At 39.7% G+C, this 69,660-nt stretch overlaps 10 protein-coding genes and 4 pseudogenes across 13 annotated transcripts in view; 6 read left to right on the top strand and 8 right to left on the bottom strand.

Annotated features, from left to right (window-relative positions):
* Positions 1-109: 109 nt before the first annotated feature.
* LOC149044701 (uncharacterized) lies at positions 110-2,501 on the bottom strand. The gene has a single exon (XM_089207241.1). The coding sequence runs from the start codon at positions 2,483-2,485 to the stop codon at positions 1,109-1,111; it is 1,377 nt and encodes a 458-aa protein (XP_089063367.1). The 5' UTR covers positions 2,486-2,501; the 3' UTR covers positions 110-1,108.
* Positions 2,502-10,158: 7,657 nt separating this feature from the next.
* LOC149044700 (uncharacterized) lies at positions 10,159-12,729 on the bottom strand (annotated as a pseudogene).
* Positions 12,730-13,029: 300 nt separating this feature from the next.
* On the bottom strand, positions 13,030-14,147 carry LOC113671298 (uncharacterized). Its single transcript, XM_089207860.1, has 3 exons — positions 13,881-14,147; positions 13,524-13,716; positions 13,030-13,431 (listed from the first exon to the last, which is right to left on the bottom strand). Exons 1-3 carry the CDS (start codon positions 14,030-14,032, stop codon positions 13,030-13,032), a joined length of 747 nt encoding a protein of 248 aa, XP_089063986.1. The 5' UTR covers positions 14,033-14,147.
* A 1,845-nt stretch (positions 14,148-15,992) lies between these two features.
* On the top strand, positions 15,993-17,147 carry LOC149044699 (cyclin-dependent kinase 9-like; annotated as a pseudogene).
* Positions 17,148-20,644: 3,497 nt separating this feature from the next.
* Positions 20,645-24,750, top strand: LOC149044698 (uncharacterized; annotated as a pseudogene).
* A 4,070-nt stretch (positions 24,751-28,820) lies between these two features.
* On the top strand, positions 28,821-29,945 carry LOC149044697 (uncharacterized; annotated as a pseudogene).
* A 3,257-nt stretch (positions 29,946-33,202) lies between these two features.
* Positions 33,203-34,936, bottom strand: LOC113686516 (uncharacterized). Its single transcript, XM_027204146.2, has one exon. It carries the CDS (start codon positions 34,918-34,920, stop codon positions 33,673-33,675), a length of 1,248 nt encoding a protein of 415 aa, XP_027059947.2. The 5' UTR covers positions 34,921-34,936; the 3' UTR covers positions 33,203-33,672.
* Positions 34,937-35,393: 457 nt separating this feature from the next.
* On the top strand, positions 35,394-37,114 carry LOC149044696 (uncharacterized). The gene is made up of 3 exons (XM_089207858.1): positions 35,394-35,453; positions 35,505-36,275; positions 36,318-37,114. Exons 1-3 carry the CDS (start codon positions 35,394-35,396, stop codon positions 36,867-36,869), a joined length of 1,383 nt encoding a protein of 460 aa, XP_089063984.1. The 3' UTR covers positions 36,870-37,114.
* A 5,131-nt stretch (positions 37,115-42,245) lies between these two features.
* LOC149044695 (uncharacterized) lies at positions 42,246-43,948 on the bottom strand. Its single transcript, XM_089207243.1, has one exon. It carries the CDS (start codon positions 43,946-43,948, stop codon positions 42,719-42,721), a length of 1,230 nt encoding a protein of 409 aa, XP_089063369.1. The 3' UTR covers positions 42,246-42,718.
* Positions 43,949-45,111: 1,163 nt separating this feature from the next.
* On the top strand, positions 45,112-45,912 carry LOC113674386 (BTB and MATH domain-containing protein 36). The gene has a single exon (XM_027190871.2). It carries the CDS (start codon positions 45,112-45,114, stop codon positions 45,910-45,912), a length of 801 nt encoding a protein of 266 aa, XP_027046672.2.
* On the bottom strand, positions 45,648-53,738 carry LOC149044694 (translation initiation factor eIF2B subunit delta-like). Of its 4 annotated transcripts, none has more exons than XR_016186860.1 (14): positions 53,663-53,738; positions 53,519-53,577; positions 52,317-52,604; positions 51,678-51,747; positions 50,933-51,021; positions 50,712-50,803; positions 49,836-49,959; positions 49,578-49,654; positions 49,302-49,404; positions 48,484-48,614; positions 47,862-47,952; positions 47,531-47,621; positions 46,961-47,141; positions 45,648-46,843 (listed from the first exon to the last, which is right to left on the bottom strand). XR_016186860.1 is itself a non-coding variant. In XM_089207238.1 (14 exons), the coding sequence occupies exons 1-14, from the start codon at positions 53,697-53,699 to the stop codon at positions 46,836-46,838; spliced, it is 1,437 nt and encodes a 478-aa protein (XP_089063364.1). In that variant the 5' UTR covers positions 53,700-53,738; the 3' UTR covers positions 45,648-46,835. The 4 variants fall into 4 exon arrangements, 2 of the variants coding, with proteins under 2 accessions (XP_089063364.1, XP_089063363.1); XR_016186859.1 differs by having other exon boundaries at positions 45,648-46,678; XM_089207238.1 differs by having other exon boundaries at positions 47,531-47,616; positions 47,861-47,952.
* A 3,778-nt stretch (positions 53,739-57,516) lies between these two features.
* On the bottom strand, positions 57,517-59,476 carry LOC149044693 (uncharacterized). The gene has a single exon (XM_089207244.1). The coding sequence runs from the start codon at positions 59,227-59,229 to the stop codon at positions 58,096-58,098; it is 1,134 nt and encodes a 377-aa protein (XP_089063370.1). The 5' UTR covers positions 59,230-59,476; the 3' UTR covers positions 57,517-58,095.
* A 111-nt stretch (positions 59,477-59,587) lies between these two features.
* Positions 59,588-60,939, top strand: LOC149044692 (uncharacterized). The gene is made up of 2 exons (XM_089207857.1): positions 59,588-60,488; positions 60,729-60,939. Exons 1-2 carry the CDS (start codon positions 60,343-60,345, stop codon positions 60,937-60,939), a joined length of 357 nt encoding a protein of 118 aa, XP_089063983.1. The 5' UTR covers positions 59,588-60,342.
* Positions 60,940-64,954: 4,015 nt separating this feature from the next.
* Positions 64,955-69,660, bottom strand: part of LOC149044691 (uncharacterized) — a 5,206-nt gene continuing 500 nt past the window's right edge. Inside the window, exon 2 of the mRNA XM_089207242.1 lies at positions 64,955-67,713. Within this exon, the coding sequence (XP_089063368.1) occupies positions 66,458-67,713 (1,256 nt within the window). The 3' untranslated portion in view covers positions 64,955-66,457. The remainder of the gene's footprint in view (positions 67,714-69,660) is intronic.

The raw sequence follows: 69,660 nt of genomic DNA, 5'->3' as shown, positions 1-69,660 counted from the left end.
TTGAAAAAGGAATGAGAGGTGGTATTTCATATATAGCCAATATCTACCTACTGATGGTTTTAAATGGATGATAGAAAAAGAAATGGAAAAGATAGGCAAATACACATAAGACAGTAAAAAAGGTTTAATATTAGAAGTCAGTCTTGAGTACCCACAGAAATTGCATAATATATAATATTGACTACCCACTTGGTGCTGAGAAAATAAATGTAACAAAAGATACACTTTTAAATTAATGTGAAGAAATTACATTATTACAACATAACAATAGGTGAAGTTGAAAAGCTGGTATTAACATTAAATGACAAAAAAAAGTGCGTACTCCATTACAGAAACCTAGGCTTGATTAGGGATTAAAATTAAAAAAGATTCATTGAGTATTACAATTCAGTCAGTGAGTGTGGCTGAAACAGTACATAAATTTTAACACAAACAAGAGAACTAATGCTGAAAATTTATTTGAAAAAGACTTCTTCAAGCTTATGACTAACAGCATATTTGGCAGAACTATAGAGTATACTTGCAAAAGAGTTACCATTAAACTTGAAACTAATGAAAAAATTTATTTAATATAGCTTGAAACCAACTTATTTATCATGATAAATTTTTAATGAGCATCTTGTAGCTGTTCATTAGAGTAAAGAATCAATCACAAGCACTCTGAAAATACAGGCGTATATAGGGATGTGTATTCTTAACCTTAGTAAAACACTACTGTATGATTTCCATACTAATCATATTAAAAAGGAGTATAGCAACAAAGCAATATTACTTTTTACAGACACAGTCAGTCTAACATAAGAAATCGGAACTGAAGATGTGTATAGAGACCTTTGGAATGATAAAGACAAATTTGACAATAGTGATTATCCAGAAAATTCTCCATGTTTTCATAAAACAAACAAAAAAGTAATTGAAAAATCATATCGCTAGTCTCCTCTTGTGTAGAAAAATAGATAGGATTAAAAAAACTGCCCCATCAAATAATTTCATCAAATAATTCCATCAGATGATTTCATCAAATGATTTCGTCAAATAATTCCATGAAATAATTCCATCATATGGAATTGGTATGAGACCACTTCTTAAAGTACCACCAACTACTATACTACCGACTCCCTGAAACAATGATCAGGTCTCTAATTTTTTGGTATGACTGCTCTAACTCTGTGCCAAGGGCCTGCTTGTCTACTTCTTCAGGTATATTATTCCTAATCGTTTCGAGCGTGAGTATGAAATTCTTACTCAAGTGTTTAATCACGATCTCTGTCATGTTTAAGGGCACCTTCTTTCCTTTCACATAAAGCTGACGCAAGGTCTCCAAGTTCCTCTCAACTAGTTCATTATCTACCATGGGCGGGTTATCGCTCAGAATAAGATAGATATATAGACGCACTTCATGTAGTACTTTCATTGAAATCACTTCATCTCTATCACTGTCGCTGATCTCCTCGATCGATGTAACAGGCAGGTCTACCTTTTTTCCTCTGAAGATTTCGGCAGAATGCGCCTTGCTTTCTAGATCCTCATGTAGATCTAGGAGAAACTTGTAATTCTCGGAGAATTTTTTCCTGATCTTTGGGTCTTTCAAATCACACAAAAATATTCTGCACTTGCTATAATCGCAATCTTCATTGGATATGCTCATCTCAGGTGTAAAATGTAAGATGTTTACGTACGGAACAATGTTGTTAATTGGCACACCAAGTTCTTTCACCCTTCTTTGACCATGCTCATTTGATGATCTGTTACTGCCAAAATGTTCCAGACATTTCAGAGCGACCCTTTGTTGTTCACCTGTAAGGAAAGGCTCTGCTACATTCCCCAACTCATGCACCATAGGTCTTACTTCTTCCTCTATATATCCTGGCACTTCTCCCAAGTCAAGCAAAGAAGAGCAGAGATTTAGCGACAAGAAAATCATGTGGAGGTCTTCACGAAGGGCCTTCAGCTGAGGTGACTCGCTCACTAAATTCTGGTAGTTATCATCGGTGAGCATGTATCGTAAAACATCAAGGCCAGTTACTGTTGGCTGGATTCGCATACGTTCAAAAGTATACTTTACCTTTGAAATTTTCTGTAGGATGTCTTCATTTCTCAGCTTGCCGTAATCGGCGTTAATTCTATCCGAGAACTGGCGCCATTCCCGCCTCCGATAGTCTCTTCGGTCTTCTTGATCACGTCTGTCTTGGTGTTCCCGATCCTCCTGTCTGCGTCTGTCTTGGTGTTCCCGATCCTCCTGTCTGCGTCTGTCTTGGCGTTCCAGATCTTCCTGTCTGCGTCTCTCATGATATTCCCGATCGTACTCTTGGCGTCTCTCTTGGTATTCCCTCTCCTCCTCACTGCGCTTTTCCTGGTTCTTTTGATCCCTTTTCCACAAGTAAACGTTTCCAATTGCAAAGACTGCGAATGCAATAAGGCCAGTAAAACAATAATAGACCAGGGTTATTGACTCCGCATAATTTTTAGCAAACGCCTGAAACATAGTCAACCTTTCTTCACGAAACTCGGGCTCGATTTAGGAAGCTTAGAGCAGAGAGGGATTACATTACGTTCTGTCAGTATTTGGTCAACTGCCCACCTACCGCTCCCATAACTCAACATTTACCCCAAGTTGTTATCAATAGATTGTTGTTGGGTTAGGGGAGGGGTAGGTGGGCAATTGCCCAGATACTGATATTGATCCAATTTTTGTAATATAATAAGCTCAGTTATACACGCATTCTGATTGGTTCTCACTTGTGATCTATTGGAGGACAGACGTTAGATGACGTCATCATTAAAAAACTTTTTTTTTTAAATTCTTTATTATATAAAACAAATAGATTCCAAGTTGCCGTGCGTCTGTTCAGTAATAGATCACAGAGGACGTCAAAATGTGGTAAGAACATCAATGTCACAATCGGCTGCGCTTCGTGTGCCACTTTTTTGTTCTTACCACATTTTGACGTCATCTGTGATGTATTACTGAACGGACGCGCGGCAGCTTGGAATCTATTTGTTAATTTGATGCGAGAACCGCTGGTATACGCCTGCGTCGGTTCCTCGCTAAATTACAGCTGAAGAAGAAAGTGCGTCGGAAAACAACAGTGGATCGAGTATTTGACATCACCTTTCTTGTCATTTTTCCCTCTGTAACTTGGTTGGAAGCGTCAAAGTCTTAAAATTGTCGTGTGGTGCGTGGAAGGAAGTGATTTTCAAAAAGCAAAAGAGTATACAAACAACTTCGAGTCTTTGTTTTAAGATTGTCTGGGCGATCGATTTAGATGTTATTTGTGAAAAATGCAAGAGGCCTGCCGAAGAGCGCAGACGTATTTCATAGTATACTTTGATCGTTTCATTGCTATCTCAAGTTATGGTTGATCATTTGAGGCACTCACTTTCCTGTGAGCGTTTTGTAGAGCTTCAATAGTTCTGCTAGCGACGAATTTAAGTTTGCAGACTTCTGTTTTATTTCGAAAGTTTTTTGACATGAACCACAACCGGCGGGGCCGATAGCCAAAAGAAAATAGGTCAATGTCCATCATATCAAGTAAAGAAAAGTAAGTTTACCACGGCAGATATAGATACGGTCGTTATTACTTAATTGCGATTGATGATAGGAATTAACTTTTATGTTCTCTGCAGTTAAAGGAGATGTTAAGTGACATCCATACTTGTTGTTGGTATTATTGACAGAATGGAAAGGTGTGACATTTACTGTGGCAAGCGCTGACTGTTGGTTTAAATTATCGGTCTTTTGTTCTCTCTCTATACAACTTGCCTCGACTAGCTTATGCTATATGAAAATTTTGTCTATTCTTTGTGACATTATGCTATTATGCTATATGCTAATTGGCGTCCCCAAATTAGTAAGGGATTTGTTCCCTGGCTAGACGATTTTTGACACTTTAATAAAGTTTCTATTCTATTCTATTCAATACTTTATTTGTAACTGTAAAATTACCAGGTCTGAGAGCTGAGAGCTCGTTGGAAATGGAGGAACAATTGTGGATTTCCTCAGAGTAAAGAAGTTATTCTCAATCATTAGTCTCCGATATATTGTTAGATATGATCAATGATGCAAAAAATTTCATGAAGATTTTAGTACTTTATTTTGGTCAAACTACCCCAAAGCCTTGACAGATGAGAATTTCACCTTGAGTGCAGGGGTGTGTATAAAGGCAAGGAAAACCAGCCGGTTGCATTTGCCTAATGAGCCCAAAAGTGTGATCAGTGATGGGAACAATTAATTTACATTCTCCTTGCTTTCCATCAAATCAGAATTTTACATACTTAGCTTCTAAATATACTTTCTGAAAGGTGGCAAAATTGTGAAGTAAAACAGGCAGTAGTTTCTGCTTCCATTTGTATTAAGAATAGTTAATGAATCAATTATTTCCTAACAAATACCAAATTCATTTATCCTTTCAATGGTCTGAAAAGACTCATTTTACCAACCAAAAAACAAGGAACTAGTAGGATTATCACTGAGGATAAAGCCATTTTTTCCTGGGAACAAGACTGAATGAAGTCAGATTAAAATAATGTGGAGAGTTTTGTTGACCTCTTCATGAAAATGGATGATTTACATTAATCAGATTTTAGAGACTTAAGTCAAAAGGGAACTTTGATGTTGCATATTATTTAGTAATGGGCATCTACTTGGCTGCCTATTTGAGGTAATTTATAGTTTTTTAGCTAAGGGTTTGGCTGTGCCAATTTTATGGCAGACAAATCCTACATCAGTCAATTAAAATATTTTATAGCTCTCATCCTGGAAGCTCAGACACTCTTAGGGAACATAACAATATTTCACCTAATCATTCCTCATATTCTTATCCAGTGAAATTAAACTTAATTGGTAATTTTACAGTTACAAATAAAGTATAGACACAATTTGCATATAGCATAATAGCATAATGTCACAAAGAATAGACAAAATTTTCATATTGCATAAGCTATATGAACATAGAGAGAACAAAGACTGATGATTTAAACCAGTAGTAAGCTTCTGGTACTAATGACAATCTCTGGAACACCAGCTTGCCACAGTAAATGTCACACCTATCCATTCTGTCAATAGTACCAACTACATGTATAGAGGTCACTTCACATCTCCTTAAACAGCAGAGAACATAAAAGTCAATTCCTATCATCAATTGCAATTAAGAAATAACAATTGAAGGATCAAGACATTTCTAGAAAGTGAAATACAAGTAATACTGGGTTGAATACACTTTTGACTTGAAATTCGTTTTTAAATGTAACAAAAATACTGTATTCAACATTCCAAAGAAACAAGGAGTTCCAGCCCCCTAAGTTATTATCCATTTATTGTACCACTCATCTCATGTTTTAAGAATCAAAGAAAGTTGGATTATTTTAATCTGAAAGCGTCATAATGTACTTCCACTCAAAATTTATTTTGCATGGCAGAAGTGTTCTACTGAAATAAACAAGACTGAATGAGGCTGATGCCATTCATTTCGAATAACACATGAACATGAAGAAAATGGCACCAGTTTAAACTCGTGAGACAAAGCCCATGTATTTGTTTTGGTTTGAGGTTGATGGACTAGTGGTGAGGGATTTGGGGCCATGTGATACTGAATAGGTTCAACCAAGGTTTTCCTTCTAGTTACCACTTCAAGCCCAAAAAGGCAATTCAGAAATTCCCACTGTAACAGAGAAAAAAATATGCCAAAACTGGAGATGATCAGGGCAAGACTCAAAAAGTATTACAAAAAGGTGGCAATCCTGCAAAGCGTGCTGAATAACCTTGAGGTAACAATCACTGTGTTCCATCAGGATCAAGAGATAAAAGCAGTTGATACTAAGGGAACTGATCATGGATGAGATGATAGTCTGAAACGCGCATTCACTTTTTTATGGGCTGATCTTCTTGAAGTCACAAGTGGCTTTTTCTGGACACTTTCTCAGATGGTAACTCACTAAGCTGAGAAAATCTTGTTGTCAGTTGATGGCCTGAGGTCTGTATGCATGTTCATGACTGTGCCACACATCAACTGTCAAAATTGTATGAGTAGGTCAATTCAAAGATTCAACATCCCCCCTGGCAACCCGTGGGCACGTGAACTTTTTAAGACTGGCTTGTTTAAACACCCCTCCCCAGGCGCTAAATTGTGTTTAAATGCCGTACCCAAGTGCTGGATTTGATTGTCAATTTTTCTCGAAAAATCAACGACTGTGAGTTGTGACTTGTTCTACTGAAAGCTCAGCAGATAAGCTCCCATGCTATCAAAAGCACCAACCCCCCTAAATAATTACTCATAATGTCAAACAAGCACCCCTCTCAAATAATAAGCCCTCCCCCCCTCCTCTCCACTTTCACAAACAGTAAGAACACAAGAGAAACCTGTTTCTAGTGCCACTTTATTTACAACTTTTTAAGCATCAACTACAGAAGAATCAGCACGAGATAATAGTTTCTTCCTCATTCCTATCTCCATGTGCTAACAGAGTTCCTTAATGAGCGTTATCTATTTAACCAATTAATACATTAATATTAATTAATACATTCTTGCTTTGTGATTATGTGGATGCCAATTACTGGTAATTTAACTTTTATGCATCAAAATAAAAAAAAAAATGTTCTCTTCACCTTTGTGCCTTGAACATTACGTTATCATTAATTTCAGTCCTAATTAAAGGATGATCTTTGTTTTTCCAGATTCCCACCCTTTTAAACTCACATATCTTGTGACCAATTCCTTATTTCAATGTTCAGTTTGGGTAGGACCATAGGTAAGAAAAAGTTAAAACTATTAACAAAAATAAATGTAATGCAAACCATAGCGACAAAAAGACTACTTTTTAAAACTGTAAGGCAACAAGAAGTTATGATCAATTGGTAACAGGACTTCGCTTTGTCCAATTCTTTCTGCAATCATACTCATAATTGACAAATTAGACTCCAGCTTCACGGTCATCTGATTTTGTTCATCACTTCTTTAATTACAGACCGAATTGAACTCCACTTGGTCCTATTACTATTACAAATACTCTGACTTCTCATTGGTTCTTTGTAGTTGTCTTTTATTTAATTGAATGTTACAATTAGTTCAGCCAAAAAATTTACCACAATATTCTTAATATTTGGTTAGTTAATTCAATTGCTTTGTTTTTTTTTAAAGAAATACTGAGGAAATACTGACGGTCACTGAGCACTCGTTTGCCAAACATTACATCAGCCTTGCCAGTTAGATTGAGTATATTCTATTTTCTTGAAGTTTCTGTACATGTCTCAGTGGGGGTCAGGAACTTCTGGTGACATTTGCTGTACCATTTTTAAGGATACAGTAAACCTTCTAGGGTGTCCCTCATGAGAAAAATAGGTTAATTAAGCACGATTAATTGAGGCATAACCGCCATAAACAATTTAACAAACAGATTCCAAGTTGCCGTGCGTTTGTTCAGTAATAGATCACAGATGACATCAAAATGTGGTAAGAACAAAAAAGTGGCATACGAGGTGCAGCCGAGTGTGTCCCTGATGTTCTTACCACATTATGATGTTATTTTGTGATCTATTACTGAACAGGCACATGGCATGTCCTCCAATAGATCATATGTGAGAACCAATCAGAATGCATGCATAACCGAGCTTATTATATAAATATAAATGGAACACTTTATGGATGGAAACACTCTCTCTGGCAAAAATCCATTCGTTTCAGCTTGTGTGAACTTGTGTTGTAGAATAAAGACGGCATTTACCTATTTAACTGTAGGTTTGAATAACCTAATATCATACTACACACGATACATGCACACAAGACCTTGTGGTGAGAACACGTACACTGAGTACAAAATATGTCATGAACAAACACAAAAGGGGAGCCTTCTCCGGCCAGGGAAAATGAGGTTTACATTCACAAAAACTGAATAAACCTTTGAAAGCGTGCTGGAGTCTTTCTCATACTTAATTACACTAATTACATGAAACTGTTGCTAACTCAAACTTGGATATATTCATAACTGAACTGCTTGGGCTTTAATCAAGCAAGGCCTGAACTTATCTCAGTATTGACATGTCACTATCATACAAAAACAACAAGAATAAAGCACAAACTTTATGGAAGGGCTTCAACTGTTTCAGTATCACCATTTTTTGTCAGAGGTTATTCATTAAACAGTCTTTGGTCTAATTTCCTCAACATTGTGAGAACAGACTCATCTCTTAGATGTTCTGGTAGGCACATTGCAGTGGACTGGAATTTTCTACTGAGACTGCAACACATGTCTTTAATTTGTTCCTCTATCGGTAGGACACTCTTTATTTCCTCATGAAGCTTAAACAGGCTCTCCATGTTTTCTTCACTGAATGAAGCGCGTGGGTGTTTGTTTAAAAGAAAATGGATGTAAAGACGCACTACATGTACAATTTTCATTAAAATCACTTCATCATTATCACTGTGGCTGATCTGATCAAGCAATGTAAGTGGCTGTTTTGCCAGATGTTCCCTGATGATTCTGGCAAATTGTGTCCCACGTTGTAGAACACCGTTTAGACTTGTGAGAAACTGGAAATTCTCCTCGCTGGTTGTTGCTTTCAAATGAAGGCAAAAATTTTGACCCTCACTGTAATTGCAATCTTCCAAGGCTTTGTCCACCCCAGGGAAATCTGTTTGTAACTTCTTAGCATCAGAACCACCAAACTGTAAGCTGTTAACATACGGAACAATGGCTTTAACATCAACCTTGCTCTCTATGCCTGTGGCATGCATAGTCTCTGCATTTGATGATATTTTTCTGTCAAAACGTTGGAGAGATTCCAAAGCAATACTTCGTGGTTCACCTGTAAGGAAAGGCTCTACTACCTCCCACAACTCTTTCACCTTCCTTCTTAATAGAATTTTTATAGTTTCTGGCGCTTCTCCAGTGGGAAGTAAGGCACACCACATTTCAAGTAGCTCGGAAATCTTGAAGACGTCTGCACGAAGGGCCTTCAACGGAGGTGACTCGCTCTCAAAATGGTAGTAGTTATCATCGGTGAGCATGTATCGTAAAACATCGAGGCAAGTTACTTTAGAGTGGATTAGTTTACATTTAAAGGTGTTCTTTACCTTTCTCAATTTCTGTTGGATGTCTTTATTTACTGAGAAATTGGCGAAAATTTTGTTTACGCATGTGCGCCATTCCGCTTCTCGGTTTTCTTCATCGCGTTTGTCTTCGCGTTCCCAATCTTTCTCTTTAATACCCTCTTTCCATCGCCGTTCCTTCTCTTTGCGCCTTTCATCGTATTGCCGATCCTGCACTTTTTCACTCTCTTGGTTTTGTCGATCTCGCCCTTTTTCACTCTTCTGGTACTGCCAATCTCTTCGTTTGCAATACTCCTCGTGTTTTCGATCACTCAATGTGAATAGTACTTTTAGCAGAGTTTTAAGAAAAAAGAGCACGATTAATACAACGATAGAACCAGTAGATTGGGTCAGGGTTATTGACTCCGCGTTCTCTTGGGCAAAGTTCTGGGTCATGGTTGTTAAATATCAAGAAACCACTAACCCAACACATTTATTGCGACGTGCAAGGTGTCTTTCAATGCGTATGCGTGATGCGCATGCTCGGCGAATTACGCGCTTTCGAGGAGCGATTAGTGATTCCGGCGTGGGTGAAGTTTGCCGAAGAACGAACAGAACATCGTTTTACACTTTTTGGGACTGATGTTGATGTGATCCGACCGGAAAAATTTTGAATGGAGTTTGTTCTTATGGAAAAGTCTGAAGGGTAAGTAGAATTGTTTTAGACATTATTCAATTAAAGCTGATTTCAATTTATTCAGACTGCTCGTTGCGCGTTCCCGTTCCATTCACCAATTTTATTTACAAAACGTATTTCATCATCGGTATTTGTTCAGTACAAGCTTTAAACTTGAAAAGCTTTTCGATATAACCTCTTGTGGCGATAAAAGCTGTTTTACAATCGAAATTAGTCTCGAATCTGTCGGCTAATTTGCTCATGTGAACGTTCTTTTGATCGACATAAGCTTAATACAACAGTGTACTAAGCAGTACCGCCCGATTGCTTCTCCAACACAACGTAAACGTAATAGATTGACACATATCTTAACCTTCTTTGCGTCTGGAAATATGTCGATATCACTTAACTATCAACTGCCGTTGTTTGACGTTTACATGCATTTTTTACGACACAGTTTTATCTGAAGTTGATGAAAGTAACTGTACACAAATTCACCGTTGCAGATAGCTTTAACTTCAGCCAGTTTAAGAGTTCTTCAATGTCACTGCGTTGAGACTGTGCTAGTAAGGCGCCTTTTGGTGGGTGGAGATGGCTATCCATTAAGATGATGTTGTCATTTGCATCGCTTACAAATGATATCGTTAAACCATGAATTATTGTAAAAGCAGCATTTGTGTTGGTAAGTCTTCTACTTAGGTGAAAACTCAAAGCAGATTCCTCACTTGAATTAGGCTCCTTGACAAAACAAACAGTTAACTCCTCTTCATAGCTTAAACTACCCAGGCTGCTTCTGACAAGAGGTATGGCTTCAACAACACCGAGATATGATGGTGATGGCATGAAACTGTCATATGCCTGATTTCCCCCCATTATTCATGACATGAAGGCTAGAATCCAGCTTGGAGTCAGTGGTTGATGGTTTTTCAATTGAAGGAGGTATTTGTTTGTTAAGTATGTCTTTGCTAAGAACAAAGAAATAACAGTACAAGCATTGTTGCCTTGACGACCCCCAATTGTTGACTGAGATAGGAAGGCTGGCAGTTCCCAGAATGTGACTGATTGTGTAGTTGAAGATGGAACATGTATTGAAGTGGATTGTGGTGGTACACTTAAGTTAAAAAACCGTTGTTGAGCTACTGATGGTGTTTGTTGTTGAGATTGATTGCGTGATTGTAATAGGTAAGGGCAGGTAATGCAAGAACCTCGAGATTTTCGGTGGCCAGGCTGCCCACAATGTGAACAGTGGTTTCTGCGTGAATTTGTGACAGAAGGGTGCCTTTCTGTGTTATGTCCTCTTTCTTGAGTACTGTGTGGAACACTTGGTTGTGGAATGTGTGGTATTTGTTCAAGATTTGTCGTTATCATATTCTCCCAGACATGGGACTTGTAAAAGTCGGAAGTCCTAGAAGTATGTATTTCTGGCTGGCTTTCAGGCTGTTCATGACTATTGTGGCTCTCTGCAGCGTTACGACTCATATCATGCTCTATAAGACCATTATTAAAGGATTCACTTAATTAGTTTACTCTTGATATAAAAGGATCCTTGCAAATAGGACATGGCATTTCATTTCTTTCAAGGCAGTCAAGGTGACAAGTGTGGAAACATGCAAGCTGTGTTATCTCTGAATTGCTTTCATTGTTGCAGCTCGGGAAGTCGCATAAGACATTGGGGTTTGGCTCAAGATTCTGTTTGATTCTGTGGTGACTGTATGCCAGTGGGAGAGACCTTGAGTCAATTACTGTGTTGCCAAATGATGGAAGGTTATATTTCGGCTCTCCTAGTAGTCTTCCATTGTTACCAATTTCTCTTGATACCTGTAAAATTGCGTGAAAGCTTATACTGAATCAGGATGGCATAAACCCAGTGTAACAGATTTCCTTATGACAATAGGGGTGTTTTATAACTTTTAAAATGAATCTTTCTGGTTTCTTTTCTGTATTTTGCAATGAGCTCTTAAAATAAAGTTGGCTTTTCTTTTTGAAAAAAATATGAAAGCCAACTTGCACTATTTTCATAAACTGAAGGGCACACAAAAAAAAGAGAATGAAAGTATTGAGTACTACTCAAGTGCTTTTCCAATTCATCCAACCTACCTGCTTTGAACTATGAAGATTTTTTGCAATAAGTTGCAACTTTTTTATTGTAAATTCTGTTGATCGTCCAGCAAGGAGAGTTTGATCCCTTTCACCTGTCCCTCTAAAATACTCTGGTACAAAATGTTTCTTGAATTCCATCTGTGTTTTGTTTGTGTTCAATAGCTTTGCATTCAACCTAATCCTTTCTGCTGGGTAATGGCGCTCAATGGAATCTCTTAAAAGAGAATGCCAGATTTCCACCTTTTTTTTCTGTTAAAAAAGCTAAGTTGCAGCGTTTAGTGCTGTAGTAATCCTTACTGTTGAGTTTTTGATGTGCAGTGTCACTTAAAAATGATAATGTGGATTTGTCATAATGACGTCTCCTCCAACAAATAAACAAAACAGCAAACCTCATTGTTTGAAGATAGTTGTCAAGGTTGGAGCTTCGAAAAATAACTGGATAATGAAAAAATAACAGTGGTATAACTTCTTCCATCAAGTACAGTAGACTAACATACTCAAGGTCTTTGCAAAGTTTAAATAAGGTCAAGACTTTAGAACATATCATTAACCAGCTGAGGAAAGCAGCAGCAACAAGGACAGCAATGCAGTCAGGTTTAGGTCTTTCTGGCATGGCAGAATTGAACAAATGCTTATGCAACTCTGCAAAAAAAATCTGTGCAGTTCAGCAGCAGTTTCATGGGCATTCAAAGTGACATGGAAAGGTCCTTGCTCTGGAATTAGAGACAACAGAGGACTGTCTGTGGGAACATCTACCAGCAACTTTTTCACATAATACCAACTTGGCCAATCGCCAGGAGATGGCACTAAGAAATTTTTCATGTAAATGATGAATGGAGGGCAGCACTGTTGTTCATGGTTCAGGGCTGATAGGTAGTCTTTCTTGCTGTACAGGTTGTGTTCCCATTCATCTATCAAAATACAATTTTTAATTGTAAATTAACGTGATCAAATTCTGTACCTAGTTTTTTTTTACTTTTAGCAGAATGTTTTTCAGCTCCTTTTGTGTTTAAACTTTAACCCATATGGTAAACATTTAGCTTGGACTGCCACCATTTTGACTCCCTTGATCCCCTCCATCCCCCAAAGAAATAAAATTTATAAGTCAAATTTCAAATTTTCATACTGAGCTTTGGGGAAATTATCAGGGCCTTACTCTTTCATGCTTGTTATACAGTATTGTTATACTACTCATAGATAAAAAATGTTGAAAGCTTTCAGCCCACAACACTATACTGGTAATGATAGAACATATTTTCCATTTGTTTCAGTCAGGTTATTGTACCTCAGTTCCTTTAACTGCTGTTGAACCTTGTCTGGTGCTATGGAATGGAATACAGTGGGCAATGAAGCAAGGTAAGTCTGGTGGTACTTTTCCAACAGAACAGTCATTTCAGCAACAATATAAGTCTTAACGATTCCACCTCTGCAAATGACATTCTGACCATTTTTTTTAATATAAGTAGTAATGTGTATTGTTGCTCCATCAACCGGACGGGCAACTGCCATGGCAGGCTGAATGTCCAATAAACTTGATGCCATATGAATTGCTGAACTGGCTTTATCATTTGGTGTTGTAGGTACATTTATAACATGGAAATCATCAATAAGATGAATAATAAGTTTTTTGGTCTGGAAAAAAAAACAAAAAACAAAAAACCAACAACAATAATGATTTTATTGTTTTCACTGTTTTATTGTTCATTCTATTTTTTCTACTGTACCTGGCAGGTTGTCTCCACTGTTTTGTCCACAACTTCCTTATGGTTTTTTGCCTGCTGCTGTCTAAACATGTCATTCCCACGTATTCCAGTGCTAAAGCCCAAGACTCTCCCTGCAGTCTGTGCAGATCTGGTTAACCCATGCATGGCAAGGAACATTCCAGCCTGTTTTTGGAAATGTGATGTTTTCTGGGATCTGAGGGAAATTGAGTGTCATTCCTGTTACCATACTCAAGAACAAAGGCTGGAATGGAAATTTTGTGAATTTTATAAAATGTTACAATTTTTTATTCTTTGAATGACAAAATATTAAGCTTGTACAATGTAATTTGACTGGAGTGGTTTTACAAAATTAAATACCTAAAGTAAGCTAACGTGTGAAGAAGTGCCACTGTTCTTTGCTGCTGTAAATGTGAGTGGCTCTCACTGGTAGCACGTCCATCTGCACAGGTTATTGCACTGATGAGGATGTCAAAGAGATGTGGTGCATGGGTTTCACAAAATGCCTGCATCTCTTTGGATCTGTATAGAGATTGACCCCCACTCTCATAGTGCCTGTACAAAGCTAACTGAAATTTTTCCACCAGCTCTGCAAAATTATCTAGAAAATGCAGTAGTAATATTTAAGACCAGACCCTGTGAGTTATGTAGAAATATTTTTAACACTGAACTTGTGTTTACTTGTAAAGAATGTGCACATTGCACAAACTTTTATCAGTGATAAAGGTATGTTGTTACCAGATTTGTGTTGTCCTGAAGTCATTTTACCCTGCGGGTGCAATCATAACTATGATTATTAGAAAATATGGCAGATTAGTTACTTTCTTAGATTATGTCCAGGCATAAGTGTGGTACTTACCATTGTTGATGTTGATGAGTTGGGTAGACCAGCCTGTGCACCAATTTCCTGACTCTCTGTTCAGCTATAGAATTATGGAAGAGTAGTAAGTTTTGGAGTATACATTTAAGTGCTGTAGCTTGTTAATCACATTGACTATCTATCAAGTCTGCTTGGCACTCCAACTTAATTTTGCAAGGCACTCATCTCCATTTTGCATTAGGATTTTTGTTTTAAGTTGTTGATCTTCTTGTGCGAACAAGGTGAGAATAAGTCATCATTTATTTATTTTTCATTATGTAATTTGTATGAAGTATGTAAACCTAGAGTAAGCGTCAAGAGAAGACAACTGTTGAATATCACTATTTACCGTTCTTCCCCTGACGGGCTTTTGGTAGGTGGTCTGTGTGGCAAAAGTTTTATCGGCGCTTCTCCGACAACTTGTGCACCACCGCGTTCCTGGTCGATAACTTTCTATACTTCTTCCAGCCTCGTCAAAAACTTTTTACAGTCTCGTGGGGATGGATGTCTTACTTAGTGTGGAAGAATGGGAAGGCAGCGGGCACGAGCACATATCGTTCCTTTTTCGTAATTGCATGTAGTGGAATTCACGTACAAAATTTCCTCGTTCGACCTCCGCCACTCGAGCCATTTCAGCATTTAAGTCAATTATCCTTCCTCGACAACTAGAGCTATGGCGTGTTTTTTCTTTCAGACAACAAACCTTTTCGACGGGCGGTTTGCCTACTGAGGAGGCGATTGAAACAAGTGCCATAACAATAACACGGGCTACGAAGTTCATTGCCATGTTACGACTGTTCCACTTCGATACTAAAATTCATGAATAATGCCAGGAATAATTTTTTTGTTGGAAAAGATATGTTGTAGAGCAGGTTCGAAAGAAACGTTCTTGAAAGTGGGAACCTTATCTGTTCAGGCTAGGGCTTATCCCCGCGAAATATAAACAAACAATGTGAATTTTAAAAATGCCGCCATATCCCCGCTATAGTGCTACTATGGAAATTTTGTCATTCCCATTCCTTTTCGCGCGTAAATTTTCGCACGCGTTTCAAGCACTTGTTTTGCCGCTGTGTCCTCTGGCCCAATACAACGCAGCAGCGGTCGGGCGACCCTAAAAGCTGGAACGGCGGAACGGCAGAATGGCGGAAAATGACCCCAAATCCTAAAACACGGAACGGATGGCAGGACATGTTGCACAAATTTTGTACAAAAACACTCAAGTGCTTGGCTCATTCATCCCCACGACGATAACGCGCATGACTAAAATTAAGTGTTACTAATTTTTTTTCTTTCACCGAGTGGTACGAATAATGATGAGCCATTATGCATGAAAGATAGCTGTGTTTTCGCGTTGTAAACCTCTTTAGTTACCTTTTGTTATGCTAAATTTGCCATGAGTTTTAGTCGCGGCATAAAAAGTCGCACAGCATGTGAAAACCAACTTGACATACCACATTACAATATAAACAATTGTAACTTTGATACGTTTCCTGGTCACGTCTGCATTGATTTATTGAAACAATTATATCTCGTATGCTTGTAAATGTGAGAACATCACAGGAACGTTTTCAGGCTTCTCAAAATATAACGACGTTCAGCCCCAGCTTCAAACTTAGACTAGCGTGAGAGCAAGCCCTCGTTACGAGCCCTTCAATACGAGCGTTTTTTCATCCACGAATAAGTTTTGGGACTTGAGTAACACTAGGTGAAGAGAGGTTTGCAGGGTGTCACGCGCGTGGGAATTTCTCATGGCGTGAAAAAACAAAAGAAAGTTAGCAGAAGGAAGACGTCAAGAAGAATTTGAAGAATGTCTTCGCGACCAGGTGTCCAAAACACCACCATCCTACTGTGAAATTTACGGCTTACATATCAGCGGAAGGAATAAACTTTCTGGACAAAAAAGAGGCTATTTCACCAATTCGTTCAGCGGATTTCTTCTGTTCCTCAACAAATTGCAAATCGTCAACTCTATGGCGTTTAAATTGCCCTTTCTGAAAGGGATGTGTAATTCAGACGGATCTTTGGATTGTCATGGTTTACCATTATTCGCATGGAAGCAGTTGCGAGACAAAGAAGAGGCCATCGGTCGAGGATCCTATGGTTTGATTTTTGTGGCGAGAAACAATTCTGAGAGGGTCGTAATCAAAAAACTGTTAGGTGAAGACGAGAAGGAAAAGCGTCTTTTCCTCAAAGAGGCAAAAATACTCCATGGGATTAAAAGTGAACATATCCTTAGGTTTCAGGCCGTGTGCATGGAACCGTGTGCAATGATGCTTGAATATTTGTTTTTCGACTTCGCTCCCTTCGGCAGTTCAGAAATTGTCAGCAGTCTGGACCGACTTTTACAATATATTCACATTAATGAGGCAATCGACCAGTTTCCACTTCAAGAAAAGATCGCCCTCGAAACGGCGATAGGGCTTGCGCATTTGCATGACCTTAGGATCGTCCACCGTGATATAAAGCCTGCCAATATACTAATCTCCAACCAGCATTATTGCACTTTAAAAGACAGCCACGAAATTGAGAATGCTTTCCAAACTAGGCCGATAATTTGCAAGCTTACTGATTTTGGAGAAAGCCGATCCGTCATTAATCAAACAAATAATGTGTGTCGCATGGTTACGAACAATGTTGCCCGTGGAACGCCCGCTTATCGTGCACCAGAAATATTTTGCCAGAACGGATCAGCTCTGTCCTTAGTAGACCTAAAGGCTGTGGATATCTGGGCCCTTGTTTCGTGTTGTTCTATACTACAAGAAACTTAACACGCCATGTTGGAGGTACGCAACTACTAGCAGTGAAATCACTGCATATTTTTTTAATTAAGCCAATAACCAAATAAGGTAAGCTGTCAATCAAATTATACATATCGTAACATCTCCCTTCTCTTAAAAAAATAACTACACAAGAATGAACTGCAACCTAAACAAATCATAATAAACATTACAAACAAAATGCCTCTGCGATGTTCTTTAAAGTTGCTTTTAGCGGAGCAACAGTAACAACAATGAACTTTTTTTTTTTATTATTTTTTAAAACTAGCAGTCCTTTCTTCAAGTCGTTACAAAGTCTTGGTATCTTGATGGTGGTTTCACAATCCTTGTTCTGGTCCTGAGTACTTTGGGAGAAGCTGGAACTTCTGGTGATTTCATCTGTGGAGCTGTTTGAGTTTCAGGAGCCATGGCAGCTGTCTTTGAAACGGGTGGGCTGGCTTCAAAGGTTGTAGTTGAGGCAGGTGCTGGTTTTAGGCTTTACCTGTTTCTCCGTAATGTTTCACTAGAGGTCTCCACCAAATAGGAACGATCAGATAGCTTCTTTACGCATGTTCCACTCTTCCAAGGCTGGTTTCGCTCCTGAGGGGCAACCCTCACTTCCTGGCCGATTTCTATCTCTGGCAGTGTTCTTGCTGTACGATCCTGATAGTACTTCGCCTTTTGTTTCTTCACTTTGATCTTCTCGTTCACTCCCTCAAGGACTTTTGGTTGCAGTAGGCTAGTGGCTGTTGGCAACAGTGTTCTGGTTCTTCGTGACATGAGGCGCTAAGTGGGGCTTGACTTCATACCTTCAGTGGGAGTGTTGCGATAATCGAGAAGAGCAAGCCAAGGGTCTCTATTATCTTTAAAAGCTTTTTTGAACAAACTCTTGACAATTTTAACAGCAGATTCTGCTTTGCCATTAGATCTCGGGTATCTTGGTGAGAAGGTCACGTGCTTGAACTCCCAATCTGTTGCGAACTGCATAAATTCCTGGCTGACAATCTGTGATCCATTATCGGTGACAAGGCAGTCTGGGATGCCATGGCGACTGTATTGTTCCTTTACGAACTGTATCACTGAACTTGATGTTGTGTCAGGTAATTCGGCTACTTCGATGAAGTCAGAGAAGTAATCCACTAGAGCAATGTAACTCTTGCCATGAAGAATGAAGAGTTCGGCTGCGACTCTGCTCCATGGTCTTTCAGGAATCCCATGTGTCTGTGTCAACCCCGTATGGTTGAGTTACCTTCTGAATGATGCCTCTCTTCTCCAGGTCTGACAGCTTGTCTTTTACCTCGTCGTGAAGCGCGACTGGTACACGTCTGGGTGTGTGTTGGATTGGTTTTATGTTGTCGTCTGTCACCAACGAGGAGTTACCGATGTGTCTTAGGCCATCAAAAACATCTTTGTAACTGCTTAAGATCTTTTCCTTTGTAAGAGGGAGGTCTGCCATATTTTCCACCATGTTCACACGTTCCGGAGGGGTGAAGTTGAACTTCAGAAGACCCATTCGCTCACAGGCTTCAGCAGATAGCAAAGGTTTGTTTGTGCAGTCGACCACTTGAAACTTTAGGGTGTGGCATTTTCCTTCATGTTCTGCAGTTAGGTGTGTTTCTCCCAGGGTGCGCATGATTGATCCATCAAACAATCTAAGCTTGAATGAACTGTGGTTAAGTGGAGGTGATCCGTTCTGCAACAGAATAGACAGATCTCGATGACTGATCACGTTGTACGAGGCACCGGTGTCTAGTTGGCACTCCATAGACGTCTTGTATTTGTCTTGAATGCAGAATGTTAACTTGGCAAGGACTTGTTTACCTTTACCGGCGATTGCGGCGACTACATCAACTGTGAGAACTGAGAGATCAGAATCCGAGTCGTTTTCATCTCCGACAGTATTAACTTGATCTCGTCGCATTGAATTACAGACCGACGCGAAATGGTTGCTTTTCTTGCACTTGTGGCACGTTGTGCCGAAAGCAGGACAATCTTGCCTCTTGTTGTGCATCTGTTTACCACAATACTTGCATTTTCGCTTCGAGTTTCCTTTCTCGAGTTTAGTTTTGAAGTCGAGTGTTTTCTTTTTCAAGTCTTATGCGGGCGGTTTCTTTGTTGTTCTTGACGAGCGGCGGCCACTTTGTTTACACATGTTGACTTCTTCATGAGGTTTCTTTTCTTCGTTTTCCAGGCTCTTCAATTGCGGCTTCGTAATTTCGTTTGATTTACACATTTCTATGGCTTTTTGCAACGACAAACCTTTCTGCCTGAGTAGTCTGCCTTTCAAATCCCTATCTTTCACTCCAATGACAAGCCGATCGCGAATTAATTCGTCAGTTAACGCGCCAAATTCACAAGATGAAGCGAGTTTTCGAAGTCGATTGACAACGACGTCCACACTTTCTTCTACACTTTGTACACAGCTGTTGAACACGTATCTTTCATACACAACATTTCGCTGAGGCTTAAAGTGCGCTTCCAAACCATCCAAACATCCTTTCACGGTTGCTTGTTGTTCGGCGGTCAAGCTCAAATTTCTTAAAATTTGTAAACATTCTTTTCCCATAATCGAACGAAGGGAAGCCAGGCGAACTGACATTTGCTGCTGACAGAGTTCCGTGGCAATTTCGTAATCTTCGTACTGTTGTCGGAAGAACTCCCAATTAGACGCTTTATCCCCCTTGCAGACCATTACTTGAGGCACTGGAAAATTCGACGGCACGAATCGGGGACCATGTGCTTGACTCACAACGGCAGCGGTACCACTCGCACTCGGTGTGGGAGGAATTTCTGGTTCAGTATCCGACATCTTCGCTTGCTTTTCGACTTCAAAAAAATTCAACTTGAATTTAACTTACGAGCACGGTATAACTTTACTCCTGACACCATGTTTCGTGTTGTTCTATACTACAGCTCACTCGGATCACTATTGCATGCAACATGCAGTAAATTGCCTCCGACTTCGCAAATTATCCGAATATTGTACGCGTTTCCATCCGAAAGACAGGCCAGATGCAAAATACATAGCAATCGCTCTGACGAAGGGCTAACGCTCGAAACGTCAGCTTTTTTACTCTTTACGGTGGCTAATTTACGTTTTCAACCCAGTTGTTAACACTAAATTACCTTCTAAAGAGTGAGTAGACACACAGCTAAAGGTTTGTTTCTTTTTAGTCCCTTTTGTAGTCACAAGACAACTGTAAGTGAGGATATCAAAGTACCTTCAAGTAAGTAACATTTCATACCCTTCAGCTATCGAAATGAGGGAAAACTTTAATACATATGCTAATTCACTTGATTGTGGCAGAAGATTAGAAATGGGTCTATGTAACAATCGGCTTCTTCACTTCTTCTTGTCTCAAAGCGTTCGATTTTCCACACAGGTGTTGATGATTACTTGAAAGAAGAGGCACATTGTGTACAAGTATGTAACCTTTTTATAATGTGGTGCCTAGGTTTAAAAAAAAACCAAATAATTCTGGCTACACTTTCGACTAATTTTACCAAATATGGTGGAATGGTGCCCGTTAACCACCAGAATCCCTCTTCTCGTATGTAGAGTGAACTCAGCAACTCTATCTTAATAACCAATAAATATACTACTATAGATGTTTATAGTAATTTGTTTCTGCTTAACTCTGTAGGGGAATGATTCCTCCCAATCACCTTCTAAATCTCCTGTGAAGAAAAAAGTAAAGAGGTATACTGTTTCCTCAATTACCATATGCTTTTACGTCTTTTATGCCAGTATGCTTTTTGACTTATTTTCTATGTGGCTTCCCAGGTATCAAACCGCCATCAAGGTGGAACAGGAATTTGGTTAAAGAAAGTTAAACCTTGACCTGTCCAGGTAAAGAGTCTTGTTAAAAAAAGAAATCACACATGTCATCTTAAATGCATCAATTTGAAAACATTCCTCATCCAAAAATCGTCCCATGCATATTATATATCAATGAAAGGTTTGTAAAGTACAGATTATGAATTCCAAACAACAAAAGTTCTCACAGTCTTTGTGTTGGTAGGTGCGCGCAAACCTTTAAACACAAAACTGACGGTGTTTGTTTAACTGAATTAACGGCTTCCACGTTAGCGCGGACATCCAAACAAACTGGAAAGATTTACTCAGCAGATACTAGGCCAACAAAGCGTGTGAGGATTTTCGACATTCCAATGAGTTCTTGAGAAAACAGCTATTTTGAGGTTGGACAATATTACACCTTTCAATATATAAAGTTATTCGTTCGTTAAGATCGTGGTGTGTTCTGCAATAAGTTAATGAAATAAACCCCGATTGACAGGGCGTTAGAATTGTAGACCTGGTTTTTGGTAACTGGTCAGGATATAGAAAGGGGCCTTAAAGTGTTTTTTTCTGTAAGTGTGTTGTTTCGAAGATGATCCCCACTGTATTAGATTGGTTGGCTAGGGGATCTTTCACCCATACCAAACGCCCCTGTGTGCTTCTTTTTCAACCGAAAAATGCTAATATTTTTTATAATTATTTTTAGGGTTGAGTCTGAAAATGACGACTCTGAAACATTTGTGAGCGGTTCTGAATCCCAGGATCACAGTGAAGCTGCGTCTTTTTATCTTGGTGATAAACACATACCGGTTTATGCCTCAGAGATGAAGGAATTGTCAAACAGCGACATTACACGGCTATTACTAGATCCTCCTGAAGATAAAGTCGCTTCGAAACCACCCGTAAAGTGTCAAGAAAACAAAATTTTCATCATTGATAAAAAGTCGCCGTATTTTCGAAACCTAGACGACTGGAAAGCAGATGGCCTTGGAGTCTACAAAAACGATGGAACTCATGTTATTGCGTATTACGAGGACAAGAATCCGGAAATCCGCTGGATATCCAAAACAAAATCAGAAGATTGCAAACGCTCCACAGTTCTTCTCAAGAGAACGTACTGGACGCACGCACAACATCCTGGTTTCCGCAGAAGAGCTTATGAAATACTCAGATATAGTGGGCACAGCTTTACGCCCGAGCGATTCGTACTTTTACAGTACAGTTTCAGCGGAAAACTACATGCGATCACGACCAAACCACACGGCAATTCTGAGTCCGAGAAAGCTTTTACTCGCACCAAACCTGGAGTTTTGGAGAGCATCAAGGGAAAGGTGAAAAGTTCTGCTCCTCCGTCCAAAGTGTATGACGAAGTGTTTGAAGAGGCTGGGGGCCAACTCAAGGTTTGCAGTGTCTCAGATGTTCCCAGAAATAGAAAGCAAGTGGAGAACGCAAAATATAAAGGAAGGGAAGTTCCAAGTCAAGACCAGTTATACGACCTAACCCTGGCGTCTGATAGGCAAGTTCAGGATGTTAAGCGGTTTTGTGCCAATACAACTGAAAAATTTTCAGTGCTCTCGATCGACACAACTTTCAGCATTGGCGACTTCTATGTGACACCTACAACCTATAAGCATCTGCTGCTGGACGACAGGAGAACTGAAAACCCCCTTTTTTACTTGGGCCAACACTAATACACACGAGAAAGGACAGCGACACCTTCAGCTACTTTGGAGCTACACTTACAGGACTTGAAAACGGCACCAGAAACATACGATTTATAGGGTCAGACCGAGAAGATGCCGTTGAGAAGGGAATGAGTCCTTATTTTGCTGTTGCAACATGGCTTGCTTGCAAACGTCACGTAGTAGAGGACTGTAAAAGGAAGCTTCGCTCGTTAGGAATCTCATCAGAGTACCTTACAGCTTTTCCACATGACATATTTGGGTCTGACGCCAACCATGAAAGAGGGCTCATCGATTCCGAAGGATGCATGGACTTTGATGCTAAACTTGAGAGTTTGGAAAACGTGTGGAATTCAAGAGAAAAAACATCAAGGGGTACAGCACTCTCCGATTCAAGCGAAGCAGAATTCCACAAGTATTTTGTCACACGCGTTGCGGAAGACATGAAGAAGAAGATGATTTCCCACGTTAGAAAACGTGCTGGCCTAAGGGAAGCCTTTTTTTACAACAACGTAGCAGAGTCCAAACATCAGCGGATAAAAGCACGAAAAGGGCAGATGTACGGGGAAAGAAAACTCGCCTGGACTGAAGTAGTTGACTTGCTAAAATCTATTTCTGAAGAGGAGGAAAGGAATTGCCAAAGGGCTATTGTGGATAAGGGTCCTTTCAAGATAAGGCAGCAATATAGTTCCAAGCTTCATGTTCCCTTCTCCACCTACATCGGGAAGTCGCACGCCCAAAAGGAGAAGATCAATAAGAGAGTTCATGGAATTTCAATGGAGACATTTTTACAACTGGAAGAAGGCTCGATCAATAATGCAAAGGCTAAGAACAAGAATCTGACCAAATGCACTTACAAGAATATGCCAAAGTCGATCGGTGATCGATCGACCTGGAGAAGCCGAACGTAAAAGAAAACGTAATCCCCAGTCCGAGCGTTCAACTAGCAAATACACAGAAAGAGTTCCTACCCCTCAGGAACCAACACTTAACACCAATACCTTCAAAGTTAAATGGCTCAAGAACTCGAGGGTTTACAGATGTTATGGGTGTCGGCAAAACATCCGTCCCTAACCTCAGAAAGGCGAAACGGAAGTTGTTCCTCCACCACCTTGGGACTTTGTTCTCGCACGACTGGAACTCCGGCTAATCCCTAATGGTACTGGTGAGCTGAAGATGTCCATAAAGCCGGAACCAGAGCATTATCACCCAAAATTGTCCTGTATTCGCAACGCCCACGGCAAAAAGTATTATCAGTTGGTGGAAGTAACGGATGCTGACAAGGAGGCGATGGATGATATTCATCTTCGGCATTTACGAAGCGAGTTCGGTCTATGAACAGTCTGCGCAATCGTGGCTACGAGGCCATAATTACCGTATTTTCTCAAATAAGGGCTCACCCCCAACGCCTTCAGACTCAACTACAGCACAATCAGTGCAGGTTAATAATCTCCTATTAAGTGCCCCCCTCGATTAAGTTCTCTTCTTGTAAGAGCCCCTTCTTTTAGCCAAAAATTTAGATGAGCGCTCGGGTGCTTATTCGAGGAAATACAGTACTTTTCAAGCCCACTCGGCTCAGTTTGGTTTATAATGATAGAAAAGTAATAGTATTTCAAATACCTCGGTGTTTGTGTTTTTATGTAAGCGATTGTAGCAAAAGTTTTCGCTCGAGTCGACCATTGTTTATGTTATAAGACGAAACCTGTGTGAACATGATTCGTAGACAGGTCCCGTCAATGTTAGTTATTGCTGAAATTATTTCCAGTTTTTTTAAATCAACATCATTCTCACTTTTAAATTAAGCAACCGTGTGGCATATTTTGTCTAAAATTCACTCATCATTATTATTAGGGTTAGTTGGTGAAACCTGTGTTAAGATGACTGACATTGACAGGCCCCGTTAATATTAGATAATGGTATTCCTCGTTGATTTAAGCTCGATATATTTTCACTGATAATGTCGGAGTTTTAGTTAAGATTGCGTTAACAAGAAGTAAGTCAACGCTTGTGATTGCATCACTGCATGTGGACAAAGTCAAACCCTGACAAGCCTAAAGTCAATTTTACTCAAAAAACAGAGGTTGATAAATTAGTTAATGGACATCCACAGCATGATATTAAACATTATTACGAGCAAAGATATTTTTTTTCCGGTATTGACTTAATATCCGCGGAAGTCATCCTCCTTAGGGGAAATTAGTGTGGGTACACTTGATTTTTATTTGGCTCTCTTGATCCTTTGGCCTTGCCTATAATTCCGTCTTTTAGGCTTTGGGGTAATTTTCCGCCATTCCGTCTTTTAGGAGTTGCTGCTAGCAAATAACTGGAAAAAATGGGGTCAAATCCAAGGGAAATTGGGTCTTGTTCGAGTAAGCCGGGTTTCGAGTTCGCCGGGTTCGAGTTAGCGGGGTTCTAGTGACAGGATCTATTCTCACCATGCAAATTAGACGAATTAGTGAAATAGCCTTTTTTCGTCCAGAAAGTTTATTTCTTCCGCTGATATGTAAGCCGTAAATTTCACAGTAGGATGGTGGTGTTTTGGACACCTGGTCGCGAAGAGATTCTTCAAATTCTTCTTGACGGCTTCCTTCTGCTAACTTTCTTTTGTCTTTTCATGCCATGAGAAATTCCCATGCGCGTGACACCCTGCAAACCTCTCTTCACCTAGTGTTACTCAAGTCCCAAAACTTATTCGTGGATGAAAAAACGCTCGTATTGAAGGGCTCGTAACGAGGGCTTGCTCTCACTCTAGTCCAAGTTTGGAGCTGGGGCTGAACGTTGTCATATTTTGAGAAGCCTGAAAACGTTCCTGTGATGTTCTCACATTTACAAGCATATGAGATATTATTTTTCCAATAAATCAATGCAGACGTGACCAGGAAACGTATCAAAGTTACAATTGTTTATTGTAGTGTGGTATGTCGAGTTGGTTTTCATATGCTGTGCGACTTTTTATGCTGCGACTAAAACTCATGGCAAATTTAGCATAACAAAAGGTAACTAAACAGGTTTACAACGCAAAAACGCAGCTATCTTTCATGCATAATGGTTCATTATTATTTATACCACTCAGTAAAAGAAAAAAAATTAATAACACTTAATTTCAGTCATGCACGTTATCGTCGTGGGGATAAATGAGCCAAGCGCTGGGTGTCTTTGTACAAAATTTGTGCTACTCGCCCTGACATCCGTTCCGTGTTTTAGGATTTGGGGTCATTTTCCGCCATTCCGTGTTTTAGGACTTGGGGTCATTTTCCGCCATTCCGTGTTTTAGGACTTGGGGTCATTTTCCGTCATTCCGCTATTCCGCCATTCCGCCATTCCACCATTCCACCATTCCACCATTCCACCATTCCACCATTCCGCCATTCCACCATTCCGCCATTCCGCCATTCCGCCATTCCTCCATTCCGCCATTCCGCCATTCCGCCATTCCGCCATTCCACCATTCCACCATTCCACCATTCCGCCATTCCGCCATTCCGCCATTCCACCATTCCGCCATTCCGCCATTCCCCCGCTCCGCCGCTCCGCCGCTCCACCGCTCCGCCGCTCCACCGCTCCGCCGCTCCACCGCTCCACCATTCCACCGCTCCACCATTCCACCATTCCACCATTCCACCATTCCACCTTTCTACCATTCCACCGTTCCAACTTTTAGGGTCGCCCCAGTGCCCAACATTTATTTCCAAGAACCTCTCGGTTATCCAACATGATCACGATACCGAAATAATGATTATCGTTACTTCTTAATTGGCCCTGAAATAATGAATAGCATTATTTCATGGCATGTGTGAGACCTTCGGGCTCGAAGCTTGGGAACTAGTATACAGGGAAAGATAAAAATATTAAACTACTGAGATCTCCTTCGCCGCCGTACGCCGCCATTTTATCTTTCCCTGTAAACTAGTTCCCAAGCTTCGAGCCCGAAGGTCTCACACATGCCATGAAATAATGCTATTCATTATTTCAGGGCCAATTAAGAAGTAACTATAATCATTATTTCGGTGTCGCGACCAGATCGGTCAGCATTAGATTCCACCCACCAAAACCACCTCGGTCGAGAGGGACTGAGATGGAATGATGGACAACTCATGACTTGTGATAAGAATACATGAAAGTCATATATTTGTACTGCGGAAAATACATTTTAAGCAAATGAAGATCATCGCAGTATATACTCAACTTAAGCAGCTGAGAAATAAGGCCTGAAAAAAATTCAGGCCTGAACGGGAATCGAACCCATGACCTCTGCGATACCGGTGCAGCGCTCTAACCAACTGAGCTATCAAGCCAACTGGGAGCTGATCAATTGTGAGTTCGTTATATACCCGTAGATGGAGAAGGTGTGATAAGAATACATGAAAGTCATATATTTGTACTGCGGAAAATACATTTTAAGCAAATGAAGATCATCGCAGTATATACTCAACTTAAGCAGCTGAGAAATAAGGCCTGAAAAAAATTCAGGCCTGAACGGGAATCGAACCCATTTATTTCTCAGCTGCTTAAGTGTAGGTCAGCAATAAATAGGTGTGTTTGCTTGTTTTGAGTGGGGATGGAAGAAAAGGAATCATGCTACATATCTGATTTATTAAACCAGATTTGTTCTGTTTATACATGGGTAGAACTACCCTGTTCTCTGGAAAAAATAAAAATTTTCGCATTTTTATCAGTGCTTTGCAGTCAAACTTCCTTGTGTCTTGAACAAGAAATCTTATTTTCTTGAAAACAAAATCTTTGTTTGCAGCCTTCTGTAATAGGCAAATATAACAGTGTAAGATGAGTGATAGTATATTTCTCAAAGTATTTTTGGAATGTGACAAAACGGAAGTGTCATAGTGTGATAAGAAGCCAACATATGATTGCTTGATAGAAAGCAAAAAAATGCAGAATTGCATATATTTTCTCCTTTGTCAGCAGCATATGTTAGTGAAAAGTTCTTATAATTGTTAACTTCTAAATCATCTTCAATTTAGCTAAGATTGAACTGTTATCACGTTTGTCATAAAAGTATTCTGAGATCAATGTCATATGACCCATTCATGTGTGTGTTTGACCTTTGGAATTAGCAAGCCATAGGTGACAGTAACACAAAGGTTGCAGATAAAAAGAAAATATTATGTACAGTACTTCTTCTGCATCTTTTCATTTCCTTTTCTCTCCAGCTGTTCTATCTATGCCGTGCTGGAAATTGAACACTTTCCTTCCCAAAATTAGGAAAGGCACACCAGTAAAGAACGAATTTTTGCTCCTTAAATATCTCATGCATCTTCCCAGAGTATTTTGTGACTTCTGTCCGAGGAAGGAGGCGAAAGCATTAAGCTAACCCGAATGATTCCACAATTGTGGTATTATCCAAGCCATGCCGGAGGACTTGAACTAGATAAACTACTGAGAATGCACAATAGCGAGACATGACTCCTCCTTCATAGAGTGCTCAATTTGGACATGAAAGCAAAGCTTTATAATGCCAAAGAGCTATATCAATACAGATATGTACCAGTGTTCCTGAAACCTTTGTCAGCTTTAAAGCGAGAAAACTTCGTCGTCAATCCTGTTTCAAATTCCGCAATAAGTTTATGCGCCTCATCAACAGAATTAACGTATCCTAAATTATCCGCATGTCTACCGTCAAGCAAAGGTTCACGCTTTAAAATTCCCCCCATGCTGTTTCTGTTTGTTCCTCAAGAATCATGGGATTACAGCTTCGGATGTTCGGCTACATCACCGGCGGATTTCCGAGAATCTTCGGTTATGTTTTGCAAGTCATTAAATATTCCATCTCAGTCCCTCTCGACCGAGGTGGTTTTGGTGGATGGAATCTAATGCTGACCGTCGAGTATGGTTAGCCAAATGTTGCAAAATTCAACAACTTGCATATTTATATTCAACAACTTATATTTATGCTCAACAAAATATATTTTTATTCAACAGTTTACAGTTATGTTCAACATTTTATATTTATGTTCAACAATATGCATTCTCTTTTCATATTCAATTAAATTATTTTCATTCAACAACAATGTTTATTCAACTTCGAAAGCTATATTTATTTTACTCAACAAAATTAATTGTTCAACTTTAGTCCAAACTTTTTACTCAACAACAATAATTATTCAACTTCTATCATGCATAGTTATTTAATGACATACCTTCTTTTATGACAAAGTGTTTGAAAGTACCCGGACATTCAAAATATCGTCATTCAACAAAATTCCCCGCCCCAAACATAAAACCCATTCCCTTCCTATCAATACGAAGATTATGGACTGGAACCCAATCATTCGATTTGCGCCAAAAATCAAAATGGCAGCCAGAACACTGGAGGAAGAATCATTATTCAATTGCTTTGAGGATGTTATAAGCTTGTTAAACGTTTGTGAAGAGGGAGAAAACAGTATTTCCCGACCATTTATAGAGAGGGTGATCAATTGCTTAGAATCAGCGGCGAAATTTGTCGAAAACTTGTTACCGGTTGTAAACGAGTGCAAAGGGGAGTTGACTGAGGTTGCTGGAAATTTAAGGATTTTATTCCACAGTTGGTGCCGAAAATTGACAGAACTGGTGCTAAGGAATACTCCAAACTGTACTCACTTAGCAGTATATCTGGTAAGTTCACTGGAACTTGCAGTAAACGGAGAACCAGGGAGACCAAAGTACGAGATCGATGAAGAGACTTTGCTACACTTCAGAGCTTTGGGATACAACTGGAAAGACATCGCAGAACTTCTTCTCGTGTCGCGTTGGACCCTGTGACGACGGGTTCGAGAGCTTGGTATCAGCGAGGAAACTGGCTTTTCAATTATAGGAAATACAGATCTTGATGATATTGTGCGAGCTTTCATGAACATACAAGGAGAGTTTGTGGGGTATTCAATGGTTCGTGTCCACTTGAGAAGTATGGGTATTAATGTTCAAAGAGAACGAATTCGAGCCAGTATTTCGCGAGTTGATCCGATCAACTGCTGTTTGAGATGGGCAACAGTAGTTTCTAGAAGAGCTTATTCAGTGCCAGGCCCTAACAATTTATGGCATATTGACGGCTATCACAGTTTGATTAGGTGGTGTTTCGTTATACATGGTTGTATAGATGGCTATTCCCGTTTAATACGTTTTTTGAAGTGTTCTACAAACAACAGAAAAGAGACCGTTCAAGATCTTTTTCTGCAGAGTGTTGAAAAGTATTCGTGGCCTTCTAGAATACCAACCGACCATGGAGGAGAAAACGTGTTGGTATGGGAACGCATGATTGGATTTCGAGGCCATGATCGTGGATCCGCACTTATTGGAACTTCTTCTCGTAACCAGAGACTAGAAATTGTGTGAAAGCTAAACTAAGCGTGAGACGAGTTTAATCTCCACAACTAACTGACCCTTTATCAAAATTCGAGAAGAGGCTGACTTATCAGCTAAATGGTGTTCTTCGGATGTGCACAGTCGAACGTCTCTCTTGTAAGCTTCCAAGGAAGATTTCCTTTTATTTGTTTTTGTTGGAGCTCGAACAGAAGTTAATTCACAGTGTCCCTCGGGAGTGGGCAACGCATCTGATGATTTGAAACCTGCAAACGTTCAATTTTTAATGGGCTCCTGGGCAAACTGATCTTCTTGAAGTCGTAAGTGGCTATTCCTGCACACTTACACTGATGGTAACTCATAAGCCGAGAAAATCTCGTTGTCAATTGATATGGCCCAAAGTCCGTATGCACGTTCATGACTGTGTCACACCTCGACTGTCAATATTTTATGCGTCGGTCAATTTGAAGATTCAACATCCCCCCGGGGCAACCCGTAGGCATTTCAACTTTTTAAGAGTGGCTGTTTAAATCCCCCGGGGGGGAGGGGTTCAAATTGTGCTCACATGCCCAACCTAAGTGCCGGATTCGATTGTCAGTTTTTCTTGAAAAAAACAAAGACTGTGAGCTAATACTCGTTGACCAAGCTCTACTAAAAGCTTGGCAAATAAGCGCCCACGTTGTAAAAAGCACAACCCTCCCCCCCCCCCAAATAAGTACCCACTTACTGGGTCATAATGTCAAACAAGCTCCCCTCTTAAATAAGCGCCCTTCCCCCCCCCCCCCCACTCTCCTCCCTCACTTTTGCAAATAATAGGAACACAGGGAAAACCTGTTTCTACTACCACTTTATTTACAACTTTTCAAGTGTAAACTACAGAGGAATTAGTACAGGATAATAATTTCTTCCTCATTCCTGTGATTTCTATCTCCATGTGCTAACAGAGTTCCTTCATGTGCGTTACCTGTTCTTTCGATTTTTATCCTGTTGCTGTGGTAACTTGAGAAGCACCCCCCCTCAATCAAGTATCCTACTGCCAATAAGCACCCCTCCTCAAGCTGAAATTTCAAATAAGAACCTTAGTACTAATATTTCGAGGGAATACATTATTGTAATCCTTTCACTCCAGAGAATGACTAACATCTAACTTCTCCTTACAATGTCTCCCCTGAATCACACATTAAGGTCACAGGAATAAAGGAAATGATCACCAATGAAAGAAGCGCAAGATCATTAAACAAATTCTCCATAACCACCTTAAGAAATATCTGATGAACAGTAGGAAGAATATGCATACTGATATTAGAGTGAAAAGAGTTAAGTCAAGGAAAATTAGAATTCATGGGGCTGATACTCTAGTTATGCCCAATAAGGAACTGGTAGCGGTTCTTCCACTATGTATCTTAATTCTTTCTTTATATTTTTCGGCACTTCTCCTTAATAGATCAATGAAGAGCAGAAATTTAGCTGAAAGAAGATCACGATGAGGTCCTCACGAAGGGCCCTCAGCTGGGGTGATTTACTTGACACATTTTGGAGGCGATCATCAGCGAGCCATTATCTCAAAACATCAAGGCCAGTTACTTCAGAATGAATTGGAAATATTTCAAAAGTTTTCTTTACTTTTAACCTGTTCTCTAGGATCTGTTTACGTCTCAGACTGCTGTAATCTGTGTAAATTCTTTCCGCGAACTTGTACCATTCCCGCCTCTGTAGATCTCTTTGGTCTTCTTGGTCACATCTGCTTTGTTATTTACAGGTGTCTTTTTTTCTTTTGGTTAGTTAGTTCAATTGCTTTGTTCTTTTTTTAATTTTTGGTGTTTGTTCCTATTGGAAAAATACCTAAACTATGACATAATCTTTATTTTAATGGTTAGCACACCCTTGACTACAGTCACGTGATTGCACTTATATATCATTGTGTGTAATTAAGTTCACTGTATTCTAATAAAGCAGTTGTGTAGAGCAATTGGTCTGTGCGTTACTCTATAGTAGTATATAACGAACCCTAATACACAACAAATGGCAACGAGGATGGGACATTTCATTGAAAAGTGCTGGAGGAGCTTATCTTTATTCTCAACCTTTTAACTCCTAGAAGTGATCAACAAGTAACTTCTCTCTATAACATCCATACAATATCTAGGAAACAAATAATGAGAATACTCAAACTTATCAGGTAGAAGTTGTTGTCTTGATCTATCACCAAATTCTTGTTACTTATTTGCAAGGAAATGTATGGCAGTTAGAAGGGAGAGTTAACAATCAGATATTAGGAGCTAAAGGGTTAAATGGACCACCCCCTCCCCTCTCCTTCTTTTTAACCCATGCTCACCCCCGTGGGTCCTTCTCTCCCCAGCAATCCACTACTGTAAAATTAACAGATGGCAGCTATGATTTTTACCAAGGAAATACTGAGGGTCACTGAGCACTCATTTGCCAAACATTATGTCTGCCCTATCAGCTAGGTTGAGTATTTTTCATTTTCTTGAAGTTTCTGTCACAGTGGGGTTCTGAAAATTCTGATGACATTTGCTGTACCATTTGTAAGGATACAGTAAACCTTTGAGGGTGTCCCACATGAAAAAATAGGTTAAGTGTTACTAATTGAAGCATAACCGCCGTAAACAATATATAAATGGAACACTATATAAACGGAAATACGTTCTCTGGCAAAAATTAATCCATTTCAGCTTGTGTGACCTTGTGTTGTAGAATAAAGACAACATTCAATCACCTATTTTACTATAGGTTTGAGTATCCTAATCTTGTACTATGCATTATATATATGCACCAGAAACCTGGCAGTGAGTACATGTACACTGAGTCCAAAATAAGTCATGAATAAACACAAAAGGGGACCCTTCTCAGCCCAAGGAAACTGAGGTTTGCATTCACATCAAACAGGGTACTTGCTTGTAATCCTTTCTTCTAGGATGTACATGTAAGGTAAAAGTTCTTGGTTCACACAAAATGTTTTCTCTGGTGATCAGATGGCAGAGGGTACTAATAAGGCTCATAAAGTGAGTCATCAGTAGTATTAGCGCACTTGGCTCTAGACAGGGCATCAGGTAACAGGGGAGAGGAGGGCGGGATGGGAGGGGGGGAAACAAAATGACAAATACCTGTCTACCATCTCAAGATTCCAGTGAAAACAATACCCTATTGAAGATGATAATGGTTAAAATTCATATCTGATTCCAAACAAAACTACTCAGAACCCCTACTGTTAGGGCAGCCATATATTGAGGAGTGCCTGTCTCCTCCCCTGGTGATAGAAATGAAAACAATTAACAAAAATGAAGATTTTATTTCCTGCTAAAACAACCCTAATACAAGCAATACATTGCAATTTATATTAAGGAAATAAAAAGTAAAAGGGGCATTGGGAATTTTACAATTGCCAAATTTAGAAAACACTGACTCTGAAACTTAAGCTCTGTATTTTCTCAAGTCCTAGGCCAAAGAAGTGTCTCAAGTAATGTAATAAGATTCATAATCAATATTTCAATTGCAAATTAAGATGATGCTGTAAGCTACAAAGAAACCTTTGTATACTTGCTGAAGTCTTTCTCATACCTAATTACACTAATTAAATGGAACTGATGCTAACTCAAACTCAGATATAGTCATAACTTAACTGCTTGGGCTTACTAATTAAGCAAGGCCTGAACTCATCTTGGTACTAAAATGTCACTATCATACAAAAACAACAAGGATAAAGCATGAACTTTATAAAGAGGTCTCAGTTGTGTTAGTGCTATACCTCCTCACCAGTGATTATTCTTTGAAACTTTTCTTCATATAGGTCACTAAGCTGTTTGAAAAACTTCTTGTCTGTTAGATGAGGTGGTGGGTTCCCCTCTATTTTCCTCTTAAGGTTTAAGAGTTCTTCACTGAATCTTTGACATAACCATTCAATTTGGATCTTTGTCGGCTGGAACGCCTCATGAAGCTGACGCAGTCTATCCACGTTATCCTCAACTAGTCTTTTAACCATCATGAACTGGTCTCCACTCAGAATTACATGGATATATAGACGCAATTCATGTAGGAATTTCATTAAAATCGCTTTATCGCTATCACTGTCGCTGGTCTGCTCGAACGATTTATGTGGCAGTTCTTCCAGATTTTGTCTAAAGATTCTGGCACAGTGTGCCTCAAGTTTTTTATATTCTAGATCCTCATGTAGTTTTATGAGAAACTTGAGATTCTCGTGTCTGTTTTGCATGATCATTGTTTCATTAAGCCAAAATTTTCTGCACTTGCTATAATCGCAATCTTTCTTGTCAGGAAAATCGTTTCGGAACTCCGAAGCAGTGGCTTGAGTTAGGTTCACCTGAGGGAACTCCTTAGCATTGGGACCACCAAACTGTAAGCTGTTTACGTACGGAGCAAAAGGTTTAATTCGCTCATCAAGCTCTTTCACGCTTCTTTGAGCATGCTCAGTCACTTCATTTGATGATGTGTTACTGCCAAAATGTTTCAGACATTTCAAAGCAACCCTTTGTTGTTCACCTGTTAAAAAAGGCTCTACTAAATTTCCCAACTCTTCCACCACAAGTCTTAATTCTTCCTCTATATTTACTGGCACTTCTCCCAAGAGAAGCAACGAAGAGCAGATATTTAGCGGCACGAAGATCATGTGGAGGTCTTCACGAAGGGCCTTCAGCTGAGGTGACTCGCTCGCAAAATTGCGGTAGTTTTTATCGGCAAGCATATAACGCAAAACATCTAGGCCACTTACTTTTGAGTGGATTTTTATACGTTCAAAAGTGTTCTTTACCTTTGAAATTTTCTGTGGGATTTCTTTACCCTTCAGTTTGCTGTAATCAGTGTAAATTCTTTCCGCCAACTGGCGCCATTCCCGCCTCTGTTGGTCTCTTTGGCCTCTGCGCCACAAGTAAATGGTTCCACTAGCAAAGAGGACTATTGTTAGACAGATATTGATACAATAGTAAGCCAGGGTTATTGACTTTGCGTTCTCTTTTGCAACTGTCTGACCCATAGTAGACTTTTCTTCACGAAAATCAAGCTTGAAGTAGGGGCGCATTCTGTTTGCGCATATTCTATAAATTTTTTGTTTGATGTGAGAAACCGCTGGTATGCGCCTGCGTCGGTTTGTCACGAAATGATTGCTACGGGAGAAAGTGCGTCGGAAAACAATAGTGGTCGAGTATTTGGGGTAGTCTCTCATATACCGGGTTCTGAAATAACTAATAATTAACTGATAGATGTAGCAGAAGGGTAAGGTGAGTGGGTACAGAGGATCAGTGAACAGTGGGCACAGTGGACCAGTGAATACAGAGGACCAGAGGAACAGAGGAAGCAGTGGAACAGTGGGCACAGAGGACCAGAGAAACAGTGGGAATAGAGGACCAGTGGGTACAGAGGACCAGTGGGTACAGAGGACCAGTGGGTACAGAGGACCAGTGGGTACAGAGGACCAGTGGGTACAGAGGACCAGAGGAACAGTGGACAATGAGGAGCAGAGGAACAGTGAACAATGAGGACCGGTGGGTACAGAGGACTAGAGAACCAGTAGGTACAGAGGATCAGAGGGCACAGAGGACTAGTGGGTGAGAGGACCAGTTGGTACAGAGGACCAGTGGGAACAGAGGACCAGAGGAACAGTGGACCAAAGGAACAGTGAGAACAGAGGACCAGTGGGTACAGAGGACCAGAGCAACGACGGGACCAGAGGACCAGTGGGTACAGAGGACCAAAGGACCAGTGGGTACAGGGAACCAGAGGAACAGTGGGAACAGAGGACCAGAGGACCAGAGGACCAGTGGGTACAGAGGACCAGAGGAACAGTGGACCAAAGGAACAGTGAGAACAGAGGACCAGTGGGTACAGAGGACCAGTGGGTACAGAGGACCAGAGCAACAACGGGACCAGAGGACCAGTGGGTACAGAGGACCAAAGGACCAGTGGGTACAGGGGACCAGAGGAACAGTGGGAACAGAGGACCAGAGGACCAGTGGGTACAGAGGAACAGAGGACCAGTGGGTACAGAGGACCAGAGGAACAGTGGGAACAGAGGAACAGAGGAACAGTGGGAACAGAGGACCAGTGGGTACAGAGGACCAGAGGAACAACGGGACCAGAGAACAAGTAGGTACAGAGGACCAAAGGACCAGTGGGTACAGGGGACCAGAGGAACAGTGGGAACAGAGGACCAGAGGACCAGTGGGTACAGAGGACCAGAGGACCAGAGGACCAGTGGGTACAGAGGACCAGAGGAACAGTGGGAACAGAGGACCAGAGGAACAGTGGGAACAGAGGACCAGTGGGTACAGAGGACCAGAGGAACAACGGGACCAGAGAACCAGTGGGTACAGAGGACCAAAGGACCAGTGGGTACAGGGGACCAGAGGAACAGTGGGAACAGTGGGAACAGAGGACCAGAGGACCAGAGGACCAGTGGGTACAGAGGACCAGAGGAACAGTGGGAACAGAGGACCAGAGGAACAGTGGGAACAGAGGACCAGTGGGTACAGAGGACCAGAGGAACAACGGGACCAGAGAACAAGTAGGTACAGAGGACCAAAGGACCAGTGGGTACAGGGGACCAGAGGAACAGTGGGAACAGAGGACCAGAGGACCAGTGGGTACAGAGGACCAGAGGACCAGTGGGTACAGAGGACCAGAGGAACAGTGGGAACAGAGGACCAGAGGAACAGTGGGAACAGAGGACCAGTGGGTACAGAGGACCAGAGGAACAACGGGACCAGAGAACCAGTGGGTACAGAGGACCAAAGGACCAGTGGGTACAGGGGACCAGAGGAACAGTGGGAACAGAGGACCAGAGGACCAGTGGGTACAGAGGACCAGAGGAACAGTGGGAACAGAGGACCAGAGGAACAGTGGGAACAGAGGACCAGTGGGTACAGAGGACCAGAGGGTATAGAGGATCAGAGGAACAGTGGGAATAGAGGACCAGAGGAACAGTAGGAGCAGAGGACCAGGGGAACAGTGGGAACAGAGGAACAGTGGGTACAGAGGACCAGAGGAACAGTTGGAAGAGAGGACCAGAGGAACAGTGGGATCAGAGGACCAGTGGGTACAAAGGACCAGAGAAAAAGTGGGAACAGAGGACATGAAGGCTCCAGATGGGACAGTGCCAGAAGACACCCAAAATTGTTGAAATCCTATGGCTGCATTTAAGTTATTCATATAAGGTAGCGAATCATTTTAAAATTTTGCCCTACAACTAAGTTATATATACATATGTTACAGAACATACATTACATACATAATCATACTTTTCTCCATGAATATTTCAAATTGACACACTTTAGAATCGTTACATTGGTAACTGCTTATAAAAAGATAACTTTATGACACTCATCTCTATTGTTTGAATGTGCCATTGCAATCTGTAGCCAGGATTTCCCTGAGAGAATTCAAAGTTACGACAGGAGCCTATAAGTTCTCCGTGAAAATTTTTGTCTAAGGTAGCAGAGGGTAATAGGGTAATAAATGTTCTCTCTCACAGAAAAATCTTCCTAGTAGGTATTCCATAACCTTATGATTTGACCCTTTCACTCCTCATGGGAGTAATATGAATGCTCACAACACCAAAGCATTCAAAATTCACACAAATTATCAACTAAGGGATTGAGTTTGATTTGGCCACCAAATTCTCAGATCCTAAACTACATGTAAAGAATGGCAAAGCAGTTTTACAGTAGACAAAAGCCTTGTGTTCTGTCACCTAAGCCAAATCAATATTATCATCCTCTGGATCAATATGGTGTTCCTGGCAGAGTCGAGCCTTCTGTGGGTGCTTGTCTAGGAATTTGTTAAAAAGTTCCTCCGTACCCACTGTTCCTCTGGTCCTCTGTGCCCACTGTTCCTCTGTTCATACTGTTCCTCTGCTCCTCTGTACCCACTGGTCCTCTGTGTCCACTGCTCCTCTGGTCTCATTGTTCCTCTGGCCCTCTGTACCCACTGGTCCTCTGTACCCAATGTTCCTCAGGTCCTTTGTGCCCACTGGTCCTCTGTATTCACTGTTTAACTGGTTCTCTGTACCCACTGTTCCTCTGGTCCTCTGTACCCACTGTTCCACTGGTCCTCTGTACCCACTGTTCCACTGGTCCTCTGCACCCATTGTGCCACTGGTCCGCGGTGCCCACTGTTCCTCTGGTCCTTTATGCTCACTGTTCACTGATCCACTGATCCTCTGTTCCTAATTTTCCACCGTACCACAAATTCTCCGTGCCCTCTGTTCACTGATCCTTTGTACCCACTCACTTTACCATCCTGCTACACCAGTCCATTAATTATTAGTTATTTCAGAACCCGGTATATGAGAGACTGCCCAGTATTTGAGATTACCTTTCTTGTCATTTTTCCATCTGTGACTTTGATAAAGGCGTAAAAGTCTTAAAATTGTTGTGTGGTGCGTGGAAGGAAGTGATTTTTAAGCGAAAAAGTATACAGTTGTTTTGTGATTGTTTGGGAGATCGATGTAGATGTTATTTGTGAAAGGTGAAAGAGGCCAGCCGAAGAGCGCAGACATATTGCAAAGAATACTTTGATCGTTTCATTGCTTTCTCAAACTATGGCAAGACCCAAAAAGTATTACAAAAAGGTAGCAATCCGGCAAAGCGCGCTGAATAACCTTGAGGTAACAATCATTGTGTTCCATCTGCATCAAGTTCTTCAAGTCTTTTGCTGAGGGAATATAAAATAATTAGCATGCTATCGCATTTCATTTCGTGAGATGGTTGATTATACATGGGACCAGGGAGAGTAAGATTTCAGGGGGAGGTAGAGGTTTCGTTCGATTCTCGTATTTCGTGTACGTGACATGTTGTCGTTTCGCCTTATTTTAGACATTTATGCCTTGTTTTAGATGGTTTTAGATAGTTTGCGAGTGGTTGTAGTTGTTTTTGAGGTGGTTGTAGGTGGTTGTTGAAATTTTTGAGTTGGTTGTAGATGGTTTTAGGTGGTTTTAGGTGGTTTTAGGTCGTTCCTTGTTTTAGTACTTACCATAAAAACAATTGATACCAAGGGAGCTGGATTTGTGCTGTATTTGACTGTCAATTTTTCGCGAAAAATCAACTACTGTGAGTTTAAACTCATCGACCATGCTCTACTGAAAGCTTGGCAGATAAGTTCCCACGCTATAAAAAGTGCCAACCCCCCAAAATAATTACCCATAATGTAAAACAAGCGCCCCTCTCTAATAAGCAAATAAGCCCCCCCCCCACCCACCCTCATCTCCACTTTCGTAATTATAGTAAGAACACAAGAAAAACCTATTTCTGCTGCCACTTTATTTACAACTTTTTAAGCATCAACTACAAAGGAATCAGTATTGGATAATAGTTTCTTCCTAATTCCTATTTCCATTTGCTAACAGAGTTCCTAAATGAACGTTATCTGTTCTTTAAATTTTAATCCTATTGCTGTGCTAACTTGAGAAGTGCCCCCCTCGATTAAGTGTCCTAATTCCAGTAATTACCCCTCCTCAAGCTGAAATTTTGAATAAGTGCCCGGGTACTAATATTTCGAGGAAATACATTTAACCCTTTCTCTCGTAAGAGTGATTAGCATCTAATTTCTCCTTGTAATATCTCCCCTGAATCACACATAAAGGTCAAAAGAGTAAAAAGGAAATGATCACCAATGAAAGAAGCTCCAGATTGTTAAACAAATTCTCCTTGTCAGCACCTTAAGAAATGTATGATGAACAATATGGAGAATATGCATATTGATATTGGGGTGTAAAGGGTTAAGTTAAAACTATTAAAAAAATAAACGTAAAGCAAACCATAGCGACAAAAAGACTTCTTTCTAAAACTGTAAGGTAACAATAAGCCTACACTAGAATATTAACCAGTCTGAAAACTGTCATCATCTTTCTTATAATGCTCAATTGATGGTCAAATGCAGGAATTGATGCTATCTTCTACACTTTATGCTGGAGATTCTTGAGAAAGATTTACTGAGTAGTCATAAGACTTAGGAGGATAATTATCTTATAACTCAACATCATTGTTCTCCAAGGGACGCTGCTAAGCTGGAAATGTACACAAATCTCGAAATTGGTCCCATAAGCTACAAAAATTGTCAGAAAGTTTGTCATTGCAAAGCTTATCTAAAGAATCATCCACAATTGATTTTAGCTCATCTCTAGCCATTTGAAACAGATATTTGATCTCTTTTTTTTTAACTTTGGTGACTTTCTTGTTTTCACATAAATCTGACATAGTCTGTTCATATTATCTAATGTACCTATTCCATCAATCTCTAGGATCTGGTTTCTTCTTAGACTTCTGTAATCTGTGTAAATTATTTCCACAAACTCGTGCCATTCCCACCTCTGTTGATCTCTTTGGTCTTCTTGGTCATGTCGGTTTTGTTATTTACAGGCATCTGTTTTTTTTCTTTTGGTTAGTTAGTTCAATTACTTTGTTCTTTTTTTAATTTGTGGTGTTTGTTCCTATTGGATAAATACCTTAACTATTACATAATCTTTATTTTAATGCTTAGCACACCTTTGATCACAGTCATGTGATTGTGCTTATATATTGTGTATCATTAATTTCACTGTATTCTAATAAAGCTGTTGCGTGAAGCACTCGGTCTGTGCGTTACTCTCTAGTAGTATATAACGAACCCTAATACACAACAACTGGTGACAAGGATGGGACATTTTATTGAAAAGTGCCAGAGGAGCTTATCTTTATTCTTAACCTTTTAACTCCTAGGAGTGATCAACAAGTAACTTCTCTCTATAACATCTATACAATATCTAGGAAACAAATTATGAGAATACTCAAACTTATCAAGTAGAAGTTGTCTTGATCTATTGCTGAATTCTCGTTACTTATTTGCAAGGAAATGTATAGCAGTTAGAAGGGAGAGTTAACAGTCAGATCTTAGGAGCTAAAGGGTTAAATGGACCAACCCCTCCCCTCTCCTTCCTTTTAACCCACACTCACCCCCTTGGTTCTTTCTCGCCCCAGCCATCTACTACTGTAAAACTAACAAATGGCAGCTATGATTTTCACCAAGGAAATACTGAGGGTCACTGAGCACTTGTTTGCCAAGCATTACGTCTGCCCTGCCGGCTCAGTTGAGTATTTTTCATTTTCTTGAAGTTTCTGTCTCAGTGGGGTTCTGAAACTTCTGATGACATTTCCTGTACCATTTTTAAGGATATGGTACACCTTTGAGGGTGTCCCACATCAAAAAATAGGTTAAGCGTTATTAATTGAAGCATAACCGCCATAAACAATACATAAATGGAACACTATATCGATGGAAATACGCTCTCTGGCAAAAATTCATCCCTTTCAGCTTGTGTGACCTTGTGTTGTAGATGACATTTAATCACCTATTTTACTATAGGTTTGAGTATCCTAATCTCGCACGATACATTATATATGCACAAGAAACCTGGCAGTGAGTACATGTACACTGAGTCCAAAACAAGTCCTGACAAAAGGGAACCCTTCTCAGGCCAAGGAAACTGAGGTTTGCATTCACATCAAACAGGGTACTTGCTTGTTATCTTTTCTATCTCTTCTAGGATGTACATGTAAGGTAAAAGTTCTTGGTTTGCACAAAATGTTTACTGTAGTGATCAGATGGCAGAGGGTACTAATAAAGCTCATAAAGTGAGTCATCAGTAGTAGTAGCGTACTTGGCTCCAGACAGGGCATCTGGTACAATGTTATTTCTTTGAAGGCAATAGATGATGTCAAAATTGCACTAAGACAGTTCTGGTCTCTAACACAGGAATTTTTTGTTCTTTAACTTTCCTTTGTGATGTTTGTTGCACATGTAGGATACAGATTTCTGATCAGTCTTAAGGATGAAGTGTCCTTCAGGGAAGTGTTTCCAGTACTTTAGTGCCTAAATTATTGAGTGCACCACTATCTCTATGGACACAGGGTTTGTGAGAAGAATTACACGACAGGTCTTCCATTCTGATTGCGTGTGGCTGCCAGTGGTACTTCAAATGCCTCAACAGCTGGCTGTGACAGAAGGAATGATCTACATCTGTCAGATCTGACAGCAGTGCCAAAGTCAAGAATTGGTAAAATTCTTCCAAGCAGTAGGCTTGAGTGAATTTAGTTATTTCTTTATCTCTATTATTAATAGGGGAGAGGAGGGTGGGATGGGAAGGGGGAAACAAAATGAGAAATACCTGTATACCCTCTCAAGATTCCAGTGAAAACCATACCCTATTGAAGATGATAATGGTCAAAATTCATATCCGATTCCGAACAAAACTACTTAGAACCCAAACCATTGGGATGGCTATATATTGATGGGTGCCTGTCTCCTCCCCTGGTGATAGAAATGGAGACATTTAACAAAAACAAAGATTTTATTTACTGCTAATACAACCCTAATACAAGCAAGACATTGCAATTTATATTAAGGAAATAAAAAGCAAAAGGGGTACTGGGAATTTCACAATCACCAAATTAAGAAAACACTGACTCTGAAAGTCAAGCTCTGTAGTTTATCAAGTCCTAGGCCAAAGGAGTGTCTTAAGTAATATATCAAGATTCATAATCAATATTTCAGTAGCAAATTACGATGATGCTGCAGGCTACAATTTAACCTTTGTATACTTGCTGAGGTCCTTCTCATACATAATTACACTAATTAAATGGAACTGATGCTAACTCAAACTCAGATATAGTCATAACTGAACTGCTTGGGCTTACTTTAATTAAGCAAGGCCTGAACTCATCTTGGTACTAAAATGTCACTATCATACAAAAACAACAAGGATAGAGCATGAACTTTATAAAGAGGTCTTAGATGTGTTAGTGCTATACCTCCTGAACAACGATTATTCTCTTAAAATTTTCTTCATATAAGACATTAAGCTGATTCAAAAACTTCGGGCTATTAAGATGATCTGGTGGGTTCCCCTCTAAGTCCTCCTTAATGCGCACGAGATGGTCGCTGAATCTCTGACATAACGATTTAATTTGGAACGCCTCATGAAGCTGACGCAGTCTATCCACGTTAGCCTCAACTAGTCTTTTGAACTCGTTTTCGCTCAGAATAATATGGATATATAGACGCAATTCATGTAGGAATTTCATCAAAATCGTTTCATCGCTATCACTGTCGCAGATCTGCTCGAACGGTTTATGTGGCAGTTCTTCCAGATTTTGTCTAAAGATTCTGGCAAAGTGTGCCTCAAGTTCTTTATATTCTAGATCCTCATGTAGTTTTATGAGAAAATAGAGATTCTCGTGGCTGTTTTGCATGATCATTGTTTCATTAAGCCAAAATTTTCTGCACTTGCTATAATCGCAATCTTTCATGTTTATTTCCAACTGAAGGAACTCCTTAGCATTGGGACCACCAAACTGTAAGCTGTTTACGTACGGAGCAATAGCTTCAATTCGCTCATCAAGTTCTTTCACGCTTCTTTGAGCATGTTCAGTTACTGCATTTGATGATCTGTTACTGCCAAAATGTTTCAGACATTTCAAAGCAACCCTTTGTTGTTCACCTGTAAGGAAAGGCTCTGCTAAATTCCCCAACTCTCCCACCACAAGTCTTAATTCTTCCTTAATATTTGATGGCACTTCTCCCAAGCGAAGCAACGAAGAGCAGATATTTAGCGGCACGAAGATCATGTGGAGGTCTTCACGAAGGGCCTTCAGCTGAGGTGACTCGCTCGCAAAATTGCGGTACTTTTCATCGGTGAGCATGTAACGCAAAACATCAAGGCCACTTACTTCTGAGTGGATTTTTATACTTTCAAAAGTGTTCTTTACCTTTGAAATTTTCTGTGGGATATCTTTACTTTTCAGTTTGCTGTAATCGGTGTAAATTCTTTCCGCCAACTGGCGCCATTCCCGCCTCTGATGGTCTCTTCGGTCTCTGTACCGCAAGTAAATGGTTCCAATAGCAAAGAGGGCTATTGTTAGACAGATATTAATACAATAGTAAGCCAGGGTTATTGACTCCGCGTTCTTTTTTGCAACTGTCTGACCCATAGTTAACCTTCCCTCACGAAAATCAGGCTTAAAGCAGGGACGCATTCTGTTTGCGCATATTTTATAAATTTTTGTTTGATGTGAGAAACCGCTGGTATGCGCCTGCGTCGGTTTGTCACGAAATGATTGCTACAGAAGAAAGTGCGTCGGAAAACAACAGTGGATCGAGTATTTGAGACAACCTTTCTTGTCATTTTTCCCTCTGTGACTTAGATAAAGGCGTCAAAGTCTTAAGTTGTGAAAGATGAAAGAGGCCTACCGAAGAACGCAGACGTATTGCAAAGAATACTTTGATCGTTTCATTGCTTTCTCACGTGATGGTTGACATTACAGAATCGCGCCCATTGAAAAACGTCGCACGGGAAAATGCAAATAAGCTAGAAAAGAGAAAGAGAGCATGCGTAACTTCACGCAGGCCTGTCAATCCGACTGTCAATCATGTAATCCCCCGTGTACGCAGTGTTCGAAAGTATTGTTTCTTGTGCAGACAACCGAAACGTAGCGCTTTTCATCGAAGAAGAATAGACGTAATTAGTGGCGTTATCTTGATTAGGTTATATTGTTTAAAAATCGGTCAGATGTAAAATTAAATTACCTTTCAAATGCCGGGTTTTCAATTTGTGTTAAGACTCAAATGCGGCAGATTTGCGAGGTTCGACCATCAACTTCGCCAAGAAAGCAAAACATCACAGAAATATTCCTTTTAGTAAAATTTCCGTACTGCCCCATACTATCGTAAAACAAATCTGTTTTCCCAATGGTAAAGTATTGTTTTTGTCACTCTATCCAAGAACTGAACGTATAATGTAGTGTGGGGCTGTGCAGAATTTTACCTTCCTTTTTGGCCCGTTATTGCCGTCAGTTTCAGATAACACGTCGGTAGTCTAATTACTTTTCGAAAAGCTTAAGTATACGTTGTAGATTCCCGCTCCACGTAGGTGCACGCTCACGCTCAGAAGCTTACGGATGAACACTTCACGCTCTTTTGATATGCAAACGCGGCCCTCGCTCTTTACCGACGAAAAGAGCATTTCGTCACTTTGAAACAATGCTAATTGCTCCAATTGTATCTCCATTGTCTCTAAACGGACGCAAAGCGAAATTTAACAACTCCCGTTTGGGAATTTGTCAATTCAGATCTAAAGCGACCGAAGTTGGCGGTGAGCGTTTGCAACCTCATTCCTAGGTCATTGCGCCCGCAAAGCATCATGGGTACCCCACTTTTCTCGGGCGACGCTTTTCAATGGGCGCGATTCCGTAATGACATCAACAATAAACTAGCCGAGGCTTGCTTCGAAGTCATGTTCCTAGAGGAAGAAATTGATGTAGAAACAAATTCTTTGGTACGATGGTTGAATTTAACCCGTGACAAGATGAAAAAAGAAAACGTTTTCAAGGCAGAAGACTTTGGGAAACCATGGGCATCAAGCGATCTGGCATTTCTAGTGGAAGGACAAAGGTTTCATGTCCATCGATGGGTTTTGTCACAGTGTTCACCAGTCTTCGAGAAAATGTTCATATCAAATTTCTCGGAAAAGGACAAAAGAGAAATAGTTATGCCTGCAAAGAAAATAACTGAGTTTCACGATTTGCTATTGATGGTGTATTCACTCGCGGAGCGCTCAGTAACGAGCGAAAACTGTTCTTATCTTTTAAAACTCGCCGATGAATACCAAATAGGACTTCTTCTCGAAAAGTGCGAGGATTTTTTGGTGGCCTCATCTTGGGATATTTTCGCGGGTACTTTGAGCTTAAAAGACATTTTTAATGATTTTTTACTTGAGCAATCCGCTTCCAAGAAAGAGCAAGTATTAGCTCTGTTGATTCTCGCACAGGAGTACCACTTGGAAAATCTAATTACGACCTGTGTTTTAGAAGCGCGTAAATTTAGCTTGACGGAATTGAAACAAGATTATAGAGAGCTGTGTGATCTGCTGGAGCCAAATATTTACTGTGGGATTCTGGAAAGGATCATTGAGCGAATGGAGGACAGATTTGTTGTGTTTTGATATCCTCTTCTCAGTCGTCGAGTTCTTGCGAAAGACAAAAAAGTAATCAAAAATTCTCCAACAGAGTTCTCGAGCACCTTAGATGGTTCGCGATCTTTGAGGGAGCTCAATGAACGTGATAGGAGGCAGATCCGCGTTAAAATACATCGGAGCGTCGCAAGCCTCTTGTGGCTTCTGTCGCTACCTGTTTTTGCGGCTTCACCGCTCAAAGAATTGGTACGCACGCAAAACCGTTTTGTTTTTGTTTGTCGTTAATTTTCGGGACTCAACATTCGTCAGGTCCAACATGGCAAACGTGTAATCCAATAAGATTCTGCCATGCGCGCGTTCAAACGAACAGCTTATGTCGAGAAAATGTACCATAAACTTGAGTCTCCGAAGAAGAGCCGAAGAGTCCCGATTTAAGTCAACTAATTATAACACAGCATAACCCCTCCAATTGCCATCACGTCACGTGTTCCGTTGCTTGTTAACTTTTCCAACAAAATCCGTGTCCTCGATAACTCTCGGTAACAAGATCAAGTACGTAACCTGCCTCAGTTTAATGACACCAAAGAGTCCTACTACTGCTCTGGACTCTGGACTCTAAGAACGACTGGCACAGTCGTGCATGGAATCTTTCCTACTTCCGTGATCACCATGGAAACAAAGTGAGGAGGAGTGACGTCGTAGACTAAGTTTAGAAGGTGAAGTGAGTTGACGTCTCGCCAATCAGATAGTACATCCGGACTTTCTCTGTCTAGAGGAACTAAATCATCCGGGTCGCCTAAAAAAAACGAGAAGATTATTAGCCTGGATTGGCCTTTGTCTCTGGCTACTGTCACTTGCAAGCAGGTCCTCGTGTTTGGTTTTCGCCTCCCAGCCCCTTTTCCTGGCCACAGCCGCCTCTTGTACCATCGGCAGCCGCAGTTATAAAAAGGTATTTAAACTCCTGCAGGAGTGAAGAGAAATAAAATCCACTCATAGAGGTTTAAGGGTAAAAAAAAAAAAAAGACGTGTCTATCTAAGACTTGAAGTTCACCTTTCTGAGAAACTTTCATTTACTTACTAAGTTCGTTGGAAACAAAAGAATCTGTTTGAACTCTATCACAGAACTTGTACGTCTCACAGCATACCAGCACTGGGACGTTGGAGGCCTGGGCCATCATCGCCACCATGGAAGAGCCACCACGTGACTTGACGTAGCCATTGGCGAGCAGGGCATGAGCACCAAGAATGACTTTTGATACCTTCAGAAATCGAATAGAAAAAAACAGAGAGTTAAAATAGCTAATCACCCAACCATCTAACGACTGACATTTCGATCTTGTACATTTAAAATGCACGATAAGAACAAAGCGACAATTAGATCATAATAGGGTGCTTAGACCAATAAATACAATATTTCGACCAGGACGTTAAGTTCCCGCATCATCTTTCATGCAATTTCACCAGATAGCGCTTTAGAAATTGCTGATCCTAACAATACGTAAGACACCCAAGTCACATACAATACCGCATATCATATGTATGAACCTAATACACATGTAAGGCCTGCATGTTGCTCTTACGAAGAGTTTAGAAGCTCAGTTTGTAGTGCATCCCAAGGGTAGTTAAACTATTTCCAAAAAATACTAACCTCTTTGATAACGTACGAGATAGCACTGATCAACACGTAGGAGCATCTGATTCCTTCTTTCACCAACCTCCTTAGACATTCTCGTCCTAACAAGAGAGAAACAAGTGACAGTATGAAAAGGTGTTGAGACTTAATGACGCATGTGCAATCAGGGAGGGCCCAATAATAAGCACTCGTCTCCCACCGCAGTGACCTGGGTCCGATTCTCGGGCTTCTCGTCACGTTTAAGTGAGTTACAAGTACATGTAAAAGTTCATTCTGCATAAATTGAGCAGTGAGTCTTAGTCAATTCTCAAAAAAGTTCAAGCCACTGCTGTGAGCAAACCTCACCTTCAAACTTTGGTCTCGAATCAACAACCACCACTCGGAATTTTTTCCCAGCATTATGCGCATCTTTTAAAATCTTCAACACCAACGAGGAACTAAAAAACAAATTTCAAGAGAAATTTCTCCTCATTAAAGTTCTCTTCATTATCTTTGCTTAGGAAATAGACTATACAGGGAAGAATCCCTTCGTAGACATTCTGCAGTGGGCGTGATGAGAAATCTTTTGAGGTTTATAGGAAGGAAAAAATTTTTGCAAACCAATATAATGTTGGTTTCTGACCGAAGAACCGTAACCGGATCGCCAATTTTGACCCCTTCAGCCTTCTTCTTTCAAGAGTGACAAGTGAGTAATTTTCCTTATAGTACCAATGCATCACGATTATCAAACAGACAGGTGACAATTATCAAAAATAATATCCGCTGGGGTTATGATAAGATCTGGCACTAAATTCTGTGAAGTTGAGTTATTATTATAGCAAAAATATGGCTATCAGTGTGAAGAAATTAAGATGACTGATTCTGGGAGTACAAACACTCCTTACAGCTTTTTCAAGTGGATGAAAAATTTACAGATGCTCTTAGAGAGCCTGGTAACTCAAGTCAGCTATAGAAAAATTCAGCCATACCAAGCATATGTGAGTATCACATCACCATCATTGATCTTGGTTCTTGCATATGACTCAGAGATGGCTACACAAGCCAAAATAATTCTTTCTTGGATAAACTTATCAATACTCTGAATAAGATTCCTCTTAGCCTATACCAGAAAAAAAAACAGGATGATTTCAAATGTGATATAATCTGAAGTGAGTTTTATCCAACAGGTTTTGTGTGTGTAACCTTTCAGCAATGTTAGTAAATTATATACATGTATGACAAGTTTGTTTCAGTAAAAAGGAAGAAATCAAGAATTTAATTTTTCATGCTGCAAGAGGGTTAAATTGTCTAGAGAGAGAGAGAGCATAGAATACAGGAGTCTAACCCAAACACACAGTGTGATATACATGTAATCTTGCCCATTCCTTCTCTGACACCTGAATTGTCATGATCACAGACCAACAGACAAACAGACAGGCAGACAAACAGACAGGCAGACAAACAGACAGGCAGACAAACAGACAGGCAGACAAACAGACAGAAAGAGAGTTATCCAGCCTCTTAAAGTTGATTCACCCCAGGAGGGGTGAGCCCTAAGACTGAACAAGTGGCCCCTCTCTGCCTGAGCTTATCCCCATTTCCCACTACAGTTAACAACCTAACACCCCAGTGAATTTCCCTTACAGATCTCCTGGGTGCAGAGGGGCATTTTAAAGAGTGAAGAGCTTTACCCAAGAACACAATACAATGATGCAGTCAGTTCTCAAACCCTGACCTCTCAACTTAGTGTCCTGCATGTTAGCCAGAACTGGCCACATATCTCTCACAAAGTCTCCTACAAATTGACCTGATCTTCTGCCATGTTTGGTGGCGTGTGAGTGATCTGTAGCTTCAGATATTTGATGGTGTTACCCATGCTGACTGACAGAGGCCGGCACTGTGTCAAGAAACTAAAAAGAAACAAAATATAAAATTAAAAAAAGATTGTTGATAATTAAAAATGCTGCACGATACACAAGCCCTCATGTTCTGTAATGGTCTTTCTTCCAGGTCTAACATAAAACATAATATTATGTCGATCAAAAAAGTGAAAATTGTGTATGAAAAAAATAGTAATAATTACCTTATATTTGGTTTAATTTTTGCATCCAGGTCCCTGCAGAGTTCTTTTTGAGGGGGAGTAACATAGTCAGCAATTAGCTGTTGAAAATAAAGTGACAAAAAATTAATTCAATGATTTGATAATATCTCTTACATATGCTGTCAGCTGAGAAAAAAGAGTTTACAGCATAACCAGTCACATATACACACTGTACATTATAAATGCACACACCAGTTACATCAGTAACACTCAAGTTATCAGTTCATGTTGTCAAAGTACCTTTTTGAAAGCCAGAAGTAAAGCCACACATCTTGCATTCGATCCACAAATTATTCCTTTAGCATACTGCACACCAAGTTTGATGACAGCTGGGTGAATGGGGGTACTCCCTGATCCCCCAAAACTTTATATGCAGAATGAAAATTTAAAAAAAAAAGATAGTTGTGTTTAAAACCTCACAGTGCAAAGTAGTAGTGTCCTGAATGGGGTTGGCAGTGGCCAGCTGTTTGCACATGCAACCAATGAATAAAGGGGGTAAATTTCTGGCGAAACTCTGGTGTTGCATCTTGAGCGAGGAGAAGGAGGGTGTTTCAATACAATTTGGTTTTATTAACTGAGTTGATAAATAAATATGAATTAGATTATGATTAAATATGAATAAAGCTGACATTTTGAGAAGCATTAGCCCTTTGTCAGAGCAACAATGAAGGAATAAAGCTTGAAATGTCAAAGGTTAAATCTTTCTTTGGTGGTTAATTCACATTATCAACTAAGTTTAGACAACTAAGTTTGTTTGGATACAGTTTTCTGGTGGAAAGATTTGGCCCCAGGTCCTTGCCAAGATCATGGTGCAAACACCTCACTCTCACAATGTCTATCTGCACCAACAGATATAAAAAAAACCAAACAAATTGGACAGTGGGTAGGGAGAAGAAAACCTTAAAATATTCCAGGGTTAATCTGTTAGAGGTAGGCATCCCATTTACAGAAAGAGACCGTTTGTAGAAATATTCCTTGTTGTTTCAAGTTAATAAACTTGAAAAACTCTGACAGCATATAAACATGATAAACTCTGACAGCGTGGGCCTTTTGGCTGGTATCTAAGACTACTGTGCTTATAATCTAGTGATCCACCTTTTTGTACAAATCACAAACCTTATTTCTTGCGTTAAGGACACGTCCTTTTCATATTGATGCAGATGGGAAAATAAACCAACTTTCTTTTGAGGTGTTGTTCGCTGGGGAACCTGGCATTAAAAAAAAAAGGAAATATGAAGTCAACATACATGCTTGAGTTACATGTACATCACTGAAACAGAAATTATTAACATAGTGAAGTTTTTCAATAGGTTAGGCAGTATAATTGCCGCTCTGACCTGCTGTCTTGCTAGTTTCTTGGCCACTTTCTTTTGGACCTTCTCATCATCAGCTTGAAGGTCATGAGCCACTTTCATATGATTAGTTCCTAATCATACATAAATAAAAGAAAATTAATATATTAAGAGGTGAAGAAACAAAGACAAATTGTTGAAACCAAACTTACTGATCAAAGGTGTTCTCTTAGAAGAGTCACCACTAACAAGGATCCTGTGTCAAAAATCTCGGCTGCTGAGCTTTTAAAAGCTAACACTCTTTCACTCTTAGGATCTCATCAGTAATTCTCCTTTATGTCTGCCATACAATATTATTCTTATTATGCTAGCTTGTACAATTTGGTTTTGTATCAACTTATAATCCTCTACCTAATATTTTTCTTTATTCTTGTCACTCGTCTGCTTGATATTATTTTGATAACATAAGGAGAAATTCTGTCTTGGTCATTTGTGGGGTTAAAGGGCAAATGATTTTTAAACCATGTTTTTGCTTAAAAGCAAAGTTATACAAGTCACCTCTATGTAGAGAAGAGAGAAACCTAATCATTTGAGGAACCTGAACTCAACTCTTTATGAGCACAGCTCTAACTAATGATTTCATTTTGTTTCTTTTATGTGTAGAATAAAATCAACTGAGCAAAAAATACCACCCGAATACAAAAAATCAAAATGAGAGAGGGAAAGATGGGAAGGATGAGGAAGCAAAGAAGGAACATGTAAACAAAATGATCCATAACTCCTACAGTACCATCAGTGCTCATCTTGTGTTTTATTCCAGTTTCTGCTTGTTTTTGAGCCTTTGCTGCTCGTTGCGCTTCCTGTGAAAATTGAAAAACAGCACCAATAAGGTTACAACAGCACATTTCCCAATAACAACCTGGGTCCAATTGTTTGAATGCTGGATTAACTGTATCCAGTGGATGCCACAGTACATTTTTTAGACTTTTATCTGCTGGATAGCTTATCTCTTGGATAATAGTATCTGCCCTTTGAGCAACTGCACTTCAAACATATTATTCAGGAATCCTTGGGAGCATATGATTTCCATTGTTTTCAAGAAAAGCAACAATTAATCATTTGATAATCATAAAACAACCTGACAGTATTCCAAAGACAACAACAACAACAACAATAATTACAACTTTATTTTTACCAAACAGTTAGAAGTAAATAACAGTAATTATAAACAATGTAGAGAGTGAGAGCTGCTCTTTATAATCTTAGAGGAATAGAAAGATAAGGCAACCACTCTCAGGGGATTAATAATGGAAATTAGGGTAAGGTACCAATCATGTGCACACACACCACACACCACATAAAACACAAAAAGCACAAAGTCAATAAGATGAAAAAAACAAAACAAAACCAAACAAAAACAACCACACACCTGAACAGCTCTTCTCTCAGCTTTTAGCTCAGCTTTGGTCTTCTGTGGCTGTTCACTAGCCTCACCTCCCGGCGTGGCTGGCTTCTTATCCTTACCAGACACTTGTTTATCAACCTTTCCTCCACTGGGCTGTGCACCTGCCTTTTGTTGTTGTTGTTGTTGTTGTTGAGGTTGCTGTTGCTGTTGCTGCTGCTTCTGTTTTTGTTGTTTTTGTTGTTTCTTGCCACTTTTTTGTTGTTTGCCTCCCTTTCCTTGCTGCTGACTTTTTGATTGGCCACTACCAGGACCCTAAAGAGAACAGTGTGTACAATGAAAAATAAACTTTACACCCCCTTAGAAGTAATTTCTAAAAATAATATATAGATTTAGCCAAGCCTAAAAGTGGAGCTCGCATTTTTTTTCCCACACATCTCAAGGGCACAACACCTTGCCCCAACCAGGACTAGAAGAACCCGGGTTGTCCAACTCAGAGCCCAGTACACTGACCACTGGACTACTGGACTACTGAACAAAACTGTGGTGTTGGTGTGCCTGCGGTACAGTTGACCACGCATGTTAAAAGTAGCACCTGGTACGGGTGTACTGGCGTACAGGCGTATGGGTGTACGGGTGTACGGTCATACAGTCATACAGTTGTACAGTTGTACATCCAATTTTTTTGGCTTGATGGGTTACTACTATTTTGTGTAATTATTGGGCTACACCCTGTGAGCTCCGCTATTATTTAACAAAAGGTGATGATAATTTAAGCAAATGTATCCGCTAGAGTGAGTTATCTTAGTAGGACACCAAAATCCCCCAACTTAGTTATAAAGGAATAAATAGCTGGTAGTAGGGAGAATTAAGAATCAGATCTTTGGAGCTAAAAAGGTAACAAGAGAATTTAGAGGAGAGAAAGAGCATTGTAAGTTCAAATTCAATGTAAAGGTGAAGATAAAAATAACGATATAGGGTAAATCTGACGTTGTAGATATTACGAGGTCTTCTAAGGAAGTTTCCGCCACTGTGACTATTTGTTTAATTGGAAAATTTTTCAGTTTTCTTTTCAGAATGTGTGCAAAACTTTAAGAGATATTTTTCAGTGCGAGTAACGATCAAAATAGATTTAAAACGAGGTTAAAAATGTAATTAATTATTGAATGAAGTACTTACTAGATATCGAATAGTTAAATTTTTTCGTAAGAGGCAAGACAAGTACTCACAGTTTCTCCTCCTTCTGTGGCACCTGACGACTTCACTGGCTGACCTTCTCCTTTCTTATCTGTAGGAAAACGAAGAAAAACAAAAGTTACTCACTAAACTCACCCGTTCTTTAAAATGTTCACATGATGCAATGAGAAAACAACCTTTCTTGCCCTGTGAGGGGCCTTGTGCGTCCGCCATTTGGGATCAGCGAAACCGCTGGCTGGGTTGTATTCGCAGGCTCTCTTGAAAGATGATGTAATGGTAGATTGGTTACCATGCTCCCATCTATGATCAAAAAAGTTCTAAAATTTTAACCCACCACTCGGCTATCCGTCAATGGCCGTAACATTTTCTCCCCTTCCCCAGGGAACATTTATCGTCGTATAATATTAAACTAGCACTATTGCACTAGGTACCATCTCAGCCAATGGGATGCAACAGGCAAAACAGATCGCAACGTGGTTATAGGCGTTTTCCCGCGCATGAATCGCTGGTTTCGTGACCTTTGCTTTGATTGGCTGAATCCAATTTTACGGTCACAGTCATCCAAGGGCGTTCTATCGCGTGATCACGGGAGACCTTGTTTTTTTTTCAGTTACGCGAGATCACAGTAACTTGTTGTGGTGTAAGAATCGTGATCTTGTTGGTTTAACTTAAATTTCTGACTTCTTCTTTGAGAATCGAAGTACAGTTAAGAAGCTAACCCATTTAACATAACTGAGTATATATTTCTACGTTTTTTTCTCTGCATAGTGTTACCTCTAGACTATGGTAAATAAAGCCACAATCGGAACAGGAATCATTGTCGTTTTGAATTACTGGTACCAGCAAAATTTCTTCTCAAGATCAAGACAAGAGCAAGGACTCTATTGGTCAACAGTCGTAAACAAACATCGAATAACTAATCCGTAAGATTTTACATCAGAAAATTTATCCTGATAGAATTGTTTTATTTGTGAAAAGAAGAACAGCCAAGAAATGGAAAATTATGGTCTAAGAGCCAACCTTCCAATCAGCACGAGCTTTTAATCAATATTCAAAATAGAAAATGCATTCGCCTCGAACAAAACGTAATTAACGCCAAGTTACTTTAAGGAGCACTCGATCATTTAGAAGACAAGCGATTGTTACGTTAGCCAATCATGTTACTGAGCTATGGAACGTGAGGAAGATTAATTATTAACACAAAAATACGTGTCCAGTTGAAAACTAGATACAAACAAAACTTTTGTTACGGTAACGTGCATTAGCACAAGAGATACGGTCGCTACATTCAAGGAGAGCTGGTTAGAAGGGGAGGAATTATTAAAGATTTCCTCAGAGTAAAAAGAAAGTTCTTTTCAATCCTAAGTGTCGGAAATATCATCAGATATGATCAATGATTCGACGGCCAAACTACCCTTAAGCCTCAATAGATGAGAATTTCACTATGAGTGAAGAAGTGGGTACAAAGACAGGAACCAGCCTGCCAGTTCACATTCTCTCTCCTTGCTCCCCATCAAATCAGAATTCTACATACTCAGCTTCTAAATATGTTGTCTGAAAAGTAGGGAAATTGTGAACTAAAACAGGAACTAGTTTGGGATTCCATCTGTAATATGAATAGTTAAATGAATCAATTATTTCCTAAAAAAAATCATATTCAATAATTATTATCCTATCAACTGCACAACAAAATCATATACGCTCTCTGCAACCTTATTTTCCAACCTATTCAGTTACAAAAGTTGTGTGACAACTGAAAAGACTCATTACAAACCAAGAACCAGTATGGCTGATAATATCAGTAAGGATGATAAACAAAATATATCTAAAAGCTTTTATTTTCCTGGGAACAAGACTGAATGAAGTCATATTAAAATAATGTGGAGAGTTTTGTTGATCTCTTTACTGAGCAGATTTTAGAGAAATGAGACTTCAGTGAAAAGGGGACTTTTGGGGGGCTCCTATTTATTATAGTTTTTTAGCCAAGGCTTTGGCTATGCCAGTTTCATGACAGACAAATTATATATAGCTCTAATCTTTATAGCTCTAATCCTGGAAGCTATTAAGGAACATGACAATATTTCACCTGATCACTCCTCATATTCTTTTCCAATGAAATGTGGACAAAACTGTCAAAACCTTACTGGTAACTTTACAGCTGCAAATAAAGTTGAGACACAATTTGCATATAGCATAAGCTATGTGAGGCAAGTTGCATAGAGAGACCAGAAGACTGATAATTTAAACCAGAAGTAAGCTTCTGGTACTAATGACAATCTCTTAAATACCAGCTTGTTACAGTAAATGTTAGACCTATCCATTCTGGCAATAGTACCAACTACATGTCTAGGGGTCACTTGACATCTCTTCAAACAGCAGAGAACATAAAAATTAATTCATATCATCAGTCTAAATTAAGAAATAACAATTGAAGGATCAAGAAATTTCTAGCAAAGTGACATACAAGTAAAAATGGTTTGAATACATTTTTAACCTGAAATTCGTTTTTAAATCAGACAGAAATACCGTATTCAATATTCCAAAGAAACAGGGAGTTCCAGCCCCTAATCAATCATCTCATGTGTTCAGAACCAGAGAAAGTTAGATAATTTTATCTGTGAGTTTCATAGTGCACTTCGCCTCAAAATTCATTTTGCATGGCCTAACCCTAAACCCTAACCCTACTGAAGCTGATGCCATTCATTTCGAATAACACATGAACATGAAGAAAATGGCACCAGTTTAAATTGAGACAAAGCCCACACATTTACGCTCAGGGTTAGCTGGAACATTTTTAAATCTTTAACTCCCAAGATCTCATAAGTAATTATCCTTACTGTCTGCTAAACAATTCTTATTATGTTTGTCTGGAGAATTTGCTATGGGATTAATTAGTAATTCCATAATTAACATTTTTCTTTATTCTCAGCACTTGTCTGCATGATATTGTATAGATATACCAAGGAGAAATTCTGTCTTGGTCACACACGGGAGTTAAAGGGTTGAAGCCTTGTGTCCTATGTGACTACAGAGAGAAAAAAAAGACGATGTTATTTGAAGCTTGGGGGCCACCTCGATCTTAACGCAATTTTACTTCGAAGTTGAAGTAAAATAAGATCAAATTCTACACTACCTTCTGTCATCGTAACAAATGTCTCACGATAGTCTCCACATTCAACTTCATGATTATGATTCATAGAAGTAAGATATTAACATCTTACGAGAAACCCTCAAGGTTTGTCTCGTGTGCATATCTTGATCGTCAATGAATCAAGACTCAAACTTCATGTTTTCGGCCTTTTTTCGCGTTTTCTTCGTACTTTGTGAATCATCAGTTGTAGTAGTGCTCTTGGCCCCAGACAGGGCATCTGGTGTGACGTTATTTCTTCGAAGGCGATAGATGATGTCAAAACTGTAGCAAGACAGTTCCGGTCTCCAACGTAGGAATTTTTCGTTCTTTACTTTCCTTTGTGACGTTTGTCGAACATGTAGGATACAGATTTCCGATCGGACTTAAGAATGAAGAGTCTTCCCGTCAGAAAGTGTCTCCAGTGCTTCACGGTCTCAACTATTGCCTTCGCTTCTTTTTCTATGGTCACACGCTCTAGCTCACTATCTTGAAGGGTTCGTGAGAAGAATTAAGCGAGAGGTCTTCCATTCTGGTTGAGTATGGCTACCAGTGCTATTTCAAATGCCTCATCAGCTGGCTGTGACAGAGGGAATGATCTACGTCCATGAGATCTAACAGCAGTGCCGAAGTCAAGAATTAATAAATTCTCCCAAGCAGTAGGGTTGAGTGAGGTTAGTGATTTCGTTATCTAAGTTATTCAAAGGGGAGGGGAGGGCGGGAGGGGGGGGGGTCGAATAGACAAATACCTGTATACGCTCTTAAGTTTCCTGTGAAAACCATACCCTATTTCAGATGATAAATACCTTTCCGACCAAAACTGCTCAGAACCCAAATCATTGGGGCGGCCATATATTGAGGAGTGCCTGTCTCCTCCCCTGGGGATAAAAATGGAAACAATTTACATAAACGAAAATTTTATTTAATGCTAGACTCTAATACAAGCAAGACATTCCAATTTACATTAAGGAAATAAAGAGTAAAACAGGGCATCGGGAATTTCACAATCGCCAAATTTAGAAAAGTCAAGGTCTGTATTTTATTAAGTTCATAAGTTCAAAGCCATAAGGGTGACTCAAGTAATGAAGCAAGATTCATGATCAATATTTCAGTTGCAAATTATGATGACATATTGTAAGCTACAATTAAGCCTTTATACATGCTGAAGTCCTTCTCATACTTATGATTACACTAATTAAATAAAACTGATGCTAACGCTAACTCGGATATAGTCATAACTAAACTGCTTGGGCTTCCTTTAATTAAGCAAGGCCTGAACTAATCTTAGTATTATCAAGTCACTATCTTACGAATACAACAAAATGGAAGATTCCCTGAATTAGGCTTCTTGTTAATGATCATTTCACAAAACGTTTCTAGATATAACTGCCTAAACTTTGTGACAAAGTCCTCGTTATTTAGATGATCTGGTGGGTCCCTCTCAATGACGTCGAGATCTGCTCTGAATCTCTGACATAAGTATTAAATCAGGTCCTTTAACGGTTGGAAGGCCGTTACTTCCTCATGAATCTTACGCAGTCTATTCATGTTACCTTGAACTCGTTCATTGTCTACCATGGACAGGTTTTCGCTTAGAATAAGATGGATATATAGACGCACCTCGTGTAGTAATTTCGCTAAAATCACTTCATCGCTGATCTGCTCGATCGATTCAACAGGTCGTTCTGCCATTTGTTCTCTGAAGATTCTAGCAAAGTGCGCCATAAGTCCTTTACTTTCTAGATCCTTGTGTAGTTGTAGGAGAAACTCGAGATTCTCGCGGCCGTTTTCCATGATCATTTTTCCTTTCAAATTAAGCGAAAATTTTCTGCACTCGCTATAATTGCAATCTTCCAAGGCTATGCCAACCCCAAGAAAACTGTATTGAAACTTCTTAGCATCGGAACCCCCAAACTGTAAGCTATTTACGTACGGAGTAATGGCTTTAATTCGCACATCAAGCTCTCTCACTCCTCTTTCAAAATGTTCCGTCACTGCATTTGATGATCTGTTACTGCCAAAATGTTCCAGACATTTCAAAGCGACCCTTTGTTCTTCACCTGTAAGGAAAGGCTCTGCTACATTCCCCAACTCTTCCACCACAAGTCTTAATTCTTCCTTTATATTTATTGGCACTTCTCCCAAGAGAAGCAACGAAGAGCAGATATTTAGCGGCACGAAGATCATGTGGAGGTCTTCACGAAGGGCCTTCAACTGAGGTGAATTGCCCGCAAAATTGCGGTAGTTATCATCGGTGAGCATGTATCGCAAAACATCAAGGCCAGTTACTGTAGAGTGGATTAGCATAGCTTCAAAAGTGTTCTTTACCTTTGAAATTTTCTTTGGGATATCTTTACTTTTCAGTTTGCTGTAATCGGCGTAAATTCTTTCCGCGAATTGGCGCCATTCTCGCCTCCGATGGTCTCTTCGGTCTTCTTGGTCACGTCTGTTTTGGTACTCCCGATCCTCCTGTAAGCGCCTCTCCTGGTCCCTTCGATCTCTGTGCCAGAAGTAAATGGTTCCAACTACAAAGACGACGATTGTAAGAAGAAGGTTACCGCAAAAGTAGGCCAGGGTTATTGACTCCTTGTACTCTTTCGCAAACTTCTGAATCATGGTCAAACGTTCCTCACAAAAACCAGGCTCGATTTTCGTATTTACTGAGGAAGCTTGACTATTAAATGTTCAGAGTGACGTAGAAAGAGTTTTGAGAGTCTCAATTTTTTTGCCGCGACCTTTCCGTAAAATGGCTTCGACGTTGAGGATTATTTCAAACTGCTAACGATCTCTTCGCTTTCCGTGCCTCTCTTTATTTCCTTTTGCTAATTCGAAACTGTTGTCAGGTAATTTTCATTTTCTTGGAGTTTCTGTCTTATAGGCGTGTCTGTAACAGTATATCAGACTCTAAGTGACTGTTGCCGGAATGCACAGATTACTTCTAGTATTACTAAGACTAGAATAAATCAATAAACATCTGTGGTGCAATAGCTATTGTTTTAGTGAGGAATTGAGAGGAACAATTATCTCATAATTACATGGCTTAGATATTTTATTTTTTATTCGCATTTTTCGTAGAGTCAGAATAAAGAAAGATTGTCTTATTAATTCGATAACTAATTCGAAACTGATTGTGAGGTATTTTTCATTTTCTTGGAGTTTCTGTCTTATAGGCGTGTCTGTAACAGTATATCAGACTCTAAGTGATTGTTGCCGGAATGCACAGATTACTTCTACTTCTATTACGAACAGTTATCTCATAATTACATGGCTCAGATATTTTAGTTTTTATTCGCAGTTTTCGTAGAGTCAGCATATGAAACTCCTTGTTAACAAAAGGTTCTATCATGTTTCCGACGGCCACGCCCATCAAAAGCTCTCTTACAATAAAATGAAAATTTGGTAGTTTTGTGCTTACTGTGATTTTCATGAAAAATTTCACAACTGGTTACCAACGGTTTATTAAACTTACATGTTTATTGCATCTTAATTGCACTTTTTTAGTTCGAAAAACATAAATTAAGTCATGGTCCTTGGAAGTTTGTTTTATTAAGTCGAGTCAATTTTTAAGAAATCTGAGCGCGAAAATCAGACCTGCCAATGAAGACTGAGGAACAGCTTCTCACTGCATGCCGGGATAGACGTGTTACCGCCAGATTTGAAAACTGTAATAAATTCCCCGCGTTTTGGTGTGCGATTCATAAATATTGATAAAAATTTTCTCACGGACCGATGGCCTTCAAGTTTTACCAATATCTGTTTTTACTGCTGCTATTCATTTCCATTGAAAGAAGTGAATCGGCTGGGAACAATTCAGGAGAGCAGGGAAGCAGTTCATCAGGTGATTCTGTTCCTTCGTTCTCGTACGAAATAAACAAGTAAGTATATAAAATAATATTATTACTTTAAATTTTAACACTGTAAAGGGTACCGTCGGAAAAGGTAGTTGAGCTCGGAAAAGGAGTAAATGACATCGAATACAAGCGCCGTAACCGGCTCTAGAAGTAGGAAATACTCTTCCCGTAATGTCAACAATTCTAAAGTAAAATTGTGTTACATGTTTTTTATGTTAGCGGCATTTAAAATAGATTTACCGATGTTCCATTTTTTTCCTTTAGTTTCCTCATTTACACCATATCGAAGGAGAAAAAGAGTGATGACGGTGAAGGTAACGATTCTCCTATAGCATCTGTCGTGAAGAAAATTTTGGAAGATTCAGGAGCACATAATGTGGAAGTAAACAAACGCATTTTGAACGTTTTTAAGAAAAAGATATCAATCCTCCATACAGCGTTCAGCGTAAATTCTCGGTTTTATAGACCACTCTAAAGACAACGAAATGATCTTCTTTGAGAATTATGTAACAAGCGCAAGCAGAGGATAGTTATGGATACGGCAAGTAAGTTGATAACTATGAGTCTACATGGGCGATTAAACTTTGAAACTAGTCCATTTTAGTTTAGTCTCAAGTCTGCTGATTCATCTATTAAATTTTGAAGCCCACTAAATAGTCTTTTTTGCTATGATTTGTGTCGCTGTTATTTCGTTTCGTGCTACTAGATTTCAGCAGTACTCGTTTTTCTTCATAATTTTGTAAAGGATAATTTGGAAATTGTCGTCGTTTTCCCCCTTGTTTACTGATTCTTCTTCTCAATTATGGCAGTACATCCCTTTTGAGCACCACCTTCTTAGAGTTGAAAGACATTTTGAACGGAATTATCAGAAGTTATGGCGAAACCATGTAGAAATCAGGCGACCCAACGATGAAGTTGTCTACGATGAGTTCCTGTTTATTCGTGAAAGAATGAAATTAACTCAAACTAGTCACCAACTAAACGGTTAGACTAAGGAGTAAGACTTCGTTCCTGTTTTATTTTTTATTTTTTCGTTTTTGTTTAATTTAATTATTTTTTTAAACGAATGAAGTCGTTCAAGACTGAATCAAATTAATAGATTTAGAAAGCCGTGCCGAAATCAAGTTGATTGTCATTTTATTTCGAAGCGAGAGCATGACTTTCTTGTCTTAGTTTTCACCGATCAAAAATTTCAAACATTGAAAAGTGCATACCTGAGTTATTCTCAATTTTCTTCAATCACGGTAAAAACGACAATAACAACAAATAACACTGAATAATACAGCAGGTAAGCGTCGTGATATTTCATTTTGATAAACTTCAACGTGAAGCAAGTTTAATTTATTGATGAATTGATTCATGATAAAATTAACAGCGTCCCATTCTTAGAGTTTCCATACAGGATTAAAGAAATGTATCAAAGAAGAGCCCTTTCGCTGTTTTAAGCCTTGCTCAAATACAAGTATACTGAGTCCTAAAATCTTGGATCCGGCGCTTGCCAACTATTGTGTTTCTTTTCGGGAATTCAGCACAAATGAAGCGGTAAATTTTCCAAAAATACACCGAATAAACCAAAGGAAGGGATCAGGTTATCCTGGAAATGAGTTCTGAAATAATTCCAAACAGCATTATCTCGTTTATAAGCGCAAAAATTTACGCAAATCCCAGCCGTTTTGATCGCGACGGGAAAACCAGCGTTATGACGTCCTGAACTTGTTGGGGAGAACGGCAACGCTAACACCGGAAGTCAAAATAGAGTCGTGTCCTGACTATCCGCGCGCTTTCCCGTTCTGAAATGACGTTCCCGTCCTCTTGCTAAATCACTCTATTATCGGTGCGAAGGAAGCCAACAAAGTGCAAACCGCTGACCTTTTATAGGCTCGCTCCGTGTTTAAATTTTCGCGCCAAAGGAAGGAAACGCCGGGCAGCGTCCATTTTCCCGCCATCTCTGATTAGCATAAAAGGTGGGTGGTGCACTGAAACGCTCTCATTCCATACAGCTATGTGGAAGAAGGTGAGTAAAAAGCATATCGATGTTGTTTGTTTTACGCATTTGCCACAATCAAACAAAACGTAACAAGGAGTTATCACTCTAATTTCAATCTCAATACTACTTGTGTTTACGACATCTCAACAAAAGTCTCATCACATGAAATAACTTGGAAAAATTCGTGGAGGTGGACGAGTCGCGGTCGCATATTCAATGCAGAACGCTACGTAAAAGAGAGAGAAGCAGTTGTAAAATAGCCCAATTTTCTCAATACTGTCGCAATCTCTATTTTCCATCATCAATCTTATATCAGAGTAAGGGACTTTGAGCGAGATGACACTGGAAAAATTATCAAAGAAGCTTTTAAGCTTCTTAAAAGAAACGTTTTTCGGGGTTTATCGATACAACTGAGATAAGGCCACCGGTGATATTCGATGGATTTTCTTTGATACTCTTTTAAATTCAACTTACTGACAGCAGATGAAATTAAAGGTAACATTAATTTGACCTCAATACTCAATTCCATTTCCTTTAATAGAGTCAACTACTAAAAGCTTGGCAAATAAGCGCCCACGTTGTAAAAAGCACAGCCCCCCCAAATAAGTACCCACTTACTGGGCCATAATGTCAAACAAACTCCCCTCTTAAATAAGCCCTCCTCCCTCACTTTTGCAAATAATAGGAACGCAAGGAAAATCTGTTTCTACTGTCACTTTATTTACAACTTTTTAAGCATCAGCTACAGAGGAATCAGTACAGGATAATAATTTCTTCCTCATTCCTGTGATTTCTATCTCCATGTGCTAACAGAGTTACTTCATGTGCGTTACCTTTTCTTTCGATTTTTATCCTGTTGCTGTGGTAAGTTGAGAAGCACCCCCCCCTCAATCAAGTATCCTACTACCAATAAGCACCCCTCCTCAAGCTGAAATTTCTAATAAGCACCTTAGTACTAATATTTCGAGGGAATACATTATTGTAATCCTTTCACTCCAGAGAATGACTAACATCTAACTTCTCCTTACAATGTCTCCCCTGAATCACACACTAAGGTCACAAGAATAAAGGCAATGATCACCAATGAAAGACGCACAAGATTATTAAACAAATTCTCCTTAAGCACCTTAAGAAATATCTGATAAACAGTATGGAGAATATGCATACTGATATTAGAGTGAAAAGAGTTAAGTCAAGGAAAATTAGAATTCATGGGGCTGATACTCCAGTTATGCTCAATAAGGAACTGGTAGCGGTTCTTCCACTATGTATCTTAATTCTTTCTTTATATTTTTCGGCACTTCTCCTTAATAGATCAATGAAGAGCAGAAATTTAGCTGAAAGAAGATCACGATGAGGTCCTCACGAAGGGCCCTCAGCTGGGGTGATTTACTTGACACATTTTGGAGGCGATCATCAGCGAGCCATTATCTCAAAACATCAAGGCCAGTTACTTCAGAATGAATTGGAAATATTTCAAAGGTTTTCTTTACTTTTAACCTGTTCTCTAGGATCTGTTTACGTCTCAGACTGCTGTAATCTGTGTAAATTCTTTCCGCGAACTTGTACCATTCCCGCCTCTGTAGATCTCTTCGGTCTTCTTGGTCACATCTGCTTTGTTATTTACAGGTGTCTTTTTTTCTTTTGGTTAGTTAGTTCAATTGCTTTGTTCTTTTTTTAATTTTTGGTGTTTGTTCCTATGGGAAAAATACCTAAACTATGACATAATCTTTATTTTAATGGTTAGCACACCCTTGACTACAGTCACGTGATTGCGCTTATATATCATTATGTGTAATTAAGTTCACTGTATTCTAATAAAGCAGTTGTGCAGAGCAATTGGTCTGTGCGTTACTCTATAGTAGTATATAACGAACTCTTTTACACAACAAATGGCTACGAGGATGGGACATTTCATTGAAAAGTGCCAGAGGAGCTTATCTTTATTCTTAACCTTTTAACTCCTAGGAGTGATCAACAAGTAACTTCTCTCTATAACATCCACACAATATCCAGGAAACAAATAATGAGAATACTCAAACTTATCAGGTAGAAGTTGTTGTCTTGATCTATCACCGAATTCTCGTTACTTATTTGCAAGGAAATGTATAGCAGCTAGAAGGGAGAGTTAACAATCAGATCTTAGGAGCTAAAGGGTTAAATGGACCACCCCCTCCCCTCCCCTTCCTTTTAACCCATGCTCACCCCCGTGGGTCCTTCTCTCCCCAGCCATCCACTACTGTAAAGTTAACAGATGGCAGCTATGATTTTCACCAAGGAAGTACTGAGGGTCACTGAGCCCTCGTTTGCCAAACATTATGTCTACCCTGCCGGCTAGGTTGAGTATTTTTCATTTCCTTGAAGTTTCTGTCTCAGTGGGGTTCTGAAACTTCTGATGACATTTGCTGTACCATTTTCAAGGATACGGTAAACCTTTGAGAGTGTCCCGCATGAAAAAATAGGTTAAGCGTTATTAATTGAAGCATAATCGCCATAAACAATATATAAGTGGAACACTATATTACTGGAAATACGCTCTCTAGCAAAAATTCATCCCTTTCAGCTTGTGTGACCTTGTGTTGTAGAATTAAGACAACATTCAATTACCTATTTTACTATAGGTTTGAGTATCCCAATCTCGTACTACGCATAATATATGCACAAGAAACCTGGCAGTGAGTACATGTACACTGAGTCCAAAATAAGTCATGTATAAACACAAAAGGGACCCTTCTGAGGCCAAGGAAACTGAGGTTTGCATTCACATCAAACAGGGTACTTGCTTGTAATCCTCTCTTCTAGGATGTACATGTAGGGTTAAAGTTCTTGGTCCACACAAAATGTTTACTCTGGTGATCAGATGGCAGAGGGTACTAATAAAGCTCATAAAGTGAGTCATCAGTAGTAGTAGCGCACTTGGCTCTAGACAGGGCATCTGGTACGATGTTATTTCTTCGAAGGCGATAGATGATGTCAAAACTGCACTAAGAGAGTTCTGGTCTCCAACACAGGAATTTTTTGTCCTTTATTTTTCCTTTGTGACATTTGTCGCACATGTAGGATACAGATTTCTGATCAGTTTTAAGGATGAAGTGTCCTCCAGGGAAGTGTCTCCAGTACTTTAGTGCGTCAATTATTGAGTGCACCTCTGTCCCTATGGTCTTCCATTCTGATTGCGTGTGGCTGCCAGTGGTACTTCAAATGCCTCATCAGCTGGCTGTGACAGAAGGAATGATTTACATCTGTCAGATCTGACTGCAGTGCAAAGTCAAGAATTGGTAAAATTCTCCCAAGCAGCAGGCTTGAGTGAGTTTAGTTATTTCTTTATCTCTATTATTAATAGGGGAGAGGAGGGCAGGATGGGAAGGGGGGAAAAAAATGACAAATACCTATATACCCTCTCAAGATTCCAGTGAAAACCATACCCTATTGAAGATGATATTGGTCAAAATTCATATCCGATTCCGAACAAAACTACTCAGAACCCAAACCGTTCGGGCGACCATATATTGATGAGTGCCTGTCTCCTCCCCTGGAAACAATTAACAAAAACATTTATTTACTGCTAATACAACCCTAATGCAAGCTATACATTGCGATTTGAATTAAGGAAGCAAAAGCAAAAGGGGTATTGGGAATTTTACAATCACCAAATTAAGAAAACACTGACTCTAAAAGTCAAGCTCTGTATTTTATCAAGTCCTTGGCCAAAGGAGTGTCTCAAGTAATGTAGCAAGATTCATAATCAATATTTCAGTTGCAAATTACAATGATGCTGTAAGCTGCAATTAAACCTTTGCATACTTGCTGAAGTCTTTCTCATACATAATTACAGTAATTAAATGGAACTGATGCTAACTCAAACTCAGATATAGTCATAACTTAACTGCTTGGGCTTACTAATTAAGCAAGGCCTGAACTCATCTTGGTACTAAAATGTCACTATCATACAAAAACAACAAGGATAAAGCATGAACTTTATAAAGAGGTCTCAGTTGTGTTAGTGCTATACCTCCTGACCAGTGAGTATTCTTTGAAACTTTTCTTCATATAGGTCACTAAGCTGTTTGAAAAACTTCTCGCCAGTTAGATGACGTGGTGGGTTCCCCTCTATAGCCCTCTTAATGCGCGTAAGATCGTCACTGAATCTCTGACATAACTCTTTAATTTGGACCTTTATCGGTTGCAATCTCTCACGAAGCTTACGCAGTCTATCCACGTTACTCTCAACAAGTATTTTAACCATCGTGAACTGGTTTTCGCTCAGAATAATATGGATATATAGACGCAATTCATGTAGAAATTTCATTAAAATCGCTTCATCGCTATCACTGTCGCTGATCTGCTCGAACGATTCAGCTGGCAGTTCTTCCAGTTCTTCTCTAAAGATCCTGGCACAGTGAGCCTCAAGTTCTTTACATTCTAGATCCTCGTGTAGTTGTATGAGAAACTTGAGATTCTCGTGCCTGTTTTGCATGATCATTGTTTTATTAAGCCAAAATTTTCTGCACTCGCTATAATCTTTCATGTCTATGCCCATCTGTGGGAAATCGTTTCGGAACTCCTTACTATTGGGACCACCAAACTGTAAGCTGTTTACGTACGGAGCAATAGCTTTAATTCGCTCATCAAGCTCTTTCACGCTTCTTTGAGCATGTTCAGTCACTGCATTTGATGATCTGTTACTGCCAAAATATTTCAGACATTTCAAAGCGACCCTTTGTTGTTCACCTGTAAGGAAAGGCTCTGCTAAATTCCCCAACTCTTCCACCACAAGTCTTAATTCTTCCTTTATATTTATTGGCACTTCTCCCAAGAGAAACAACGAAGAGCAGATATTTAGCGGCAAGAAAATCATGTGGAGGTCTTCACGTAAGGCCTTCAACTGAGGTGACTCGCTCGCAAAATTGCGGTAGTTATCATCGGTGAGCATGTATCGCAACACATCAAGGCCAGTTACTGTAGAGTGGATTAGTATACGTTCAAAAGTGTTCTTTACCTTTGCAATTTTCTGAGGGATGTCTTTACTTTTCAGTTTGCTGTAATCGGTGTAAATTCTTTCCGCGAATTGGCGCCATTCTCGCCTCCGATGGTCTCTTCGGTCTTCTTGGTCACGTCTGTTTTGGTATTCCCGACCCTCCTGTAAGCGCCTCTCCTGGTCCCTTCGGTCTTCTTGATCACGTCTGTTTTGATATTCCCGACCCTCCTGTAAGCGCCTCTCCTGGTCCCTTCGATCTCTGTGCCAGAAGTAAATGGTTCCAACTACAAAGACGACGATGGTAAGAAGAAGATTACCGCAAAAGTAGACTAGGGTTATTGACTCCTTGTACTCTTTAGCAAACCTCTGAATCATGGTCAAACTTTCATCACAAAAATCAGGCTCGATTTTCGTATTTACTGAGGAAGCTTGATATTTAATGTTTAGAGTGACGTCGAAAGAGTTTTTAGAGGCTCATTTTTTGCCGCGACCTTTCCGTAAAATGGCTTCGACGTTGAGGATTATTTCAAACTGCTGACGATCTCTTCGCTTTCAGTGTGTTAAACGATAAAAATAGAACTATATTTAATCTGAAATATTGTAAGGGTTTCCATATATTGGTGTTGGGAAAAAGAGTGGAAATATTATATTACTTTAAGAAAACAATTTGAGAGTCTGATCAAAAGCAATTAATGAACTGTTATTTTTTCTTTAAAATACCTGGCGAGGTTACTGCCGCCCCTTCCCTTCAAAAAAAAAAGACTTGGTAAGGGCTCCTTGGGTATCGCAATATCCTCCATTGCCGTTCTTTGGTTTTTCTTGCAACATCCCCCCCCTCCCACTTTTTGGGAGGCGGGGGGGGGGAACTGGGCGTTTCGTTACATCTTCAAGATCGGTTATGACGTGGGATTTGGGGGGCTGGAAAAAATAGTTCAACAAGTTAAGCACCATCAAAACCCCTCCACCCCTCCCCCGTCTCCTCTTGGGAGCCAGAGAAATTTTGATAGCGTTCTCAATCCTCCACTTCTCTGAGTTCTGCGCGTTTCGTGGCTTTCCAACGCGAAATTTACACAAATTTGCCACTCACGAGGGCTTATTTCTCGCACACAAAAATAAGCAATACGTGAAAGCACAAAACACGCACGGTGTTCGTCACGCGTAACTGGGCGAATCTTGCCCACCGACAATCAGATCTAATCGTTCGTTGACAATTTCAAGCACAATTTTACGGTTGTTGACTTTTGCGCATCAAAGCCGCGTTAATGTGAAACTTCCTACCAAGAAAACAACTTGGTTTTAATGGTTCGTTGTGTTTTTGAAATAGTTTACATCACGGCAGTGAACTGTCTCCAGAAGTATGGATAAACCTGACAATATTATTATTATTATTATTATTCACAACATCGCCTTAACCAGCTATCATAAACATACCCCTAATTAGCGGGTTTTGCGCCAAACCGCAAGAAAGGCTGGCTAACTTGTAATCCACCTCAAAGCTTATAATATCACATTTTTAAGGTCGCAGCTTACTAATGCAGAATTCGCAGATTAGAAAATTTTGGTTTGTTTGATCACACGTTTAGCAAACAGTTATCAGGGAATTGCTAAAAATAAGTGAATTTTACTCTTTAACTGTGGTGAAAAATATTATTATTCTCTGTTCATCAAACATCTTAACGCCAGTTTGAGCAAACTGTTCGGAGGAACCAAAAAGGTAATTTTGTTGACTTAATTCAAATATACTAGCAGGAAATTAAGGAAAACAACTCATTTGTAAATTCCCTGCCAAGCAAAAATTATATCAAGTAAAATATCCTGTAAGATTTGTCGATAATGTTTGCGCAGAAGTATTTTCACACCCAATCAGTCCATTCAAATGAAACCTTATTATACTTATTATCCAATATAGCAGCTTATGTAGAGACTAAAATCCCTAAAGTTGCTTTGTGTTTACAAACGCTTTGTTGAAGGGCCTCGCGTAAACAGTATGCTAAACTTTCACGACGGGTCTCTAAATAGGAAAGACCCTAAATTTCTTACTTATCAGCCAGCACTTTCGTATTTATCCGTTAAATAGACGAGTTATTCATGTCACTGTGCCGGCTGGCCGGGAAGGGTTTCTGAAAAATCAGGAAAAGCTTTGCAATACAAAGGACTAATAAAACTTTGACAATAAACAGACTTGTCTGCCGAGGGTTTATTGAAAATTTCGCGACCTTTCCTCCGAATGT

This window comes from Pocillopora damicornis, chromosome 5 (genome assembly GCF_964200805.1).
Source record: "Pocillopora damicornis chromosome 5, jaPocDami1.2, whole genome shotgun sequence".
Taxonomy (NCBI): Eukaryota; Metazoa; Cnidaria; class Anthozoa; order Scleractinia; family Pocilloporidae; genus Pocillopora; species Pocillopora damicornis.
The sequence above is the reverse complement of the archived record's forward strand: the minus strand, read 5'-3'. Positions and strand labels throughout refer to the sequence as shown.

Excerpts from the sequence above, each read along its gene's own strand:
- LOC113674386 (XM_027190871.2), top strand. The coding sequence starts at position 45,112 with ATGGGTACCCCACTTTTCTCGGGCGACGCTTTTCAATGGGCGCGATTC.
- LOC149044696 (XM_089207858.1), top strand. The coding sequence starts at position 35,394 with ATGAGGAGCAGAGGAACAGTGAACAATGAGGACCGGTGGGTACAGAGG. Across the intron at positions 35,454-35,504 it reads TACAGAGGACTAGAGAACCA|TTGGTACAGAGGACCAGTGG; the intron begins GTAGGTACAGAG and ends TGAGAGGACCAG. Across the intron at positions 36,276-36,317 it reads GAGGACCAAAGGACCAGTGG|GACCAGAGGACCAGAGGACC; the intron begins GTACAGGGGACC and ends GTGGGAACAGAG.
- LOC149044694 (XM_089207237.1), bottom strand. The coding sequence starts at position 53,699 with ATGGCGGACGCACAAGGCCCCTCACAGGGCAAGAAAG. Across the intron at positions 47,953-48,483 it reads GTGATACTCACATATGCTTG|TTCCTCGTTGGTGTTGAAGA; the intron begins GTATGGCTGAAT and ends TTTGTTTTTTAG. Across the intron at positions 47,617-47,860 it reads TTCGAGACCAAAGTTTGAAG|GACGAGAATGTCTAAGGAGG; the intron begins GTGAGGTTTGCT and ends CTCTCTTGTTAG.
- LOC113686516 (XM_027204146.2), bottom strand. The coding sequence starts at position 34,920 with ATGGGTCAGACAGTTGCAAAAGAGAACGCAAAGTCAATAACCCTGGCT.
- LOC149044695 (XM_089207243.1), bottom strand. The coding sequence starts at position 43,948 with ATGCGTCCCTGCTTTAAGCCTGATTTTCGTGAGGGAAGGTTAACTATG.
- LOC113671298 (XM_089207860.1), bottom strand. The coding sequence starts at position 14,032 with ATGCAGGCATTTTGTGAAACCCATGCACCACATCTCTTTGACATCCTC. Across the intron at positions 13,717-13,880 it reads CACACGTTAGCTTACTTTAG|ATCCCAGAAAACATCACATT; the intron begins GTATTTAATTTT and ends AATTTCCCTCAG. Across the intron at positions 13,432-13,523 it reads CAGTGGAGACAACCTGCCAG|ACCAAAAAACTTATTATTCA; the intron begins GTACAGTAGAAA and ends TTTTTTTTCCAG.
- LOC149044692 (XM_089207857.1), top strand. The coding sequence starts at position 60,343 with ATGGCCTTCAAGTTTTACCAATATCTGTTTTTACTGCTGCTATTCATT. Across the intron at positions 60,489-60,728 it reads TTCTCGTACGAAATAAACAA|TTTCCTCATTTACACCATAT; the intron begins GTAAGTATATAA and ends TTTTTCCTTTAG.
- LOC149044701 (XM_089207241.1), bottom strand. The coding sequence starts at position 2,485 with ATGTTTCAGGCGTTTGCTAAAAATTATGCGGAGTCAATAACCCTGGTC.
- LOC149044693 (XM_089207244.1), bottom strand. The coding sequence starts at position 59,229 with ATGATTCAGAAGTTTGCGAAAGAGTACAAGGAGTCAATAACCCTGGCC.